At 29.5% G+C, this 72,089-nt stretch overlaps 4 protein-coding genes, 1 long non-coding RNA gene and 1 other non-coding gene across 8 annotated transcripts in view; 1 reads left to right on the top strand and 5 right to left on the bottom strand.

Moving 5' to 3' along the window:
• The window catches only part of LOC137814393 (exocyst complex component EXO70H1), a 2,446-nt gene extending 1,783 nt beyond the window's left edge, over positions 1 to 663 (bottom strand). Inside the window, exon 1 of the mRNA XM_068617102.2 lies at positions 1 to 663. This exon is cut by the window's left edge and continues 1,783 nt beyond it. Coding sequence (XP_068473203.1) covers positions 1 to 249 — 249 coding nt within the window. The 5' untranslated portion in view covers positions 250 to 663.
• Positions 664 to 25,444: 24,781 nt separating this feature from the next.
• On the top strand, positions 25,445 to 27,539 carry LOC137814392 (protein SODIUM POTASSIUM ROOT DEFECTIVE 2). The gene is made up of 3 exons (XM_068617101.2): positions 25,445 to 26,349; positions 26,863 to 26,938; positions 27,200 to 27,539. The coding sequence occupies exons 1-3, from the start codon at positions 25,741 to 25,743 to the stop codon at positions 27,373 to 27,375; spliced, it is 861 nt and encodes a 286-aa protein (XP_068473202.1). The 5' UTR covers positions 25,445 to 25,740; the 3' UTR covers positions 27,376 to 27,539.
• A 2,515-nt stretch (positions 27,540 to 30,054) lies between these two features.
• Positions 30,055 to 31,254, bottom strand: LOC150029667 (uncharacterized). Its single transcript, XR_016521810.1, has 2 exons — positions 30,520 to 31,254; positions 30,055 to 30,365 (listed from the first exon to the last, which is right to left on the bottom strand). It is a non-coding gene; the product is annotated as an uncharacterized LOC150029667 (long non-coding RNA).
• LOC137816812 (small nucleolar RNA R16) lies at positions 31,049 to 31,129 on the bottom strand. Its single transcript, XR_011081896.1, has one exon. It is a non-coding gene; the product is annotated as a small nucleolar RNA R16 (small nucleolar RNA).
• Positions 31,255 to 32,304: 1,050 nt separating the features above from the next.
• LOC137814391 (uncharacterized) lies at positions 32,305 to 38,437 on the bottom strand. 3 transcript variants are annotated; one of them, XM_068617098.1, is made up of 5 exons: positions 38,059 to 38,437; positions 37,247 to 37,335; positions 35,075 to 37,000; positions 33,970 to 34,153; positions 32,305 to 33,123 (listed from the first exon to the last, which is right to left on the bottom strand). In XM_068617098.1, the coding sequence occupies exons 1-5, from the start codon at positions 38,135 to 38,137 to the stop codon at positions 32,501 to 32,503; spliced, it is 2,901 nt and encodes a 966-aa protein (XP_068473199.1). In that variant the 5' UTR covers positions 38,138 to 38,437; the 3' UTR covers positions 32,305 to 32,500. The 3 variants fall into 3 exon arrangements, with proteins under 3 accessions (XP_068473199.1, XP_068473200.1, XP_090160184.1); XM_068617099.1 differs by having other exon boundaries at positions 37,736 to 38,435; XM_090304058.1 differs by lacking the exon at positions 38,059 to 38,437 and adding an exon at positions 37,451 to 37,524.
• Positions 38,438 to 45,195: 6,758 nt separating this feature from the next.
• On the bottom strand, positions 45,196 to 46,616 carry LOC137814390 (protein SLOW GREEN 1, chloroplastic). Its single transcript, XM_068617097.2, has one exon. The coding sequence runs from the start codon at positions 46,505 to 46,507 to the stop codon at positions 45,416 to 45,418; it is 1,092 nt and encodes a 363-aa protein (XP_068473198.1). The 5' UTR covers positions 46,508 to 46,616; the 3' UTR covers positions 45,196 to 45,415.
• Between the last annotated feature and the right edge of the window lie 25,473 nt (positions 46,617 to 72,089).

Genomic DNA, 72,089 nt, shown 5'->3' with positions numbered 1-72,089 from the left:
GTAGTGTTTGGCTTCGGTTTTGTCTTGGTAAAATAGGGAAGTGACTTTGGCGTAGGCTGAGGAGTCAGGGTTCCATTTCAGTATGAGTGCCTCTGCTTCCTCCATGAAGCTATCTTCGTCGAAGCTGGTAGGTTCAGAAAAGCTGAGCCTGGGCGGTGTTGGGCATGAGACTAAAGATTGTGGCGAAGAAGGAGAATTGCGGGCCAAGGCAAACGACGGCGTCTTGGGGTTAAAACACAACTTTCTCATGTTTGGAAATCAAAAGGAGTAATCGAAGTTAGAAGTGAATTTTGGATGTTTACACAGAAATGCAAAGGCAGTGGTATCTGAAAACTCGTTGTGTTGGAGCATAAGAGGGAAGAATAGATAATTGGAAGTGAAAGGGGAGTATATATAGAGAGAAGGGGGGGAGCAGGGAGGGACACTGGTTTTAAACTTTTAACCTGTATTGACCTTTCACGAGCCCAAATACGTTGGGTTTTAAATGCTTCCGTTGATTAGGTCACCAAATGAAACAGGAACTGATCTCTTCCATCTTCTCCAACTTTGGTTATGGACTCAGTTAAAGCTACGCGTGACCCTCTGCTTTCATCTCACTCCTTCCAAGATTGAGATGTTACATTGATGTTGATTTTGGTGGCTCTTTCAACGAAAGAGAACTGACACACACCACCATCCACAGAACCCTGCCACTTAACAAAACTCAAATTAACCACAGATAAATTATGATCAATTAATGGGAATTTGGCACAATTAAATTAAAGTTAAAATATGAAGCGAAATTTATAAGAATTAAATTTAATTAATATAATTAGGAGTGTTTTAAAGAATCATTAAATTAGCATTATTTAATTCAAATTTATTAATTAGTTTTTAGTGACTTTAGCCAACTACAAGTAACTTTTGCCATAATACATGTCATCAAAATAAAACATTGTGTTTTTCATTGATTTTGGAGAAAAATATAATTTTACATCTCTTTTAGGAAACTATCTCCTAATAACTTTTATAATAATAATAAATTTTTAAAAATTTTATGTTTGTTTATATCTATTTGTCTTATATTAATAAAGTATGTTATTGCTTTTCTAAAAGATAATTATCGATATATGTAAGTTTGAGAGTTCACTATTATACTGACATACAAACACTATTATTTAAGACATATATATTATTTAAGACATATATGGTTTAATGTTTAATTCAAAAAATATTTATTAGATTTATGATAATTATAACACAATTATAATACAATTTAAAAAAATAGAAATATATTAATTTTCTAAAAATTTAAATTTATTATAATTATAAAATAAAGAATAAAATTTTTTAACATGTCATAAAAAAACATTTTTTGATAAAAAAAATTGAAACATATTTTTTTTACATAAATTTTTATTATTAATTTATATAATTTATAATTATATAATATATAAATTATCGTATCCATGTTTTCTATTTTCTATGCTACATAGTTATTATATTATTTATCTCTTCCTGTTTATTATTATACTATTATTATTCTTCACAGCAGAAATTGTTTTTTCTTCTCATTATTATTTTTTAATAATTATACTTGATCAATTTTTCGTTTTCTCTTTAGTTTTACTATCAAACTGCTGATCACATTTATTACATGTAGATGTAGTTCTGTTCACACCTTAAAAAATTGATACTTCACTTTATTATTAAATAAATGAAATGATATATGATAATGTACAAATTAGTCTGTAGCCGCAGTCTCACCTCCAAAGGCATGCGTCATTATAAATATCTATAGCACACTGACCCCTGATTTTCATGGTCACTAAAAAAGACAACGTAATTTAAATATATATAGAGATTAGAACATTTTTATTTTATTTTTAAATCTATGTTTTTTATATGCACTTCTAAATTATTAAACTTAACTCTTATATTATGAATATATAGAAATCATATCAGAAGATAGGGACTGCGTTTGAGGCACTCTTTTAATTAAATATTCATCTAACTATATTTTCCTATTTCCTAAAAGTATATTTCACAATCACTTTTATAAATAGATAAATAGATATCACAACTGTCTCTTCACTTCGTTTACTTCTTCTTATTCTTTTAAGCCTTAAATATATTTTTTAGTATAAACTTCAAACTTTATAAATATTTATAATAAAAAAATAATTAGAATATGTCCTTATCAGGTTTTTACTTAATATTATTATTAAGTCAACGTTAAGTATTTTAATATTTTAATTTACACTGGAAATAAATTTATCATATAAAAAATTAATAAGATTTATCATGTAAAAATTAATAAAATTTATTTTAATAATTTTCTTATTACAAATATCCAGGTTTAAAATTTGAATTAATAATAAAAAATAATTATATATATATATATATATATATATATATTTAACCCTTATTTTAATTATAAACTGAAGTTCAATAGTTTTTTTTAATAATTACTAAGGATTACAAATATTATAACATCGCAATTATAAATTGTTTGTTGTAAAAATTTAATCTAAATTTAAATATTTCGATTGAAATTAAATCTAAATATATATATATAATAGTTTTGATTTTGTAGTTTCATACTCATAAATTGGATTAGTTTTAAATTTATATTTTATTTTATTTTAAAAAGAGTTTGAATGTGTATAAATGATTTGACGTCAGTTCTAAATTTAGTATTTTTTTAAAAATTTTGACTATAAATTTAAAATAATATATATATATATATATATATATTCTATGCATATTTTAAAATATTAAAAACTTTCATATTTTATAAAATGTACAAAAAATTAATAATCTAAAAACCAACAAGTATTTAATATTTGATATACATTTTCTATAAAGTTTAATATAATATTTAGTATAATAATGTAAATATACATCAATTTGTAATAATAACAACAATTAGTATATTTCTTAAGAATTTAGTATTGAAATGTAAAGGTTAGGAGACATAAATTAATATACAAATAAATATAAAAGTAATATGTATGCTTGTTCGATATCAATATATTTTTAGTTAGGTTAGCATAAAAAAATTGTAGAGTTTTTAAAAATAATATTATACATTTATTAAAAGTGGAAAAAAGAAATTGTATTTTTTTTTTATTCTCACACTTGTAAGATCGAGTTTTATGTTTAGTAAGAATGATTTAAAAAAATAAACTTTTAAGTTATGTTTAATACATAAATTAGAATTTTAACTATTTAGTAATTTATATTTCAAATTTTATTTTATCTCTAAAACTTTTCTCTTTCATATTTTCTCATTTTTTTTTTAAGATTATTAAATCTCCAATTATCTTTTCTCCGATCAGAAGGCACAGCAAAATTTAAGACAATATAATTAGATTATATTATTGTTTTGATTAAGTTTAGTTTTCTCTCGTATCTCAATTTTTTTTATTATAGCTATATGCATTTATAGAATTTTTTATTTACATGAGAGATCTGAGTTGAATAGATTTATTTATGCTAATCCAGGTCTTTAATGATTTGTTTGTTTCATAATCAACTTTTCTAGGAACAAGGTAAGATTTCTCTAACTTTGTTAAACTTTTAGAGCAAGATTAACTGTTTAAATGAGAGAATGTTGGATGAGAAAATTGTTTTATAATGTGATGAGATTTTAAATAAATTTAAGTCAAAAGTGAAAATGATGTGAAAAAGTATTATTAATGGGTTTTGAGAGAGTGAAATGTAGTTATATGTATATGTTTTTCATGATATTTGACAGTGGAATTGGATGCACAAGTGTTTTATAACTCTTTGAAATAGCTTCGTATGCCAAATTTGAAGTCTTTGTTGAGTTTGGATTTTGCATAAATGCATATCTTCCTGTAACCCACCTTGTAGTTTTTTCTTCTTCTATTAATACACTTTTTTTTCAACGGATTGAAATTTCAATAATTAGACTTGGGGTCCAAGAAAATTTATGTTTATTGGCCAAACTTATCTAAAATGTGGAGTTTAATTTCTTTAAGCGGATTGTGATCTAAGAAAACTTATGTAAACAAATTTATGATTAAAAAACTTATAATAGTTAATTAGATATCAATTTAAAAATTATTTATTAATAATAAAACTAATTTAGATATTAATACTTTTTAATTAAAAGTTATTATAATTTTTTAAATTACTAATAAATTAAAGGCTGATAAAAAGTTTAATAAATTAAAAATATTTTAATAAGCTAGAACTAAAACAAATACATTAGGACGAAGAGATGATGCATACCAAACTTATAGATAATCAATATAGGAATTTCCTATGAAATCAGAATGAGTTTAGACTGTAACTACAAAACAAAAACTTGTTCATTTGTTCTCTCAAATTACACTGTCTCATTCACATGATACTTTGGAAGTCTTAGGACCAACATGTTCCCTATTTTTCATAGTTCTCATTGTTTGTTATTTTCTACATTGCAAAGAAAAAAAAACTAAGCATTTATTTATACTTTTTATAAGAGATTAATAATTACATATTTTCTTATAAAGAGTATCCTATTATTTTACAACGAATGAATTAAATAAAAAATTAAGTATATTTAATTTTTAAAAGTACATAATGTATATAATATGTTAAAAATTTAAAATTATTTGTACTTAATGAATATATGTAATACCAGACTTGTCTCTTTTTATCGTCTGCACACTTTCCGGCACACTTTGTCAGGTATAATGTCTTAATTTTAATATTTTATATTTTACTTATATTTTCATTAAAAAAGAAATTCTTAATTTTTTTATTATAAATATTAATATTTTGTTAGGAATGTAAGGTAAAACAAAATTTCAAAATCATCATCAATATCATAGATAAGTTACATCAGCTATTTAGATATGATACATGTCATAAATAATGAATTTATTAAAGTAAAAAACATATCCTAATAAATTCTTCCAGACTTGGAAAAAGTAAAAGGAGAAATGTGTTTTACGTTCCAACTAAATAAAAATAATAATTATAGCGTAATAATGTAAATAATATATCATGTTTTGTCTTCTATCATTCTTTTCTTTTATACATTTTCTTTTTTTAAAGAAAAAAGAAAAAAAATCTATTCAGCTTCTCCATCTCTCTTATTTCCTTAAAAAGAAAAAAGCATAAGGTGTGATATATGTATAGATGGAAGTCAAACAAATGTGTGACCTTGTTTTTCTATTAATAAATAATAAATTAAATTAAAATAGAGTATTTAAAAAATATCTTAATCCTAAATGTGTGACGTATGTTTTCATCACTTGAAAAATGGATCACATTAATACGAATATGTTAATATGACTTATATGATGTTTAATAAGAAAAAAATATGAGTTTGTTATGACTAATTAAATTTCGGAGCTGTTCAAAATTAAAATAATTATTTTTAAAATATTATTTTATATTCAATAAAATTAGTATATGAAATTTAAGAGTCGATAATTAAAAATTAAATATTTTATGTAATACATGACAAATGTTTTTTCTTAAAAGAAATCATATTGTTTCATCCTTCGGTCTTTATTAATTATAAGTTTTTCAAATTTTAATATTATTTTTTACATTAACGTTAAGTTTTCATATAATAAATAATAAATTAAAAAAAATATATTTTAATATTATCTTCTAATTAGGTAATTTTTTTTATTATTTTTCATTGACTAGTATAAGCGGATTGAGTCATGATTTAGACTTATTTTTTACAACTCTTATAAATAATATTTTTTCTTACCATGCACGGAAGGTGGGTAAATTTCCTATCTAGCATCATTTATACTTTTATTTCCTTATCTAGCACTCTTTTGTTTTTATTTCCCTATCTAGCACCCTTTTGTTTTTATTTCCCCATCTAGCACCCTTTTATTTTTTATTTCCCTATCTAGCACCATTTCAAAAATAAATAATATTTTTTTTTATAATTTTAATTTTGAATGCATTAAAAAATAAATATTTTTAATGTTTAAAATGGTTAGAAATATAATTAATGAATAAAGAAATGAGTTTTTACAAAATAAAAAATATAATAAATTTAAAATGTTTAGTTTAAAATTATTTTTTAAGAATGAAGAAAATAAATAATTAAACCCTACAACAACATAAAAATTGAATCTATAAACATAAATTAGTATTTATTTTTATTATTATTGATGATGTAATCATGTTAATTTCAAGTAAAAATTATAGGACATAATTATAAAAAACCAAAGACAATTAGTATTAATTAAGACACACAAATAATATTGAAGTGTCTACCTTAAATGCAAAATCCTAAAAAAAAACTAATGCAAATGTTACACTTAATGCTTAAAAATGAGAAGAAAAAAATGCAAAAAAAAAGAGTCTAGAAAATAAAAACAGCAACAATAAAATAAAAATAAAAAACAGAAATAAATAAAGAATGGTAGAAAAAATAATAATAACTAAAAACATAAAAGATATAAAATAAAGGCAAAACAAAATACGATAAAGATAAAATATATAAAAAAAATCCAAATAAGATAAATATAAGAGATATAAGACAATACTAAATAATTATATGTTGATCATAAAAGGAAAATAAATGAAAGATGACCATTTATTTAATATTTTATTCAATGGTACATTAAATAGTTTGTGCGAAATGAAACATAATTAATAATGAGAAGTGCACAATTCAGTAATGTTGGGACATGTTCTTTATGTGTATCCTAATGTTTGAAAATATGAACATTTGTTTTGTTCGTTCATGTTGTTCTCTTATGTTCATATCAGTTCTTATTCAACTTAGTTTTTTTATAATTATGTCATGTATTTTTTACTTGAAATTAACATGATTACATCATCAATAATAATAAAAATAAATACTAATTTATGTTTATAAATTTAACTTTTATGTTGTTGTAGAGTTTAATTTTTTATTTTCTTCATTCTTAAAAAAATAATCTTTAAACTAAACATTTTTAATTTATTATTTTTATTTTGTAAAATCTCATTTCTTTATTCATGAATTATATTTCTAAATATTTTAAACATTACAAATATTTATTTTTTAATGCATTCAAAATTAAATTATCAAAAATAATAATAATTTATTATTTCTTTATTTATTTTTGAAATGGTGTTAGATAGGGAAATTAAAAAATAAAAGAGTGTTAGATAGAAAAATAAAAACAAAAGGGTATTAAATAGGAAAATAAAAACAAAAGGGTGTTAGATAGGAAAATAAAAACAAAAGAATATTAGATGGAGAAATAAAAATATAAATGGTGTTAAATAAGAAATTTACCAAGGTCGAATTCATACAGAACTAATAAGGAACACATATTTTTAACAGTTTTTATGTTAAAATTTATTGAATATATAAAAAAAACTGTGAATCTCATTTATTTTTAAGGACATTTTCTGTGATTTATGTCATTTTAAATTAACTCATTGTTTTAAAGTATATATAACATAATCAAATTACAATAAGAATAAAAAATAATTAAAAACTATTAAAAAACTCTAGACTCAAATCTACTAAAATGTCAAAGTCTGAAGTCTTATAGAAAAATGTTAAAATAAATATATAATTAAGACAATATTTACATTAGAAACTAATTTTGGGAGATGAAAAGTTGAATTTGATATTACCATAAATTATGTGAATTGAGGAAGAATTATTCTATGATGGTTTTAACAAAGATGAAATGAAAGGGACTCAACGTCCATAAATGTCTTATTCTTTGTAAACTTTTGCAGTTCTATTTTTGTCTGCTTCAGATATATGGTATTTGACGGTCACTATTTACATATCAATTCCATGAAGTTATTATTGGATTATATATATAAAAATTCACCATATGTAAAACTCAATGAGATCAACTTTTTTATTTAATTTTTCTTTATGATATATCATATATAGTTTGTAGGCTTAGAAAAAGAGAAATGAAGATAATATTAATATTATAAGAACAAAGATGACTATTTCAATTTTTACAAGGATGAATAATAATATTTTTTATAAGAACCAAATTCAAAATTGATTAATTTTACATTAAATAAAACAAATTTAATTCTATATTATTATATAAATTATTTAATAAATTCTATAATAATATTATAATATTTAATGCTAATTGTGTCATTAAGTTTCACATATTTTTTGACATTTTAATACTAAATAAACTAATACATTGAAAATAAATGAATAAAGTATTTGCATGTAAAAGTGTATTAAGTATTTGCATTATATAAATGAATAAAAATAAATATATGATAAAATGGAATGTGGGCTTCCCTATGTGAAGAGCAAATAATGAAATATTGTTTTCTAGAATAAGTACTATTTACGATAGAATAGTATTACTTTACTTATGAGCTAAAAAAATTATTCATTAAAAATTATTATTAACATGTGATTTGGTTGACATTTTACCCTTGAGCAGCCTTGTATATGGAAATAAATATGTTGATGATGATAGTTTAATGAATGTAAAATAATAATTGAAATGTTACAATTATAAAAGAGATTAGTCTTCGGTCTTCACAAAAGTTAGAGGGAAATGTTATGGTGGTGGTTACTTTCAAGCGGTAACGAACCAAGAATTTAAGATTGAGTGGGATGTGTTTTCAAAAATGACTCCAATATATCATTTTATGTCTATTACTTGTTAGGTGTAAGTATATATACGTTGAGAGTGTTACTGTTATGTGTAGTAACTCAATAAATTAATAAATTTTGATTATTATAAAATTTTAATATTATATTAAAAAATAATGATTAATTTAATATTATTAAACTTATTTATTAAATAAATTTTGTATCCATTTATATATTATAAATATTTTAATCTTTAATTAATATAAAATATTAAACAACAATTACAATAACATTCACATTCATATTCATATTTTTCTGACGTAAATTTTTCACCGTTATAAATTAAAATTTTATAATCATGCCATTTTAACATTTAATTTAGCATCACTTGTTTTTATGATTTACATTATGACTATCTCTCGAACGCCAATAAAATGTTTCTAAATCATGAAAATTATAAGGAATAAAAGTTATAAATTATAAATAAATTTAAATGTTCAAATATGAAGACACGTGGCTTAATAAGATGAGAATAATTTAAAATTATATATACTATTTTGACAATGAATTTCAAATTTATAATAATGAATGATTCTAAGTTTTCCATAATTTAAATGATTATTTACCCGTTTATAAATGAAATATATATTATTTTAAGGATTACACACTAGAAAGAAATTTGTATGGGGCTATGAAGACTTGTATACAAAAACATTTGGAGAATTTTCTTTGCCCAAATTTACTGTCATTAAGTTTGAAACACGCGTGTTATAGTTTTCTAATCTTAATTTGTTTTTACAGGCCCCACAAAGGGAGATTTGGTAGGTCAATGTAATATTTGAAGCAATTATAATTGACTTGACCTTATTTTTTTTTTATAACAAAGTAAACACATTATTAATGAGACGCGAAAAAACAAAGTCTCAGCCTTATTTTTAAATTGTCACACAATAGGAAAAATAAATGAGAAGTGTAAAACTAGTTAAAATTGAATAACTAACCCATGGGATATAATGTAATTTGTAATTTCTAGTGTATTCTATCATTGTAATGTAATTTGTATTCAATTTTACTTCAATTAAAAAAATTATATTTTTTTTAAAACAATTTATAATTTAAAATTTTTAATTTACATTTGATGATTATATATAATAATAAAATTTCTTATTCGAATGAGCAAAATAATACGTTCTTTTTAAAGTTGAATAGTTTAGAATTGTTTTGAGAAACAATCGAAATTTTGTCTAATTTATTTCAACACTTTGATAAAAAGTTGCTTCAAATATCTAAAACAAATGCTAAACTCTCCTAATAGCCTCAAAATACAGTAAACAAATTTTCAAATATCTTTCTTTTAGTTTCCTTTTTTAAATATCTGAAATTTAATATTACAATTTTTGTTATAATTTTTTAAAAAACAAGTAACTCAATTTTATAAAATTAGTTAAACAAAATAAAGTTTTTAGTAATTTATATATTTTTATTTTATTTTATTTTTAAACTATATGAGATGTCCAATATACTTATTTAAGTCGAGGACATAAACGCACAGTTAATTAAAAATCTGTGGATGAGACGATAAATCCAAATATTTTTGTTATTATAGATATTAATATATTTTGACATTATTTAAAAAATTGACTTTAAATCTAACTTAATTCTATAAAGTAAACTAGATAACAAAAAAGATTGCATAAAAAATAGTAGTAGTTGATATTATATCTCACTGTAAATCTCCAACATGAAACAAACTCTTTTCTTTTATTTTTTTTTAATTAAATTGATGATTAATTTATAATCTAAAATAGTCAATAGTTAAAATTTTGATAGATAATGCTAGATATCAATTTAGAAATTACTTTGTAAATTTTTATTAATAATAAAAATTAATTTAGATATCAATAATTTTTTAGTTTATAAAATAATATATAACTTAGTCAATATAATAACTAATTATTTTTTGTTTCTAAATTAGTTGTTATTTAATAATTATTTTTAGTGTAAAAGGAAAAATACCACTCAAAATGTAACATATTTATAATGAAAAATCTTTAGCATAATTACTTTTTTTTGATGAATATTGAACACTTATTTTCAAACAAGATGTAATTGGTAGTACTCTCGTAATATCTTCTCAAACAATAACAAAACTCTCTTTTTCGAAAAGTATGAAATGATATCAATGAATGAGAGATAATGTCATTTTTAAAAGAGTTTGATAGTTATTGGTAGACATAATCTATTATGATTAAACAAAATTAATTATTATTTTCTTCATGTAACCTAAAAAACATATTGAATTAGTATAATTGAATATTCATAATTTGTGATGATTGACTTTAAATCATGTTCTATATATAGAAACCGTTGTTTGTATAGATATTACATTGTGTCTTCTAAGGCCATCTGTATATAGAACACAATTTATAATTGATTATTTATGAGAATAAACATGGTAGACTAAATTGACATAATTGATTATTTAATGTTAATAATTGATTATATGTGAAACATTTTAGATTTAGCTAAAATAATCGATTATTCACTCTTCATAATTTGTGAAACTAAGTGAAATCCAAGTGTTTGGTCTAATTTGAGATAATCAATTTATAAACTTAACTCAATTGATTATTATGTTCAGAAAGATAAAAATAGATTTAAATATATTTTTGCTTAAAATTATCATAGAGATTTATTTATGTTTTACATCTTGACCATACTAATTTAATGGGTTGTAGAAATGTAAATATTATCAAAATTATCATCATATCAACACACCATGTTTTCTCATGCTTTATTAACAAAGAAAAAAAGATAATAAAATATTATGGGTTAAATATGTTTTTCGTCCCTATACTATAATACGAAATTGATTTTTGTCCGTGATCCAAACTTTACACCATCTATATGCTTGTAGTATGGAAATATTTGGAATAAATCCTTTTGTATATGAGATTGATTCAATGATTCATTTTGAGGTTTCAATTCTTCAACTCATTGGAAGTACTTATAATACACATTAGTCTTCAATTAAAACAACAACGAATTTTGAAAAAAATTAACAATTATTTTTCATCCAGAAGGATCCATTCCAATTACATTTTCATACCATAGATACCTGAATGATCTACACTTTAAACCAGGGATGAAAACTAGTTTCTTGATAGGAAAAACATATTTAACCCAAATATTAAAGATTTAACATTTTATGTAAAAATTTGTAAAATTAAGCGAGAAAATGAAATAATAATGAGTATTTTTTATTGATTAATTAGTAAAGAAACATTGACTTAAAAAACATAACTGAAAACTTGCTTAGATAAATCCTACACCCCTCAACCTGAATGAGTTTTACGCAACCTATATATGCTTCACATATACATAACTCCCTCATTTGGTTTGATTATTGTGTTGCAAAGTGACCAATTAGACCAGAGTCTCTAAAATTTAGAAGTATTATTCATGCATGCCATAAGCCGTAACCTCAATAACATATTTGGAAATATTTTGCAGTCAATCAAATGCAAATGAAAGGTCCTCCCATTTTCTGGAGATGACCGACCAACCCAATCACATCATATCAATTGTCCATTCCTTTGAAAATAAGCAACCTACGTGATGTAGACATCTTTATATATCCACACCATGTACAGAATATTTTAGCCATTCACATTTTCCTCTTAAACTCTTTTTTCTATTTATTTCCTTCAATGAACTTTCGACTCAATGAGATATTTATAAATTATTAAGAAAATATTAGGTAATTAATAAAAGAGTTATTAAAGTTATCTTAAATTATAAAATTGAAAATAAATAGAAATCAGAATATTTTAAAATCCAATAATTATGAAGGAATCAAAGTTAATTAGACTTAATTTGCTAAAAAGATACATTTTTTTAAACCGTGATAAATTATAATTAATACTATGTTTCTTCGATAATTGTTAGATTTTTCTCGTTTCCCACGTGGTTATGACTAGATTTATATACACATTTCATCAATTAATAAGTAATATTGTTTTGAATTATATCATTTATTTTATTTTCATTATTTTTTTATTGTATATTTTATTAATCCGTGTAATTTATAACTTACTGAGAACATGTTAAGGAAAAAAAATCCAAAGAATGAAACGAAAGAATAACAACGTTGTTTTATAAGAATTCGTTGATGTCATTGTCATTTGTCTTAATCTTTTGCAATACGTAATCACTTGTTAAAAAAAATAATGGATGAGAAAAATGCAAGCTGGAAAATAAACTGATGGAGGGGACAAAACATGAAAAAGGGAAATGAAAAAGAAAGGTGTGGTAAGTAAAAGTTGAAAAATATAAATAGCAAATTAATATTTTCGTCAAAGATGATTTCATGTGACAAATACGGTATTATGCATGCACATATATCTTATATACACCTTCTTCTCTTAATTAATTATGATGTTTTTTAAAATTAAAACTGTAATGGAATTTTCAACTCCAAAGACTAATGATATTTTAGATAAGATGATTATGAAATATTTTATCTTATTTTTTTCTTTCTTCAATATATTAAATATATAAGTATAAATTAATTAAAACTGGATGAAAGTAAGGATTTAATTGAAAAAAAAATTATTTTTGTTCTCAAACGGGGTTGGGTCTAGAGCTCCTTTGCTTTCCTTGGTCGGTTGATCAGTTTGCACTTTTGTTCCTCTCTAAACAAGTTCCTCCCCCTCCTCCACTCCTCGGTCTTCATGCAGTCTAGACTCTAATTAGTATTTGTAGAAGGCATTCCGACGCTTAAGTCAGATTTAATATTCGACATTCAGTATTCTAAGTTATTGTATAATGACATACCTGATTCTTGAAATCTGTGTTATTTAAATTATTTTGGTGAGTCTTTCTTATTGGGTTAGATTAGAAAGTTCTTATTGAGCTAGATTAGAGAACTGAGTCATGTTTAGAAGTGTATTACCTAGTTATTGATTGTTGATTAGTCTCACTAATTCTGCTTAAGCTTAATTGAATTTGTGATGTCAATCAACGTGATGACCGGAATCGAGACATGGTCTCAATCGTGTGGACCCTATCGGTACAATTTTAAAATTTGAAAATAATAAATAAATAAAATTTCAATATTTAGCATTTAAAAGAAGAATTGATAGAGTATTTAAGAGGAGATTTATTTCGTGATCCCCACAGCACGATTCTCACATATATTGGTAATTTATTGTGCAAGGATTAAGGGGCCAATGGGCCATGATCCATTATGGAGGCAATTCTCACGTCGTTTTGGACCATTGTGGGGGCAATATTTCAATGAACTTTTGTATTTTCTTTTTACTTTTTTTTCAATAAATTTTTTTTTGTAGTTTTTAAATAATATATTTTTTTATGCATAAGAGAGTTTGTATTATATATTTTAAATTTTTATTTTTAAAGTCATTATTAGTACCGATGGTTGTCCAGTGTTGAAATGTTTGTTTTTAAAGTAAGTATTAATGCTGCTGATTGTTAGAATTTAAGATTTATTATTTGATATCATTATATGAATAAAAATAATAGATACTCGTTTTGATAAGATTATGAGTGGTACACGCAGGAGAAAATGATGTGCACAAAGGGAAATTTAAGTTTTTCTATATAAAGTGTTCAATATGTTATTCATATAATTTGGACACTTTATAGATGAAATGAGTTCTCTTTATTATATTTAGTTAAAATAAAGGTATCTTTTATTTGTGCTTGATAATTCGTGTTAAACCAGATTTAATAATAGCATTTATGTTGATGTATAAATATATATTTTAAGATAAAATAAAAATATACATTTAATATTATTTATTATTTTTTAATCATCAAATATTAAATACTAACTTAAATATAAAAGAAAACATTTTATAGGTACTTTTCGTTCCTGATTGAAGCCAAACAAGATTTACCTAGACATTGATATTCAACAATATTTATAACCAATGAGAAGGACATCATCAACTTATACAAAACAATTTGTATTATGTGCCGTGTCTCTTCTTTGCATAAAGTTGTATATTACACCACGAACATATATTAAAAAGACAAATGTATATTGATAAAATCAATTTTTATTGTCACTTTAGTTATTTATTATGTGCACATTGAAACATGTTCTCTGTTTTTTCTTCTGTACAATGTAATTTAAAAAACATGTAAAAATTATCATTTCGACGAATGAATTGTTGATTTAGTATAATGTGATTACTACAGTAATCAAATTATTCAACTAATAAAATAAACTCGAGATTTTTTGTCTATGCTTAAATATCGATGGTTGTAATCTTGATTTGTTTGTCTCTATGTTATATAAATTATATTAAATGGTGAAAGCGAATTGTGGGTTAATTTTAATTCTGTTACAAATTGATATAAAATACATCAGTCAGATAGATATACTAGTATGAAATGTAAACGAATGCATAGAAAATTAACAATGGTACTACAAAAGATGCAGAGAAAACGAATTTTGACGAAATTTTATTATGATTGTTGATACTTATCTCTGTGTGAAATTGTTTGGTGAACTTTTGACTTTGACATACATCATAGATGACCAGCTGTACAAAGGTTGTCATTTCATTTGCCGAAGTAACAATCAATTTTGTTTAAAGATGATGATAATCTTGATCAATTGTTTCAAAATAATGAATCTATGAAAACAATATTTCTAGATTGGTTTGAGGCCAACAAAAAATATGTTGATGGAAGGAATTTGACGTATGCTGAATTTCCAAGCAAGTTTGTATGGATTGCTCAACAGAGCCAATGGAAACCAAGGAAGCAAGGTTACAACATTGGTAGACTAGCCTATGTAGCACCTGGATGTGGAGAACTTTATTACATGAGGATATTGTTGACTATTAAAAAAGATTGTGTTGACTATCCTAGCATAAGGACATTAAACGAGCGAACATTCAATACATATGAAGAAGCTTGCTATGCACTAGGACTATTGAAAGATGACAAAGAATTCATTGATGCAATTACAGAAGCAAGTGAATTAGCTTCTAGCCATGAACTCATGCGTCTGTTTGTTTCGTTATTGTTCATGAACACAATGTTAAACTGGATGTGGTTTGGAATGCTTCTTGGAAATTAATGTCAGGCAAAATTTTATACCACAAAAAGAAAGGAGTTGTGATTGTCAGGTATTGATTTTTTAAAATGCTATAATTAATTACATATTTTCACTAGTATGAACTAGATGCATATTTTTGAAATAATGTTAGGTCTTCAACTTGAGGAGAAACAACTACATGATCTTTGCCTATTAAAAATACAAGAGTTATTAATGGCAAATGGGTGGTCATTACAAGAGTTTGTTTGTTTGCCACAACTAGATCCTTCTCATTCATCTTTGTTTCAAAATAGCTTTATTATAGATGAACTTAACTACAACAAAGATGAAATGTCTCACTGCTAAGCAATTAAATGTTAACGAAGACATCATTTCATCAGTTGTCTCTGAAAATGGTGGTTTCTTCTTTCTATATGGTTATGGAGGAACGGACAAAACTTTCATGTGAAGAACATTTTTTGCTGTAGTCAGATTCTTATGCAGGAAAGAAGCGAAATTGTTTCTTTACTACTGCCTAGAGGGAAGACTGTTGGTTATTAATTCAGATTTTATTATTATTAATTCAGATTTTATTACCCTTAAACTATTTTACCGTTATATTGGATTAATGGTCAATTTACAGGCCTGTTAGTATTCCTAGTTTATAGCTTCCAGTAATTGTAATTATTATATATATGATTGAGTGAATAAAAATGAATAAGATGAGTTTTGCAATTTTGTGCAATTACGTTCAATCAGTTGCTACAATCTTTTGTCTTCTCTTATTTCCTTCAATTAGTTTCTACAACTGGTATCAAGAGCTAGTCTCTAATCATGAACTCTACCCAATTATCAGTCTCTATCCTTGATGGAAAAAATTACAATCGGTGGTGTGTGCAAATGAGAGTTTTGTTTGATTATCATGAGTTATGAGATTTCGTTGAAAGTGGAGTGTCTGCATTAGCTACTAATGCAACTGAGGCGCAACGAGTAGCGCATCGTGACCAGAAGAAGAAGGACAATAAGGCTTTGTATCTCATTCATCAAGGGATGAATGACGAGACGTTTGAGCATATAGAAGGAGCAACAACTGCCAGTGAGACTTGGACAATTTTGTCAACCAGTTATAAAGGTGATGATAAGATTAAGAGGGTGCGTCTTCAAACCCTAAGATGCCAATATGAACTGCTGTAGATGGAAACCACAAAGACTATTGATGTCTATATAAATAAAGTTATTGCCTTGACAAATCAGATGAAGACCAATGGTGGAACACATTCGGAGCAGGCAAAGGTGTAAAAGATTTTGAGGTCTTTAACTCCCAGATTTGAACATGTTGTTGCCGCAATTGAAGAGGCCAATGACATTTCAAAAATGACAGTAAGGTTATTGTTTGGTTCTCTACGAGCGCATGAGCAGCGGATGAATGACAATAAGATTGAAAAACCAATTGAACAGGCTTTACAAGCACAAGCCTCAATTGGTAGCTCCTATCATAAACATGGTAGCTATTTCAGCAAAGGTCGTGGTGGCCAGAATAATGGAGGCGCTTGGCACGGGGAACGTGGTCGCAGAGGACGAGGAGGCATTTATAATAAATCAAATGTTGAGTGTTATAATTGTCATAAACGTGGCCATTATGCAAATGAGTGCAGATCAAAAGGTGATAATCATGCTGCCAATTGTGCTCAAGAAGACAGTAATCATGTAAAAGATGAAGAGGATCATACAGTACAAATGACAGCCACATCAAATGAAACCCCAAACAATCAGACTTGGTATTTGGATACAGGTTGCACAAATCATATGTGTGGTCAGAAGGAGTTGTTTACAGAGTGGATGACTCATTTCGCACAAAAGTGAAATTCGGTGATGGCAGGTTCGTTCTGGTGACTGGAAAAGGGCGAATTCTTATCACATTGAAGAATGGTGATCACAGGTACATCTATGATGTTTTCTATGTACCTGATATGAAAAGTAATTTGTTGAGTATGAGACAACTGGCTGAGAAGGGTTATGAGATACACATAGTTGAAAATAAATTATCAATTTTTGATAAAAAAAAAGGTAATTTGATTCTTAAAACCTTTTTATCAAAAAACCGCATGTTTCCAGTAGATATTCAAATGGGGTGATTTCGAGTGCTTGAATGCAATAGTGAATAATGAATCGTGGTTATGACATTTACGCTTTGGGCACTTAAATTTTCAGAGTTTGGAAAATCTTTCCAAAAGAAATTTAGTGAATGGTTTACCCCATATTCATCACCCTAATCAATTGTGTGAGGCTTGCATTTTTGGAAAGAATAACAGGACACCATTTGTTAAGGAGCCTTGGTGTGCAAAATTTCCTTTGGAGCTTGTTCATACAGATGTTTGTGGCCCGATGAACATATCATCAGTTGGAGGTAATAAGTATTTGTTAACCTTTATTGATGATTTTTCAAGGAAAACCTGGATTTATGTATTGAAAAGCAAGGATGATGTATTTCACTGCTTTAAAATATTTAAAGCATTTGTTGAAAGAGAGAGTGACAGACAAATTAAGATGATGCGTAGTGATGGAGGAGGTGAGTACAAGTCTAATGAATTCAAGAGGCACGGTGAAGAACTTGGGTTGGAACATAACATAACTTGCCCCTACACACCTCAACACAACGGAGTTGCTGAGAGAAAGAATAGAACAATCATGGACATGGCGAGGAGCATGCTTAAAGCGAAAGGTATGCCAAATTATTTTTGGGCTGAGGCCGTAACATGTGCGATATATTTGATAAACAGATCACCCACTCGGAGTGTTCCTAACACAACTCCGATTGAGGCATGGAGTGGATTCAAACCCAATGTGCAACACTTGAAGGTATTTGGGTCAATTACTTATGCTCATGTTGTTGAAGATGGTTGCTTCCCCTTCAAGACATGTGTTTGATGATGACTTTTATGTACAGTTCTTGTATATTTCGTTTTGCTTTAAGAAAGTCTTAGGTAGAGTTTAGAGGTTGTTTAAGAGTAGGCTTTTTGCTGGGTAACTCACCTCTTAACCACTGACCATGTGATAAGAGCAAGCACAAAATTTCTTAAACTGTTTTTCACATGTTTTACAAAAAACACGTTTACTGCATAAAAATAAATCTGTTCTTTTCTAAATAAACAGATTCATTTTTAAACTGATGCCTTGGCTAAGTCTTTTGAAAATTATATTTTGTGCATCAAGCATTTTGACTAAGTCGTCTACCTTTCAAAACGACTGTGTTTTAAATAGTTAAGCTTTTTCTATTTTCGTTTTGAAAAATAAATTTGTTCATCTGTAAATGAATAGATTCTTTTTGTTTCTGGTGCCATGTCTAGCTTAAACGGTTTTCAGTTTTGTTCCTGCACCAGAATGGCTGACTAAGTCTGCTCACATAACAAATTCTCTAACTGCTTTTTGAAAATAAATCTGTTCATTTTATTTTCAATATGTTCATTTTATAACAGCTTTAACTGTTTTTCAAAAATCTGTTATAAGTTGGTTTTCTATAAAATGAAAACTTGTTTCTGAGTTTAAACATCGATCATACAATTGAGAAAACAAGTTTTGCATCAGAGAATTGAGAGTTTACAAAGAATTAGCATCTGTTCTTAAAAGATTTCGAAAATCACAAAGTGCTTGTTCTTGTTTGGTTCCAAAAGCTTGGTGAGAGGTGTTGCTAATGTTCTAGCAATCTGTTCTACTGGTTTAAGGCAAATTTCTGCATCCTCAATCAGGTGTAGTCGTTTCACATTTCTTTTCTTGTAAAAGTTTGGTTTTACACTCTTCTTGATAGGGTTTCTTGAAGAGTGTGTGTGCTGAAATAGGGTTTTTCAGCAAGTGTACCTAAGTTCTTGTAGGGTTCAAGAACAGTGGGATTTGTGTTTGTTTGAATTGTGATTTAGTGAATTTCACCTTGGTTTAGGTGAAGACTGGATGTAGCTTAGTTGAGTGACCAGTATAATTGCCTTGTGTTCATTCTCCCTTAATCTCTGCACTTAAATTTCTGCATAACTGTTAAACTGTCAAGAAATAAATCTGTTCAATCAATAATAAATCTGTTCTTTATGGGCTTGTGACATACTGTTCTTAATTTCTGAAAAACTGTTTCATTTTAAGAACATAAATAACTTGTTAAAAAGCCACTGAAACAGATTGATTGTGATAGGTTACTCAAGTAATTGCCAAGCTATCAATTGAACCTTAATCACTTGCTTAAAATTGAAGCTTGCTGTTTTGTGATTCACTGTTTTTCTTCATTATATCAGTGTGTGTATCTGGAAAATCAATCTGCATAATCTTGTGATTAACTTGACTGTATAAACGTTTTTCAAACACAAATAGTGCCAAAATAAATCTGTTCAATTTCAAATAAATCGATTTATTTTTTGTACACTGTGATAAATATTGATTCTGCGAGAAACATTTAAAAGATCAATTCACCCCCCCTCTTGAACTTTGACACTATTAAACCCAACACATGTTCCCAATGCAACAAGATCAAAGTTGAATGATAAGACAGTGAAGACCATTTTCATTGGATATAAGCATGGGTGTACAATCCAATGACAAAGAAGGTGATTGTTAGTCGTGATGTTACATTTGCCGAAGATGAGGTATGGCAATGGAATGCAACAACTGAAATGGATTCGAAAAAACGATATATTTACGTTTTGAATGATGATGTGGAAGATAGAGTCACTCTTGAAGCACCTGTAATTCAACCTGAAGTTGTAATTCAACCTGAAGTTGCAACTCCAATTGCAACTATGATGGATCGACCAAGAAGGCAACAATGACAACCTGTACATCTTCAAGATTGCGAAATAAATATTGATGATGAAGTTGATGACAATGGAGATTTGGTTCAATTTGCTTTTCTTGCAGAATCAGAACCTTTGAGATTTGCCGATGCCATTCAACACCCCAAATGGCAAAAAGCTATGAATGAAGAATTGATGGCGATTGAGAATATCATTACTCAAATAGGGAAGGTTGTTCCAAATCAGAATTAAGGGAAGATGTTGGTTATATTGGATTAATGGTCAATTTACTGGCCTGTTAGTATTCCTGGTTTATAGCTTATAGTAATTGTAATTATTATATATATGATTGAGTGAATAAATGAAGAATCAACACATTCTTTTGTCTTCTCTTATTTCCTTCAATTAGTTCCTACAAAGACAACACATTCTAGATTCTGCATTCCTATTCTAATAAATGAAGAATCATTGCAATATACCTCAAGGAAGTCATCGGACTAGACTTTTAATTGAAACAAAATTAATTATTTTGGATGAAACACCGATGATGAATTGAATGTGTTTTGAAGCCTTTCACAGAACTTTGAGAGATGTTATGAGAACGGTAAATGAAGGAAATAGTAAAAAACCGTTTGGTGGGAAGGTTGTGGTTTTGGGAGGTGATTTTAAACAAATGTTATCATTTGTAAAAAAATGATCAAGATATGATGTTGTGAGGTCAACAATCATCTCTTCTCATTTGAGGCTCAGTTGTCGAGTCTTAACATTTTCTCGTAACATGAGATTAATTAATGCAAAATCTAATGAAAGTGTAGACAATATCAAAGAATTTTCTGTTTGGATCCTCAAAATTGGAGATGGCCAAATTGGTTTGAATGAAAATGGTGAGTGTGTAGTGGAAACCCCACATGATCTATTGATTGAGCCCACTGAACCTTTGTTGTCATTGGTTAATTTTGTTTATCCTAATTTGTTGACTGACATGATGAGTCCTAGGTACTTTGAGGATGTAGCAATACTTTGTCCGACAACTGAATCAATAGAGCAAGTGAATGATTTTATTTTATCTCTGTTAAGTGGTAAAGAAATAACTTATCTTAGCTTGGCCTTGAAGATCAGGAAATTGAAGGTGAATGGTTCATGTCTGAGTTCTTAAATGAGATAAAATGTTCAGGGATACCAAATCATCGCCTTCATTTTAAAATTGGCGTGCCTATTATGCTTTTGAGAAATATTGATCAAGCCAATGGTCTTTGTAATGGAACAAGGTTGCAAGTTGTTGATTTGAAGAAAAATGTAATTTGTGCAACATTTCTAACAGGAACAAATATTGGTGATAAAATCTTCATTTCAAGAATGAATTTAATCCCTTCAGATGCAAGTATGTCATTCAAATTTTAGAGAAGACAATTTCTAGTAGTTTTATATTTTGCAATGACAATCAATAAAAGCCAAGGTCAATCATTGACCAAAGTTGGTTCATATCTTCCACGTCCAGTTTTCACACATGAACATTTGTATGTAGTATTTCTAGAATTAGAAAAAAAAAGGATTGAGAATTCTTATTCTTGATGAAGATGAGAATGTTACAAACAAGACAAAATATGTTATTTACACTGAAATTTTTTACAAAATGTGAGCTTCAATTTATATTAAAAAATAACAACATGTATATGTTCCATAATTTCGAATACTATTTAAGTTGTAGGTTTGAGACTGCACAAACTGTTTTTTATTAGAATTGCCATTTAAGGCCTAACAGAATGTTTTATAATTTCATGAATGTTTTATTGTTTATTAGGCAATAATGTATAGAAATATTTTAAGCATTGAATATTAATATACTAAATGTAAAAAAACATATGAGTGACTTATATTGCTGAAATAGTAATATAATTGTTATAATAACGTGATTAAAAACCAATTTTACTTTTATAATAGACTGCTATAATTAATACTGCTATATTAAATGTATATAATAGTATTGTTATAATGTAAATTTAATATTTAAAAAAAGTATACTATTTTTTTTTATTTCTACTTTAAAATAAATGTATAAGTGCTAATTAATTAAAAATAAATAAAATTAATGTGCTGATTATAAAATATAATTTTTGTTATTTTAAAATTGAAAATATGATAATTAAATAGAAATAAAATACATAAAAATGAAAAAAAAGTACTATATTAAAATGTTATTATGATGTGTACATATGTCCCGTTTATTTTGTTTTTAAATACGGGAATAGATATTTAATTATTAAAAGATTTATTTATTTATGAGGGTGATTTTTTTTAAGACATTTAGGGTATATTTTTTTAGACATTTAGGTTTGACCTCCTGCAAATGACGCATTTCTTTTTCTGCTTCTCTTATACTCCACCTCATATACTGATTTTATTATATACATTTTTTAATCAACTTTCTTCTTCCATGGTTGACTATATAATAATTATACATAAATAATAATAAATGTATTTATGTATTTAGGTGGTGAAAATTTTAAATTTCATCTTTTAAAATAAATGTATTTATGTATTTAATTTTGGAAACCGTTGTATGAATATTCGTAAGATGTATAATTGGGTGAATATTTTCCAATGTTTGCTTTCATTTTTAGAATAAAGATAATAAAGTTGTTATAAATGTAAATAAAAAAGTCTTCGTTAAGATATCTAAATGAAAAATATAAATACATAATAATTTGTGCTTTATTGTAATACAATACAGATATCAAAAGAAGACAAAAATCAAGCACTACAAAATTACCATCGCGGATTAAAACTTAGCTTGTATTTTATATTTTGAATAGTTTACGTTATTACACTATTTTTTCTCACATATATTTTCAAACTATTTCTTAAAGAAAGTAACGTTGAATTTTTTAGTGTTATGAAATAATACAATGTAAGAAGAAATTTAATTTTAAAATAAACAAAATTTAAAACTAAAAATCACATAGAATTTTTTTAGATTCCTTTAATCTATTGTTTTGATTATTTATCCGTGTGAGGTTTAATTTGTGTTTTTATAGTACAACAGTTTTGCCTCCACCTCCCACATATTGGTGTATCTCTTGTGACACAGAACAAAAGTTCTGGTCTATCTCTAAAACCTTTCTGGATTGGAATCGATGAGAAAACAGAATAAAGGGGAAAAAGAAAGAGAGAATTTTGAATGGTGGGTGTAGAACATTGGCTATTTTCAAAAACGGGGGAAGAAGATAATAAAGTAAGGAGGAAAAGAGGAGGAAGAAAGCCACAGAAGCATCTGATTCCATGAATATGTGAAGGGAATTTCATTCATTTTTTTTAGTTGATAAAAGAGAAAAAAAAAGTGACTTTGCGTCTCATCAATCCACCAGAAAGCAAAATTCGAAATGGTTTACTAACTGGCAGAATTTGTTCCATTAGAATCTTTTAGTGTGTTGTGTTTTGATTTTCCTCTTTGTATTGTGTTCAAGTTGCACAGTTTGTGACCCAGCATCAAATGTTCATGCAAATTTGATGCTTTCCCAGTTTTCTTATTGCTTACTAACATCAGCAATCATCAACACTTAAATTGTTTAATTTGGTGTGTTTTGTGTTTCATTGATGGCATTATTTCTTTATAAAACGCAAATTGTCACCTGAATGAACTTAGCACATGAAACTGCAGCATGTACTTAATGGTTGTGCTGTTTCCTCTGACTAAGTTTTCAATGTTCTATAAAGTGTTTCTGTGAAGTGCATGTTGGTTGGTAAATAGTGTAGACCATGGCCAACAAGCCAACAGGGCAACAGAGAATTACCCAAATTCACTGTGCTTTAGTTGTTTGTGCCTCCAATTTTTTTATCCAATCAATTCAAGCTACCACATAAAATGGAAATTCATGTCGCTGCAACTTCACGTCATTCCAAAACATGTCTGCACCTCCATGTATGCATATGTTGCACTCCTCACAAAATCATTACTTTTAAGAAATAATTATCATATAGTATTATTATGGGGGCAATGATAATCACAAACATTTAGACACCCGTGCAAAAAGATACAAAAAGTACTATGTCCTGGAATATATAAATTGAGTAAATACCATATGTACTGATAAAGAATCATAACTGTTTTTAAAATTATTTCAATAATGATTTCTGATTAATTGATTATGTAATTTTTGTAAGTTAAACTCTTATATATATAAGATAGGACAAGATGACAGTGTTACAAAAACAGGGGAAAATGGAATCCAAAGCTACACAATGGAACTACTGTTTACAGTTATTATCAGAATATTAGGCAACAATTTGACATATTTATTGCCCTTAGATACTACTGTGACCCTGACTTCGTGTTAATTACAGGTAAAAAGAATAGGTTCATCTGAGGTGTTTTCCAGAGAGTGTGATAAGTGTTTTTTTTCTCTACATAGTGAAACAAACAGAGTTAAGGCAATTTCAGTGTACTTATTTTGTGTCATTTTCATTCTTTAAAGCAACAGAAATGTTGGTTGCATGTCATAAACATCACTCTCTTTTTCTCTGCCTTTCCACAAATTTGATGATTTCCGCTCTGCACCTTTGTATTGATCATTTTTTCTAATATCTGTTCCAGTGTTAAGATAATATTGTGGAATGCTTTGAAGAATTTGCACGACTTATTTCTGGATTATAAAAAATATGTAGATGAGATAATTAACAGTTTGAGAATTATCATAAATGACATTTAGAATCTTTAGATGAGGCTAAATTTATAACAGGCCTCAAATTTTACTCCTCGTTTGTTTAATTGAGTTTTGAACATACTTATTAAGGATACACAAAACATTATCTCTATATATAAAGCTACATTAAAATGTGTTATCACAAAAACAAGTTCAACCTGAGAAGCTCTAAGATTAAAAAAACAAGGGAATTCACATCAGTATCATTTGTTTTGGTTTATAACCAATTTTAACTTGTATGATCATGTAAGTTTATTGTTGCTGTCGTGGATCCCATCACACGTGCACATTGCTATCACCATCCTGAAACCATTGACGTTTATGTATTTATGTCCATAACCCTTCATACACTGATCTTGTTTTATCAATGTTATTTAGGGGTTAGGTCCCAGGTAATTTGGCTTAGACGGTATACTGTTACAAATGTTATTTACTCTTGTTGTTTCCACATATTAAACAAGAAACTAATTCAATTTTGAATTTTCCATCTTTTCTCTTTTCTCTATATCTCAACTTACCACACCTCACTCACTCCCAATTGAAGCTTAAAAGCAGTGAGTAGTACCAACTTTCCTTCTCTGCTTCTTCCTTTGTTACACTGCAGATTCGTTCTCTAAACCAGAACCTCTTACCCTTCATCATCGAGATATGAAAGGCATAGACATCTTCTGTGCATCACAGGCCTCAACAGCCATATGTCTTAGCATGGATCAACCCTCTTCCTCCATTTCCAACACAGCTCAATTTGGTGGCAGAGCCATTGACCGCCACAACCCCATCATCACAGATCCAAGAAGAACACCCTCCAGAGACTTCATTGTCCCTAGTTCTTCTCCTAAGCTTCACAATGACCCCAAACCTTTGCATGATCTCCCGAAGGCTAAGAAAAACTCCACTTCCAAGCCAAGTGGCCAGAAAAAGAAAAATGCAACAAAGGGTCTTGATCAAAAGAAGAAAAGTAGCGCGGGAAAGTTGACTGAACACATCACTAACAATTACTCTTCAAAACCAATTGATAGTATTCTGAGGAGGAGTTGGGCTAGGCCACCTACTGATTTAATCACTCCTCCTGGTTCTTCAAGATATTTGCTCGGTGAAACGCCTTCCTTCGATGGTGGATCATCAGTTTATGATCCTGTTTTGGCTCCAACTAACGTTGATAAGGAGAAAGGTCATGTCCTTCATCATGATCAAACCACCCATTCATCTAAACCCTCTTCTAGCTCCTCTCTTCCAAAATCGGCTTCCTCAGACCAGGTTCAATTTTTTCACAAAACTTATATACAACTCCTTAACTGTTGTTTGAACCGCTTTTCCATCTCAGTTGAAGTTTCATCTGCATAGACGTTTCAATTAACAGTTGAATTACTGATCCTGAGAATTAAACTTCAATTAACAGTTGAAGAATAGCACAATCTACACTTAAAAGTTAGTTTTATTTTATTTTTCTCCTTGTGAGTGACTCTTGTTCTTATACATACATACATACATACATGACCCTACACCACTTATCTAGGAATTTTGTTTTCTGAATTATGTGTCAAGGACTCTCAACAACTTCGAATAGACCATATATAGCAGATGTATATAAGAAATCTTTTTCATTTGTGGTGGGAGTTTGACTAGCATGTGTTTGTGGAAGGATCAAGTAACACTAGCACATACACGGAACCGAAATGGAGCATTGACGATGAAACAAGGCACAACTTTTGTAATCTTTGCACACTATGTACTCAAATGGGGTGTGATTTTGAATGATTTTTCTTGCAGGTTGTAGTTTTGAGGGTTTCTCTGCACTGCAAAGGTTGTGAAGGGAAGGTGAGGAAACATCTCTCCAGAATGCGAGGTATGAAAATCACTCTCGTAAAATCTTCTCTTTCGAACCATAAATTTAACACGAGATCACATGCAATTATTAAGATGAAATTACACATCTCACTGCTTAAGTTCGCAAATAAGGGGCCATCTTTCCTCTTTCACAGATATTTGACAAACTTCAGATGAAAACAATTACCATAAATTCATTAAAGTTCTGATTAATTTTAGTTCTTGAACTGAGAAGACATTTTTATGGACTCATTTCATTTTATTTTTCCTATATTGTTAGGAGTTACATCCTTCAACATAGACTTTGCGGCAAAGAAGGTTACAGTGGTTGGTGATGTGACTCCTTTGAGCGTATTGGCAAGCATATCAAAGGTGAAGACTGCACAATTTTGGCCAGAACCTCCTTCAGTAATTGGATCCGGTTATGCAGAAACAAACAAAACAAATTTTATCTAACTCATATTAGTATTATTGTGCTTTTTTTTTCATTTACAATTTTAAGGTTCGAACTGGTGAATCTGGGTAGTAATTTAATCAGTGTAAATACAACGTTAGAAGGTACTGTAACTTTGGCTTTGAAGAGATATTAGAGTTTATTAAGGAACCTTATTTTTGTACAAGGATTGGTCTAATTTCTCTTGAAAAAATTTATTATATGCAAGCCCACACAAGACCTGGTATTTATATAAACCAACTGAAAAAAGTCAAAATAAAAATTATAAACAAGAACAGTATTTAGTTAGGGTCACAAAACTTTGTTGTGCCATTAATTCCCCTTCACATGATTATGCCACTATTAGTGCTATTTGTGCAAATATATTTTCTCTTTTCTTTTGTTGGCGTATTTGAAATTTTACCTGCAATCTGAAAGAATGTGTTTGGGAAATCTTCAGCATCCATAAAGCAATCAAATGATTTCTATATCTTTTTTTCAATATATAATAGGGGTTATGCGCAGGTTATCAAGAATCTTGTCTTTTTCATAAACGAATGTGATGATAGGAATAATAGCTGTTTTGTGAGAGAGAGAAAGAAAGAAGACTTGATAATAGAAATGTCACTAATTTAATAAGGATACTGTAGGTGTCAGATAAAAAAACTTAAATAAAAACTAAAAATATCCTAAAACCATCTACAAAATTCTGAAATTTTATATAGATCTTGAGAAGCTGAAAGAAGTGGTTTAATATTTTATAAAACGAATATAGAATGTTATTCATATTTATTTTTATATTAAATTCATAAAGTTCACATGGACAATTATTGACATATTTAAGTTATATAGATTTTTTCCTCCTTGTTAATTATCATCAATAAAAAAATACAAATGCTTATCTTTATTTTCAGTATAATTTTAGCATAGTAATTGATATTTGTTCCTGGGGTGCATCTTCTATATACATGTGCTTTATAATCTCCCTTCTTTCAGCCACTTGGAAGCCCATTTAAATAGATGGAGCGGAGCATAAATTTCCAAATCAAGAGAAAAAAAAAAAAAGCAACCAAAACCAAGAAGAAAAATATATTTTGACTAATACAATCTCGTGACAGTTCTAAAAAAATATATAATAAAAAATAAATTTGTAATTAAGTGACGTGAAAAATAATTAAAATAATAGTATTAAAAATGTAAGGTGAACTTTAATCAAGATAATAAACAATGTTGCTAGAAGGAAAAATAATCCATTAATAGTGAAATATCTATTTGTTATCTTTAGCTCCGTTTGATTGTCATAATAACACTTTGGTTTTGTAGGAGTGTGAGAGTGGAAAGGAAAAAAAAGAAAAAGGAGGAGAGTTAAAAGTTAGATTATATGTAAAGAAAGTGAGTAGATTTTATTACAAAGTAAATACATTTGAGTGAAAATTTTATAGTAGAATTAATTTAATTGGAATATAAAAAATTAATTGTATAATTTATTTATTTATTATTTAATTCTATAATTAATTCATTTATTGAAATACATATGTGTGAAAGATTTGAATAAAATAAAGATGAATTTTTATAAATAAATGTTTATATATTTTATTTTGTATATTTGTGTTTAAAATTTGTAATTAAAGAAAAAAAATCAGAATTATTTTTTTAGAACCAATGTTATGATAAAGAATAAAAATAAGAGTATACTCTAATATTAAATATAAAAAAGTTGTTTGTTTTTTCGTAAATAAAAATAATTCGGATATTAGTTTATAATCAAAATTTCATATTTTAACATTGAATTATACAAAATACTTTCTATGATGAAATAGAAATTTATTTAGCATTTAAATTAAAATGTAGTTTCCTTATTGAAGAAAAACACAATTTGTATTTTAGCTGATAATAAAAAATATATTTTTACATTGAATTTAGGAAAATACTTTATTTTAAATAAAAATAATTTCTATAATAAATAATAAATCAAACAAATTATTTTAAGTGTTAAAAAACATAATTAACCATGACAATAATTATAACCAAATATCATGGGTCATAATAAGCTCCAAACAAAATGGACATCTCTTAACCAAACACAATTATTTGCATAATTTGATTACATGTCATGACATAATTAATATTATTCCTTCTTGTTTCTTCACAAATTGGAAGGGCGTCCCCTCACCTTTCTCATTCTTTTCATGAAAAACAAAAATAAAAAGAATTGAATACTAACATATGAAGATCCAAACACTGTAAGATTAAAAGTTGGTCAAATATCAACTTTAAAAGTAATGATGGCATAATACTGGATTTAAAACAAGCATACACTTTTATGGACTTCTGACCAAACTAAAGTTCTTACCAAAAATTTAAAAAATAAACAATTCAATGTATAATATGATGACTTCTCCCCAGACTTCAAATTTTTACGGAATTACTTGTGCAAGTCCATCTGCTAAATTTTGTGTACAGAATTTAGTCTAAATAGTCATTTCACATAACAAACTCACAACATTTTATAGTACAAGTAATGCGTTTGATTGAAAACTTACTTATCATATCATAGACTAATATAAACTAAAATACATTCCTATCAAATTAGGATTTCGAAATAATTTTCTACAAAAACTAATATAATTTTAAGTTTTTTCTCTTGAGTAATGAAAAAATATGTTAAGTCATCGATATCAAAATAAAAAGTAACACCAAACTAACTAATCAATACCAAAATAGTCATATATGATAGTCTATGTACGAACAAAAATCACCAAAACTAAAGTACTCTTTCCTCCACAAAGATTACAACTAAAGAGAGAATTCTGGAACTATCAATTCTATTTCTAATATATGAAATTTTACAAAACAATCAAGAGTCGTATTTATAATGTTTTAACACCGAATTTAGGTCGAGCTTCCATGGGTCTGATCTCAATGAAGAAATGAGGACATCCTGTTTGACACTTCAGCAACGTACCAGATTGACTCTGAAGATATTTGATTCATTTAGAATATTTCATCCCTTCTTCATCATCATTGAAAAAAACACATTTTAGTAAACATATATTTAAAGAGATTCATAACTGTAAAAAGGTTCTACGGTCATATAACGATATAATAGATTAATAAATAAAAATATTTCTACAATTACAAATTAAATTTATACAAATGCTGGATACATGTGGAGGCAGAGGTCTATCTGAGCTTGTTAGGCCATTCCGAGTTTTGAAACAATCTAGGACAAAACAGAGCAGGGTAGGTTTATAGGAACCAATAAAGAAATTTAAGATGTAAAACCAATCAGAAAAACAGATTACTAAAAGAAAAGAAAGTAATTATTATGCGAAGCCGTGTGTGGTATATTGGCACTACACTAATGTGAAGAGGTTGAAAGGAACAATATAACTACATATGTAAGCTCAAACCAAATCGGTGTAAAAGAGATGAAAGCTTGCTGAAGCTGTTGAATAAAGAAAAATACAGAAACTAGGGCGAAATGAAAATAGTGTGTAGAGATGTGCATTCTGATCAGAGAGAGCATACACACTCATCGAAATATCTCGTATTTGCAGACGTATATGAGCAACTCATCATATCAGAATACATACACCTCAAAATAAAAACACAAGGAAATCTCAAATCAAATCAATCGCTACGGCAATAAAGTAAATACTCCAATCTCACTAAAAATCAAACATGTTATGAATGAAAGGCATCAGATAATAAGCGGAGTTGAAATCCACACAGTATTTTCGGTGTGTAGGATAAGTTTTTTCATCACTTGCCAAAACAAAGAAGTACGCAGACAACACACACACGCTTCTGATAGAAAAACAAGGGAAAAAGAAAAGTTAAAACGGTGTTGATCATGCCGATCATGATAGATAGCTAGAAGCCCTAATCGACAGTGTGACGAAGAAGAAAGTGCATTGCTTTGTATTTATACCTCTGAAAAGTAATAATTTTGCATCTAGAATGTCCCGAAGCATACATGGGCTGAAGGTCTAACTGCATTTAGTCCAAATGATAGTGACCAAATATGGGCTTACTCAGATCCAATCTAGTGCTCTTATGTGGTGATTGCTTTTTGTACCCAACAAATTTAGACCCGAACCTAATTATTCAGGTGAAATTAATTTTTTTTATAGTTTTCTATAATTCTGTTTTAAAATATGTTTCTGAATTTTATTTTTAGGAATTTATTTTTCGAAATATATATTTTTATTTTGAAATTGTTTTTTTAGAATGGAATTTTGTTTTGAAATTTTTTTTTTTCAGAATTTTATTTCCAAAATACCAAAATCTTTTTCAGATTTTCATTTCCAAAATGTATTTTTTAATTTTGAATTTTTAGATATAAAATCATTGGGTAGAACGAATTGCCTTCTTATAGTTTTGGCCCAAACAACACTTTTACGATTTTTCAATCTACTAATTTGTTCATTAATAACTAGACGATAGAGATTTTGTTAAACATATGTACAAGGAAGATACAGTGATGAGATTTATGTCGATCTATAGCATAAGAGACCCATAATAAGACAGATCCAATGTCGAATTAGCTTTTTCCAAGTCTTAAAATAAGAAGCCACGAAGAAAAAGAGAATGAATACTGTGTTGAAATGTTGACGAGCAACATAAGCTAGCTGAACACCGTGAGACGGTTCCTTGTTTATTTTTAAGAGAATCAATCCTTTTCTTTTTATTACGTACCAATTTTGTTTTTGACTCGTTGAATTTAATCTTCCTCTTGGTAACATAAACACATCAGAGCTGCCGGGAACAGACAAAACAAAATTCCTGCCCTCAGTCTAATTTGAACATTTTCATTTGGTATATGGGTGTGTTCAGAGAGGTAAAACCAACTCAAGCATACGCTCCAATTTATGTCCCTAAGAAATATGGAGTCACCCAGTATTTACAATTGACAATAGTCGAGGCAGAAAACCTTTACCCCTAATGTTTAAATGTTGACAATATTTCATTTTATTAAATGCAACATTGGAAGTCACTATAACAAGCTTCCTCCATTTTTTGCAGAATGATTTGCGTGCTCATTTTCCGTCTAATACTTTTATTCATCTTACGAAATTGCATTTTACTACTTGATTCATGTACTACGAAACATCCTAGAACAAAAAATGTTCAGGCGCAAAATGCCTATGTAACAGCTATCTCTGCCACTAGATCATCAAGTAGCAAGCTCTCAACTTCGCTACCTATTCCAGCAATTTCATCTATTAAGTTCAACCACTGTAATTCGCTAACCAACACCTTCCCCAGTGCAGTATCCTTTACTTTTCCCTGGCTCCACAGCATCTTGTACAGACAATCTCGGACTCCATTTTTGAGCAATTTAGAACTAGAACGAAGATTTGTGGATCTTGAAGGGATTACCCATGATTGTATTCTAACGAATTGCTCGTATATTTCGATAATTCCCCAATTTATACGATCAAAAAGCAATCTCCTTTCTGACCTTGGGCAAGTATTCCAATCAGAGTACTTCTTTTCAAGCTCATCAAACACTGAAAGACTAACAGGGCATCCAGGAGAATGCCAAACTTCCAAAAATGCATCAGGTTCAGCTCTATCAATACCAGATTCAGACAAGACATCAATCATGTAGGAAGACTCCCAGCTATCTCCAGTCTTAAGTAATTCATTGTCTTCTGAAATTGCTGAATATGCTTCCCCACCATCTTCATCACTTTGAATTAGAACGGATTCTTCCACAAATTCTTCAGATTCTAGCTTCAGTAACTGAAGTTGCATTCGAAGCCCTGAATACAAGAAACGCACATGAAACCAAGGAATCAGAAAAGAGGTAAAAACTTCAAATACAAATATGTTTAGGAGGACGACAATCAATCGTTAATCATCTCTTCTGTTAAGCTCAAGAAGGTAATTGACAAAAGCTTGAAACCAAGAATGGATGCAAGTATGCGGGACAAATTCATTCATGTTCATCATTTATCATTTCTTACCTATATGACTTTTTAATTCACATCATGTAAAACAGGAAATAGGCAATTATGATGTCAAATTAGAGTCTCGCCCAAAACCTATTATTTATAGCAGCTATCAAGTCAGAATGCATAAAAAATACTTGTAAACCATCAATTCCAATTTTAATTCATTATATGATAAACTCATTAAAAATTTAAAGGACACTAATGCCATTACAAGGAAAAAAATATAATCACAAAATCTTATTTAATTTTACAAAACAAGCCATGCTAAATATTAAGTTCACTTAAACTAGAACGGAATTAAGATATGCATGAAACTACATTTGGTCTCGAGTTTCTTCATTGATCAAGTGCATTGCAAATCACAAAGCCGAAGCACCAAAAATATCTTCAGTTAATTGTTCAATCTCTCAAGGTTCTATCAGTTAGCAAGAGCTAATCCTATTTTCTTCTTGATTACATTACTGATAAAGTGTATGTACAAAAAACCATCATACTAACTACTCCTGTAATTAGTATAGAAAAATGTGAAGGAATACCAGACAACTAGGATCAAGAGAGTAAAAAGGAATAGATCAGGAACTATACAAAGGATGGTATAAGGAAACTAAAGATTGCACATATATAATAATCCAAATAAATGTCTAAGGGAGTTACCTTGTATATCAACACTGAGACTTTCAAAACAATCGGAACATGATGACAGATCATCAGTAAAAGAAGGTTCTAGCACTGAGACTGGACTGGGTTGATCCGTATCTTTACAGCATGAAGATTCAAGTCCAGATACCGGTGTTTGCAAGGGGGCAGAAATTTTTCTGGAAGAACCAACTGACAACTCCTGAAATACATGTAAAGTAAGATTACCATACTTAATAGACTTTTAAAGTTTGTTTAACAATTACTGGCCTGATTAATTGGACTTGCTGAGACAAAAAGAACCACCCTCTCACATAAGCCTATATGTCTTAGAAGTTTACCCACTAGACTATTACAGCATCTAAACAATTTTGCAAAGACAAATAGTTTCTAAGTGGATTTAGCTGTTCTAAAAAAACTCTGCATTTCATTTAAGCACCAAAAGTGTATAAAGAACAGTGAAAATCTACAGAAAATCAATATGATTCCATATGGCAGGTGGAAGAACTAAGACAATAGATACAAAAGGAATTTTCCACAAATACACATAGAGAAGGATTAACCAAACCATATACATTCATGTAAAATAGCTGGCACAAAGCTGTCCTTTATTCACTTCCACCGAATTATAAAGACATCTCATGTGATTCCATCCTGTTTTCAGCTACGCTCGACCAGTTTCAAGTCAATTAAAACATGAGGTTTTCAGTTGATAAGAACCTTAGCAGAACCATACTACAAACACTAATTGTTATAGTTGGAGAGCCCAAGGCTTTATAAACCCCGAACCATTATGCCATACTTCTAACGTAAGACTCAAGTCTCAACCTAGCAAATGGATCCAAAAAGATTTCTACGATTCTATTTACAATCTGTGACAAGTGAATTAATTGATTACTTAATTTAACGTGATACATTATGAATGTCAACTGAGACGAGATAGATAAGTGCTTTACTATTTACTGTGAGTTGACCTGTTCAGTAAAATAAGTATGAATATGATATGGCATTCATATATGTCAATAAGCATATAATCAGAATACCAATGAAAATGCTAAAAGCTTAAACAGCTGCACAAGTGTCACCTATGAGTAAAATAAAATAACTTTGGATCAAGAAGCACCTTAATATAAGATTCAGATGAACCAACTGCATTTTCATCTCCCACGTCTACAACAGCTTCAGTAACTGCAATAGTTTCTCTGATGATCTCAGCTAATGATTCAGCGGCCAACATTTCTTGCTTCGGCAAATCCTCTTCAAGATTAATCCTCACTTTATTTTGAATTGTATTCAAGTCTGGGGATGACTCATTACCTTCTAGGTTTGATGGATGAGAACACCGAGAATTCTTGTTTTTTAGATTTCTAGTATTCATACACTGTCTCTGATCAAGACATTTCACCACTTTCTTCCTTTCCCGTTTACAGGCTACCTTTGGCATCATAAATCGGTCATCGTGAAGAGCTTCATGGCGCAAAATTGTTCTAGGACTTCCGAAGGAAGTAGTAGATGAAGCAGGAAGAGACTTAGACCTCGGTAAACTTCCAATACATCCATCCTTCCATCCATCCCTACTGCTAATACCCAATGGTTCAACCCACCCAGCAGGTTTACCTTTGCTAGAAAGTTTATCACGTAAACCTTTCCCACTAGGGATGCTGTCAAAATTAGCTGTTTTCATTTCCTTGTCAGGGATCGCAAGCATTTCAGCCAGGGTGCCACTCATGGATACAGAATGGCCCTGCTGAGACTTGAGTGACATTTTCCACCTCTCTGATAATCTCTTCTTTGCCTCTTTACTGACAAATGATTCACTAAAACAGGATGATGGGCTGATAGTATTACTTATGTAAAATGATCTTCCCAAAGTTGCAGATGTCACCTCTGATTCCCCAAGAGATTCATTCCCAGAGAAACTACATGAGCTATTGTCCCCAGTATTTCCTCTAAATCTAGAAGATGATAATAACATGGAGTCGTTATTCAAATTATTTTTCATTTGGCTTGTGATTTCCTTTGCAATTTCTCTTGATTCCAAAGAATTTTGCCTTGAATGCCAGGCATTATCATGCAAATTTTTCCTTTGATTCAGTTCAGTGTCCCTAAATCTCCTATCTGAAAATTCAGGACACTTTCCACGCTCTAACAGAAAAGTATGTGAAGAACAAGGTGGTGAACCAATTTTGGTAGCTTTCTGCACTTTTCCAAGATTAGGTTTTAGGATAACAATCCTTGTTGGGACTGCATCAGGCTCATTTCCCCCTTTAAACTGAAGCTTTGATGATTTTGGCGAACTATGAATATCCTGTCTTCTGACTACATTACAAGAATAACCACCATGATGCTTCTGATGAGATCTATTGTAATTCAACCTTTTCATCTCCCTATCCGGCTTCTTGCTTAAGTCACCTTGTTCATAGTTCTCCATAGCCGATGATTTGGTACCTTCGCTGTGACCAAAATGTGATTCGGAAGCGGAACCTTGCAGATCATCTAGATGCCTTTTAAACAAAGAATCTGGCCGCTTAAAGTATTTTTGCAAAAGATCATTGTTAGAGTCTAGAATCTCGAGTGTATCGTGGGAATCCTGGGAAGACTGTAAATCCTGACAAGTTGCACGGAGTTTGGCATTCATGAATTTCTGTTCAACAAATGACATTTCATCATCAGTGATCTTCAACTTTACAGACCCCTGGGATGAATACCTACAGCTCTCTATATTTGAGATCTCGGAGACCTCAAACACATCCTTAAACTCTTGTTGATTCTTTGAACTTCTTCTAGATGTTCGACCGCCGTATAGTTTACCAGTGCTTCTAGTTTTCACTGCCGGTGTTGTCCTTTTCATGTTATTTTCTGACACATGCTTGTGATGCTTATTAGCAGGCAATTGCATTGGAAGTCCTTCAAGACCCATTAATCTGCCTATGACACCGGGAGCTCTTCTTTTGGGTTCGGTTTCTCGGGACAGTTCATCAGCTAATAACTTCTTCATGGGAGTCCCAAACGGTTTTTTTGAAGACACACAGCCCAATTGAAATGAACCCTGCAGAAATCAATGCATTTTCTCACGATAGTCAGTTTCTCTAATTTTTCTTTACTAGGAGACACCCCCCTAACCACACATAACCCGAACGTAATGCAATGTGTTAGTTTGAACATAACAATACGTTCTATTAAGAACAATACGTTCTATTAAGAAAACATAGTTCCTGACTCTGAAATGCGGCGAAGTAAATCGTGACCAAGCGCCTAGAGATGAAAGCTGAAAGAAAAAAAAAAAAAAACTCACTGAATCTTCATCTGCAACACCATCACTGCAAGAACCAGAATCAGAAGGAAAACTCTGAAGTTTTTTATGTCTATGAACCTGCCTGCTTCCTGAAAACGAATTAAACAACAAAATCAGGATGGAAGATTCAAGAGCGCGTACGACAGAGGGTTTAATTAAGAAGTGACTACTAAAATTCTTCAAAAATACTAAAAGGATACACACACTACTTGTCACGGTCTATGGTAAAAGTAGTAATTGAAAGAGTAGGAGAAGAAACGCTTCCCACTCAATCACGCACGAGATAAAGAGAATGACAGAAAACGCTTTGGAAATAATGATGGAAGGCGAAGCAGCGTAAATAACAAGACACCACAACACAAGAAATTCATGATGAAAACATAACAGCATTATTACACCTACAGCACTAAGCAAAAGGTAGAAAGCAGTTCAAAATCGCATATACAAAAAATCAAAACAAGAGAGTTGAGGAGGGACTTGATCCACCACCTTTAGACCTCTGCATTTGAAAACACTAAATCGGTTCAAGAATCACGAAGAAATAGTTCGCGAAATGAGAGTAGTATCGGGAAGGCTCAAAGAGGATGATAAACCCTAGGATGCCATGCTCATGACACCAAAAACAGAAGGAAAAGAAAAAGATGAAAAAAAATCTGAAGATGCACAGATCTTGAATTGTGCGAGGTGATTGATTTTAGCTAATAAGCCAAAACTGAAACTGTGTGAGATAAAACGTGAAGAGAGAGAGAGAGAGAGGTGTGATGGGAATGCTATTGGATAGTGTTCATTTTTTGAAGTTTCAATTAAAATACCGATACACTGACACCGGAAGCCTCGCCCTCTGCGCGGGGAACTACTACGAGTAGAGTAAGAGTGTGATGCTCCCTCCATGCTACACGACACGTGCTCACTCCTGGTTGCACCACGTACGTTCCCAAAGCTTTCACATGTGGCAGTGGATTCTACGCTTGGTAAACTTTTAGATCAATTTAACACTGCCCAATAATGCATTATACTGAATCAATTACTTTCACCCTATGACATTATAGAAATGTGCAAACATGCATTCTAATGATGGAGAGAACCAATTTGACTAAGAAATACATGTCTCCAAGTGCAAGAGTATTTGGATTTTAAAAACATTTCTGGTGCCACAATCTCATGGGTTTGCGCTTTGTGAAGCTTAGGTACTTCAAAAATTGTAGCAGCCATGAGTTTTTATCTTGTTACTTAGCGGTGTGACATTAAAGCCTCTGACTTCAGTGTTTGACCTGAAATTTTCCTAGCAAACTATAATAATTGTAAAATTTATTAGGACACGCCATTTTACTTGATAACAGGGCAACTCATGAGGGAGATTGCCTCTCCACAATGTCATTGACGGTCAAAATAAGCCATAATTGTGTGTGTATATACATAATGTTTATGTGCAATTATTTATGGCTCGTTGGTGTTTTTGACATTAATAGTATACATTGGTGTCTATTTGTGTGTGTAATGTTGGAGGGACAAAGAAACTACTAGCAGATAGATAGGGAGCATAGAGGTAATGAATGATCCATGAATATTTGAATTGTACACAGACAAGTCAAAAAGGCAAACAAGTGCATGCTTCTATATGCCTTTATTCTTTTGCTTTTTTTTTTCTCTCTTCATTTAATTTGCTTTTTAAGAGTGATTGGGGTGTCGGTCAAATATTGTGATCACATCATTACGTTAAGCATGTTTGATCCAAATCAAACAGAAACGATAAAACCATTTCTTTTTAAGGGCTAGGTCTATTTTTCACAATGTAAAACATTTTTTCGATGTTAATCTAAATATAAAAATTTAATTTAATTTAACGATTTAAGATTAGCCCCACGTTGGTTCGAAAATTCATATTTGATGTTTTGAGTGTCGTCCCAATGGATCCGAAGGAAAAGACACGATAACAAAAGATGATTGTTTGTCCCCAGCACATCGAGATTAAAGTTGTGTGGCATCGCAATCATTCTGGAGCTTCTATAATCAAACCCATTACTTCGTAAACCAAAACTTTTCTTTATTCTTTGTTTCGAGTCATTATTCCATATATGAATTTACCAAGATACGTCTTGTAGAAAATATAGAACTATTTTTGTTCGTGTATGCCCGAGTGTTGGTAATGGTTTAATTTGCTTAACTTATTTAAGGAAAATACTTCCGCGCTTTAAACTCGTCACGGTCTTACGTATCTCTAACTAAATCCAAAAAAAAAAATCTAACGTGATAAATGTGGAATTTCAATTAATTTTTGTCTAACGAGATGAAAAATAGGAAAAGTTAAAGCAAATAAAAGCTTAAAGCAGCTTGCTTAATTAAAGTTATGTAGGACCAAACAATTATGACATTTGTTGGGTAAGGAAGTTTTGACGACATATGATCTAAATGGGTAGGTACTGCAATTAAACTTGGACGTTTGCCCATGAGTCATGACACCGAATGATCAATATTAGAAACTTCATTTATGAGAAACCTTAGGCCAGAGCTTATTCAACTAGGATGTCTTCTTTACGGGCGAAACTTTTTTTACTGTAAGAATTTTAGCTCTTCCATTATGTTAATTACAGGAGAGACACCATATAAATGTGAAGTTGACCAATTCAACTGAGTAAATATCATGTTTTAATGAATAATGAGTGAGTTTAATTATTTTATCTCTTCTACAATATTTATTTAAAAACCTAATTAGTTGCTCGTGGATGTAGATTACAAATTTACGACTAAACTATTTATTTTTTTCATACATTTTTTCTATCATAGATATATAATAATCAGCTCCATACAGATGATATTATGAAATAAATGGATAAAATAGCAATAATAGGATTCACCTAGAATGTTACCATGTACACTTAAATCACAAATAATCGGTTATTTAAGTAATTTTTAGAAAGTAGGAGATCAATGCGAAAAAAGTTATCCATTAAACATGATATTGCTGCCTAAAACAAATTTTGAAATATAAAATTGTGGGATGCACAAGAATTAAGATTCAACCCCATTCAGTGAAGCTCACTTTTGTAGAAAGTATGCATGAAGCCGCAATTCCATATTCTAGGTCTGTGGGAAATGTGCTGGGTTTGAAGTGTATTGGCAGGGATAACTTTGTCTGCTATATCTCTTTGTTTATCATCCTTTAGGACCATCACTTTTGTCTGTTCTCACTGACTTTGCCATTGTCTACCCAGCACTGCCAGCTGTTCATATAAATCTTCTGCAAAAGGTAGGAGCTTCAACTGCTTCAAATTCAAAATTATTACAATGCAAGAAAATGCTCTGCGAAACAATAACAATGGTATCAAAAGCAGTAATTTGTAAGAATAACATTATTACAATTGATTTCAACTTTCAACTGTAATTTTACACTTTAATTCGGCAGTATGCAAATCTGATTCTGTGGAAGTAGTTTCCTAAATAATGAACCCAAAGGTCCGTTTGTGTAGGCCTGTCCGTAGGGAGCTATAGCTTTTCCTACCTTTTCTTTATTAAATAATAACAACATCATGAATTATATATGCTTCAAAAACTTCATTATGGGACATGACTTCTTCCAAATATTTGTATCAAGTCGCTACAAAATTTGTTTTGTTGATTTTTCATTAAATCCTTTATCAAAGTATGTTAAATAGTTTAAGATACTAAAAAATAAAAAAATTAAAGTGATTCTTTTGTTAACAAGAAAAAACTGAAATAAACATACTCTCCGCTGGGACTTTTAAGACAAGCTAATGGAGGAATTTTAATTTTGCAAATAAGGAATTGTTCAAAGAATTTATTTTAAAAAATGAAACAAACACACCAGAGAATAATTGAAATGGTGTAATTATCGGTGTAGATTTTAAATTCAGGAATCCGTTTGCAAAAATCCTGGCAGTTTGCATCTGCTAACGCAGGCCTGATCCGTTAGGTCATCTTATGACACAAGACACAATACGACACGATAATTTGTCTCGCTATTTATCTTTTGCATAATTTATGTACAGCTCGATTTAATGTCAGTTAAAACAAACATGTAGATATGTGATTTACATCTACATTGAAATAACAAACTTTCACATGTTAAAATTTGAATCTAAGACTCCAAACCGGAAACTAAACGCACACTATATCCAAGATAAATAAAATAACATGATTTATGTCACAAATATTATAGCATAAAACCTTTTACAGAAGAAATTATATACATCATTAATTGCAAATGAAATAATTAGAAACGCAGAACCATAAGTTGGCCTAAGCTAAAGCTCGACCAGGGCTTAACTGCCTCCGTACCTTTATTTATTGGAGATTTGTTTATTCCAGAATGTTAAAAATGCATTCATAAAAACTTATTCCCGAAAAATAAAATTAGATCCAAGAAATTGATGGAGTGCTAGAAAAAGAACATGGGCCAAACCGAACGAAAAAGTCAAGGTTAAACCTTCAGAACATTACATTTGTTCAGATATACAGAATTGCTATTTCTACCCTCCCATTTTATTTATTATGCCCCTTTATTTTCGTAAATTGACCATCGTTGTGCTTTTCACTCTAGTAATTTTCTATTCATTTTTTCTTGAGGAAAAGAAAATACCCCATGTAGTTTTTGCTCTTTCTAGCTGCACTTCGATTAAAAATGAAAACATCTCTGAAACAAAAAAATGCTCATTATTCAATTGTCGAACTGCAGTTCATCAAACTCATGACCATCAGATTATACCATACTCAGTGAATTTTTAAATGTTCTATTTAATGCAACCGATGTTCCAAAATTTAGGCGCGATAATGTGCGGCGCCTCTATGTTTTTCTTTTAAAACTTGTTTTGAATTTTGTTTTAAATCATTTTTGTCTTTCATTTATCTTTCTGAACGTCTTCTATTTTTGACCGAGAAAAATCTCTCGCATAAGAATGAGAATACTTCATATGCACACACTTCTCACTCACGGTGTTCCAAAAACTCATCATAATAGCAAAGATTTATCTTTGACCGCTGCAACTTCCACTCACATGAGCAACTGGTCTTAAAAAGCAAAGTTGTGGTGAGGTTTCAATTCAAGGGTATGACCCGGTGTACTTAAAAATGAGAGTAGTTTGGGGTTGACACATCAAATTATGACCATTTAACACACTACATGGTCCATCTGGTAATTCAACATTCCATGATTTTCATCCTTTGCTTCACTCTTGAACACATCAATGATAACCCTCGTGACCAAGGTTTGTTAAAAGGCGCACTACTAAATCAAATTATACACTACGAAAACAAAACAAGTCAGAGTCACGTATACTTAATACAAAGTATGCATGCCTGTGGAAACAACTCGTCTATTTCAGAGAGGACCAGAATATGAGCCATCATGATAAATAGAGCTTGTATTGGTAATCTAATGGTTATCTTGCTCAGGTAAAGTTGACAAGCACTTATTTTGACAATGAAATGTTCCAGAGCATACTAAATATTAACAACTTACCACCACAAGTAGCAAACTAATACCACCGAAAACAAGGATATCAGAAAGAATAATCCATGTTTACACAAACGATGATGATATTGCGCAAACTTATACTCTCCTTGTAAATACTCATTCAATACCAACTAAAACTCTATTTTAATAGTCCAAATATGTGAATTGTTATTTCCCATGTACAATTTGATATAAAAAACCATTGTAAGGCGATGGGCCGAACTCAATTTATAGAGAACCTCGTAACTAAAACCCGGGGCAAAAGATCCCAGAAATTTGTCAATTAAGAAAATATATGCAGAAGTTGTCTTGATCTCCAGACTCAAGCAGGCTAACATGCAAATAACATTAAATTATACCAGGTTTAAAGCCATAAATTCGGTCAAAGATGACATCAACTTATACTTTAAATAGTATTTGTGAAACTGATGGCTATGATCCTGGATATTATGCAACAATTATTAACAAACACATTAATGTTCACTTTAACTGTTTATCTCTTTTTTCCAGGAGAGAGAAGGTTTGCACAGTCGATCCAAACAAAGTTTACTGAAATGCTAATGGCGAAATCAAGAAAATTCATGAAAATCTTACTTTTCAGTTGAAGAATTTATACATACATTCGTAAACTTGACTCTTAAGCTCAAATTGTAAACTTGTAAGAGTTTACTTCCTATTAAAATACCAATAAATAACATATTAATTCAACATTTTAATCCCATAATAAAATTAAATGGTAAACAACAATAATAAAGTAACTAAATCTAGTAGTTGATTACTTATAAATATACACCAAATTAGAATAAAAAAACATTTTTTTCAACAATTCATATTCTCAAATTTGTATGAAGACAAAACAGAATATTCAAGCAAAACTAAGATTCAAAATACAAACAATAGAAAGATCATTTCTAGGGAGCTGCAATTCAAGTTGTTCCCAGGAGCTGAATTTATGTCCAAGGTGCTAGAGTTACAATTGCGGATAAATCACAAAGAAGACCAACAATGGCAATGTAATCATAGTGAGGAAGGAACAAAACCAAATCGCAGTGAGGTAAAGCAACAAAGCCAGATCACAGAGGAAGAACAACAAAGGAGTTTGGTTATGGGCATCGTGAATGGAAAAGGTGGTGCAAAGAGAAGAATAACAAAGACAAAGAGAAGGGAAGCTAAGGAATGTTGTAACGAAGAACCCTTATTGCAGTCCTTCTCCTTTTTCGTATTTCTGCACGCCAAACGAAAGAGAGGGGCTGTTTCATTTAAAAAACAACCACAAGCTGAGTTCGTCAACTCAGTCCTAAACTCACAAATTTGGCGGAGTTCAGCCAATTCATCCCAAGTTCACTGAGTTCACTCAAACAATTCTACTGCCGAGTTAACTTGAAAATGGGTAGTGAGCTTTACAAGTTAAATCGCAAGTTTGATAACCACGCTTTTAGCAAAATTTCTCCATCCCAACCCCCCAAAATAATAATAAATCCAATCATCTAAAGTAAATGCAAACTCTAGTCATCTCCTCTAGAGATCTCCAAAACCATCACAATTGCCAACCTTTCATGAGAAAGAGTACTAGTAACTTCAGTGGGAGCTAATTACTCTAAGCTGACTAATATCACCAGTGAGATCACTAAAAATCAGAAAAGGGGGAATCAAGATAGGATAGGTTTGCAAATATCAATTCAGGTACCATGTCAAATATATGTTATTATTATAACGAAAAAATAGGCTAACTTTGAACAAATCTCACTTGGCTACACTCACATTTCTGTGACACCAACTAAACAAGCAATGCTGGCTTTATTTAGCTCTTTTTCTAATGAGTATATCATCTAAAACTCAACACATACAAAACAATAACCTAAATTATTTTGCAGATACTTTCATTTAAAAATAAAACATTACAAGATATTTTGAAGAAAAAGTAGAATGGCTATAATCCAAAATATTAGGACTGGATTGAATACTAACCACAGCAATCCATGCCCTTCTAAGACCATATGCATTTGCTTAAGACACCTTAGACCTCACCACAAAAAGTCATTCAAATCCACCATCCATAACTCAGCTGGTAAAGTCACACCAGAATGAGCATAGTTCCATATCAAATAAGATTATACAACAACAACAGCAAAAGTGGTATTGCTTACGATTAACAACAACAAAGACTTCTTCTGTTCTACATGTTATTTTGTTGTCTAAATAACACCCGCATTGTACAAAAGTTATATAGTCTCTCTCAACTAAAACACTATTTTCAAAACCTAAACTGTTGGTCAGAAAGAGTTCTCCATTTCATATTGTTATGATCACCCTATATTACCGTTAACGGCTAAGGTTAACCTATCCACTGTCTAGATTCTTCCACCCAAAATTATTGTCCCAAAACATATGCGGAAGATAAACAGAAAAAAATAACTGAGGCTGCAATCCAAATAAAATAAAACGCTATAAAAAATAAAAGCAATGCATCAATTAGATATTTCAGCACAAAAATAGCTTCTCTTCATTAACCCTACTATTTATATCCACCACAAACCTAGCCAGCAGTAACTCAGAACCACCATTACGAAAGTAAACTAAAACTATTAAACTAACCAGTAATCACCTATGGCAACATCTGAATTACCATATGACAGTATATAAGCAAAAACAAGAATGAGTATAAAGGAAAGAGACAAAACAAAAACTCATAACCTTCCTCAGTCCCTAGCACCTGCTCCCTCCCTCTCCAGTTTCTGCGAGAAGAATTTGGTCGCGAACATGTTGTCCTCAAAATACTCCATGTAAGGATGGTCCTTAGGAACAAGCCTGCGAAACTTATCAAATTGCTTATCAGCTTCGTCTTTCTTCCTTAAGAGGGTATATATAATACCCTGACACAAATAAGGCCTGAAATCTCTGGGTTCTTCCTTCACCAAATCCTGATAAGCCTTAAGCGCCTCAGGGAAATCCCCTTCCATCACTTTAATCTGCGCAATCAAGAGCCTGAAGTCCCTCACATCCGAGTCCCTCTTCTGCTTCTTGCAAGTCTCAGTCGCCGCCTGTACTCTCTTCAACAACGCTCTCAACGGCTCATTCAACTGCGAAGTCGCCATGACGAGGCCGTGGAACGCTTCCACGCGGAGCGGGTCCTTCTTCAACATTTCCTCGAACAGTTCACGCGCAGCGGCGTGTTCGTCGTTGTAGATGTGCATGTTGGCCTTCAGCAGCGGCCACTCGTACTCCTCCGGCTGGAGCTCGATGAGACGGTCCAGAACGGCGAACGCTTCGTCAAGCTTGCGCGCTTTGATCTTGCACTCCATGAGCGCGCGCAGAGCGTCGACGTCGGCGGGGTTGGCGCTGAGCCGCTCCTCCAGAACTCTCTCGGCTTCCTCCTCGGTGAGCGCAGTCTCGGAGTCGGCAGCGGGCGGGGAGAGGGTGGCGGCGATGGCGGGCGTGTGGTGGAATCGCATGAAGAAGAAGGCGGTGGCGGCGATGACGATGCAGGTGGTTTGGGCGAGGGGGGAGAGGAAGGAGTTTAGGGTTTGGAGAAGTGGGGATAGAGAGAGGGCGTTTTTGGAGGAGTGAAACGCAGGGTCGTTTGAGGAGAGTGAAGAGGAGGCTCTGATGGAAGGTAACCTGAACGACGATGAAGAGGGAAAGTGTGGTGGTGGTCGAGAGCGGAAAGAGAGGGAAGAGGATAAGAGCGTGGGTAATGGAGAAGTGTGGTGGCTGAGAGTGAGATTGGAGTGGCGCAGTTTTGGAAGAGAATCCATGGGTAAAGCCCCAGTTGGAGATATGAGACTGAACATTGGGGTTCTTGGAAGAAGAAGAAGGAGAAGGAGAAGAAGCTAAAACCCTTACTTAGGTGTTATTGCATCCAAGTCTTCTTCCTTTTTTTCTGGTGAAAATTTTAAGACAAATCATTTCTTTCTAATATTAAATATAGTGTCAGGATCACGTGCTCCTCTGTGTTTTCAATTTATTTTATTATACACCATAAAGCTAAAATGACATTTTTAATAATCCTTTAATTTCTAACTTTTATTTAATTTCGTTTTATTATTTTTATAAGTCTCAATTTAGTGTTATTTATGATTAACCATTTTAGTTTTCTTAAAAGAATTATTATTTTTTCACATTAAAATTTTAACCACTTTTCTTTCATCTTTCATTTGTTATTTATTTTTCTTTCATTCTTGGACAGTGGGCCAAAACCTTTATTCATTTTTGCTCTTTTCGACCCGAGTTAACATTTTGTGTCCCATTAAACCCCATTCCAACAAAAAAAATATTGCTTCCTCCACTCCCAAATCTAAACCTGCATCTCATCGAGTGTGAAATGTCATATTTACCCTTACGGGTGAAGGTAGAAATTGATGGGGTGCACTTCCGAAAACAACAAAGGCTATAAATGCAAAGAAAATGAATCAGGCCTCAAGCCCATTTAAAGTAAAATGGAATACAATATTCATCCGTGGGTAGTTTTAGTATTTAATCATCTTAATATTTTTAATTTATAAATATAGAAAATAAGATATATAAACTGTCTGCTCTCCAATTTTTCTCAATTGGAGATGATTCGTTTTGGAGCTCCGTGTCGCCTCAATGAATGGAAGCAAGTTGCATTGCCTTCAACTTGCAAAAATATTTCAATTATATCATAACAAAATTGTTATTTTCCCTCTATTTCTTCTCCTTCAATCCAACATATCATAACACACCAAAGTTGTTTCAACTGGACTCAAACCCATAACAAAGGCACTGGGATTTTGAAATATATAACTATTATGGCAAGAGATCCTATCATTGTGCATTGGCTATGTAAGCACGTAAAAAAATCTGAATTCAACAATCATTGCAATCCTTATGGAAAAAGGGATGACTAATGTATTGAAATTAAACCTAGAGACGTGTTCCCATCTAAACATAGTCTCAACTTCAGAAAAATCATTCTCATAGGAGACAGGTAAATTCATAAGATCTTTTTTTTATAATTTCTTTCATATCTCAGACTCAATAATATGAATCTCCTTCGACTCTCCCCACATGTGATACTTTTATTTATATGATCCAATATATTACTAGAGTCACGCTAATTTATTTCACAAAGTCTCACAAATCAACACATTCTCATAACAATCTCAACACAATATTTTGTTATGTCTTGATCACACTTTTAGTTGATTTATTAATCATTTTACACATCATAAATCCATTAAAGATCAAATATTTAACTAGCACATTCATTAAAATTAACAAAAATCATTACACAATAACTAAGCAAACGAAAAATCAAAAGAAGTTTTGCACATCATACATCCATTAAAGATAAAATATTTAACTAACACATTCATTAAAATTAACAAAAAATCATTACAAAATAACTAAGCAAACGAAAATTAGAAGATTTTTTTTTTTTTAGCTTGAACGAAAATAATTTTGCTTGAGCACAAATTTTGTGCTTGAACGAAAATGAGGTAAAAAACAAGTTCAGTTTCTGTACCGGGATGGCCGACCGGTCTATTGACCCGGTCAACCCATGCGTCAAGACCATACTTTAAGGTACGAGGTTGATCACGTGTCATATGTGGCCGACCGACATAAGGTGCTCAAGTCAAACTGTTGACCTAATTAGCAAAGGTCAACCCACGGTTAGGAAACGACCTAATCCAACCCTAATCGCTAAACAACCCCCTAATTCGGCCCAACAGCAAGGGCCCATCAAGGTAATATAAATATCACGCATTCCAAGGAAGAAAGTAGGTCATTATCTACAGTATTCTAACCAGCCGAATACGATACCCCACTGACTTGAGCGTTGGAGTGCCATCTGCAGGTACCCCACCAGCCTGAGGAGTCGTTCAGCGAGAGGAACCGAAGGAGGAAGTGAGATACGACCGACCGAGTGACATCCGAAGACAATAGTTCTCTCAGTCCCCAACCTAGTTCGAGAACAGTTTCAATACTATTTTCGCTTGAACGAGAATCCTCTCACTCTGGTAAAAATAGACCCGAAAGCAACCAAATTTTTTACTCCATTTGGATTAGGCTTTTTGGAACAACTTTTCATAATAACCTTTCTAGATTTTTTTTTTGGAAATATGTTTCCGAAATTTGTTTTTCATAATTCCTTTTCTGGAATTTATTATTTGTATTCCGTATTTGCTTTTCCAAAATGAGAATTTGTTTTTCCAATTCTATTATGGAATTTTATTCTCACAACACAAAAAATCTATTATGAATTTTCTTTTCCAAATGTATTTTCCAATTCTAGAATTTTAAAAATTGATTGGCTGCAGGTTAAAACTGATTGGGTGTATAAAGAAAGAACCATTACTTTGTTTGATCCACTCCATGTTCTTGTAAACCTAGACATTCACTAGTGCTTCTTTACAAAAAAAATGTTTATTCTCAACAACATGCACATTGAACAAATATTACACATCAACATACTAAGTTACACCGTATAATTTTTCAAAAAGTCTCAAAAAAAAAAAAAAGCAAATTATCAAATAACACAATACTAAGTTAAATTAATAATTTTTTTCATCTCTTTCACTAATATTGAATAAAGCTTCAAAAGAATTCATCTCATCCACAGTTGGAGATCTCACATCGAATAAAGATAAGGACATTTTAGAGTATATAAGTGAGTGCAAATATTACATCGAATAAAGATAAGGACATTTTAGAGTATATAAGTGAGTGCAAACCTCACCTTACAAATCAGTTTGATAAAGTTGACTTGAGGTTAAAGTCTACTTCTTAATATGATATCAAAACTATTTAAAGTTTATCTTAGTAACGAGTTGAAGGGTCTAGTAGTGAGGGTTGTGTGTTGAAGATCCCACATATACTATATATAAGAATATTTCATAATATATAAATGGGGACAAATATCAATTTAAACAATCACAATTAATGATTTTCTTGTAATATTTTGTTTTGATATATGTATATATTTTAAATTTTTTATAAAAAGAAATATATTTTATATCACTTTATGAATTACCTGTATATATACATATATTTCAATATATATTTTACTTTATGATATATTCTTCATGTATTCTTTATGTAATGTAACTATGGATGTTATATAAAAGAAATTAGTTTCTTAAAATATTTTGAACAACATCATTAATGGTATTATATAAAAATAAAAAAATAAACTTTTTTTCTCCAATTTCAATATTTAGAAATTTTTTTTTTGGATAACTTTAAACTCATGTGAGGACCATGATAAAAATAACAAAATTATTATTCATATAAATAAAGAAAATGAGTTAAGAAAATCCTATTAAAAAGTAAATCATTCAATACTTTAAGCATGGTTTATTTTCTTTTATACATATTCTTCCAATATTATCCTTAATAGTGTTTCGATAACCTAAAATTGTTTTAGAATTTATCCCTAGATACTGAACAAATTTAAGGGCAAATTACATCTAATAATTAGATTAGAAAATAATTCATAATATATTATAGTTTATCTTTCTTTTTGGCATGTAGGGCAACTTGAGTTGGGACTTGAACATTAAAAATTAATTGTTATCGATTTAGAAATAATCATTGTTTTTTATAATAGAAAGGACTGCAATGCAAGAGAACATAGATACAAATATAAAAAATTATGATGCGTTTGGTCTTGTTTTTGTTGGTTTTCTTTTTTTAATTCTTTAAGTTGGTACAACTTTAATTAACTTAAAAATGGCCATAATGGGATGCAGCTGTTTGCCACAACATTTACCATGCTTTAAAAAAAAAACAAAAAACTCTTTAAGATGTGTTTGGATAAATGAGGAGATGTGTGAGAATTTGAAGGAATGAATGTGTGGAGATGTGAGAAGAAAATGTCAAGAAAGTGAGAGTGTTTAGATTGAGGTATGTTAGGGTAGATGTATGAAGAAAGTTTATACGAGTTTGTGAGTGATATAATGGTTGTGAGAAAATTTAAATTTTTTTTTTAAATTGTTAAATATTACTTTACAAATTTATCCTTGTCTATTAAAAATTTGTAATAATGAAAGTTATTTTTTTAAAAAATAAACAACTTTAAAAATTAAAATTAAAAAATAAATCTATATTAAATATAAATAGATATAATTTAAAAGTTATAATTAGAAAAAAAATTACTCAACAAATTAAATAAAAATAAAACTTCAAGTAATTTCTAAATATTAAACATGCATTATAAAATTAGAAAAAAAATCAAATCTTATATAAATAAAAAATAATATTTTTTATCATTAAAACCTTATAATAATGAAAAATAAAAAATATTTAAAAAATATAACATAATTAGCAATAGAAAATAATTTATAAAAAACTATTATAAAAAAATACTAACTCATAAACATAATAATTATAAAAAAATATATTAATACAAACAAAACAATAAATTAAATAAAAAGATAACTTCAAATAATTTCTTAAAATATTAAATATATACTATAAAATTAGAAAATAAATCATATTGTATATAAATAAATAAAAAATACTATTTTTTAATATTAAAAACTCTGGTAGATGAATGAAGGTAAGTTCGGAAATAATACATGCTGACGTGACTTTCCCTCTACATCTCTTCATTTTGTAGGAAGAAGATATTCACTGTTCACAAATATATTATTTTTTTTCTCTTTACTACAAAACCTGAATCTAAACAACTGATATCCTCTCACTTCTTTTCTAGTGAATTTTTTTTTTAGTAAATATGCATAAAAACAAACATATCCTTAATGTCAAATTTAAAAGAATGATTTAGTTTAAAAAAAGGAAAATATTCATTACAGGTCTATAATTTCTCTGTAATGATTAATTCTTATACCACTAAATAATAAGTTTGATTTATCACGTAATTGTTGACATAGTTTGTCGTTTTTACAAGATCTAATTGCAGCAGGAATAAGATTGAGCTGCATAAGTTTGTCCTATTGATTAATTGCATTATCATAGACTAAATAATTATTGTGGGCCTTAGGTCATTCTCAGTAGAAAAATAAATACACGTTAAATGCATAACTCGTAATTGATACTAGTGAAAACATATTTACTACATGTATCTGATACGCTCAATAGGAATCGAAAATAAAGTCAGTTATATATATTTTTCTCTTTTTTATATTAATGAAAAATAAATTAAATCATTACAACATGACCTACAACACCAGCATGTCCCCTGGCTATAAACATTTCAGCCATGATAACAACCTAAGCAGGGTAACTCAAAAGATGTTTTTTTTAAGATAAAATCGTGAAACTTGAGGTTGGAACATAAAAAATTATAAAATTATTATTTTTTATAAATAATTTATTTTTTGAAATAAAAAAATTATTTAATTATTTATTTTATTAAATAAATTACTTTTGTGTTAATTAATAAAATTTTCCAATTGGATCGTAGGTAGATTTTTTTTATACAAGTAGTTATTGCAGTTTAAATTTTTTATCTTAGTAGAATGGTAAGAATTTGTGTACATAAACTTATATACAATGAAAAGTCAACACAAACACTCGTTAGGATAGGTTCGAAAATGGTTCTGATACCATATCACGAATTGGACTTTAAGCCTAACTCAACCCCATAAAACCGGCTCATAGGGTTGAGGTTTGTACCCACTTATATACCATGAAAGGTTCTAATCTCTAGTCGATGTGGGATCTCCAACATCGCGTGAATGTTGTTACCAATAATATCATCTTAAAATATAAATTTTAAGTCTAATTCAATTAGTAAAATTAACTTATGAGATGTGAATTTTTGTAGTTTTATTTGTAATTTTTTAAAATTTATAGTTAATACAGAAAAATTCCAATAGCTCTTATAGTTCAATCTATGCGTAAACTATTAGCAATGTTGTAGGATTAATTTGACTAAAGAATTTTGGTTTTTCATAACAAATTTTCCAATATCAACTCTTAAACTTGAAGCCTTAACTACCAAGGTGGATGAAGAAGACCAGACGTGAGATTTATTCAAACATATTTAAGGTTTTTTAGTTATAAAAATAAAATAATATGGGTGGATGAAACTGTGTACAGTTTTCCGAAACTACAAATGATCTCAATTCATCGAACTTGTACTATACAACAAAAATTCAAACTGTCATTATAACCATTCTCCAAATTGAAGTTTTAAAAAAAAATTGTGATTTTTTTTTAATTTTTTGTCAGAATTTTTTTAATTATAAAAAATATGAATAGATGCGTTTATGCTTTTAAATAAATAGTTAAGAGGATATGATTTTCTAAATAAATAGTTAAAAGGTTGTTTCTCGTAAAAAACACACACATCTAACTCTAGTGCCAAACACTAATGAAGCAAACGTGCCATTGGTTATTGTGACCCGTTCTTATCACTTGCAGCATCAACCAAAACGACATGATCACAGCTTTCAATAATATATTAGTAAAAGACTAAACTCTGTTTTTCTGTGTGTTTTTATATAAAATTAGAGTTTACTTCTATACTAATAATATTATTTAATGTTAATTTTTATTGTGTGTTTCAAAGTAAAAATTTTATTTTTAAAACATATGAACACTACTTGATCTAGAGTTATATAACCTATGCAGTATGAGTTCCTTAACCTAATCAATATCTGGGTTCTTTAAAAATGTACATTTTTTCTATTAAAATCATAATAAATTTTTTATTCCTATAAATAAAAGGAGAGAAAAATATTAAATTGAAAATCATGACTAATCAAAGTACGTAAGACTGTAGGATAATTAGTTAAATATGGTAAATCTGATGCACGAGATGTGGGTATGAAGCCATGACAAATTGGGTTGGGCTGACTAGACACATGTTTAATGAGCTTAATCATTGTATCTCTTTTATAATCTCTATTTAAAGAGATCATTGTACTTGGTGTGCAATATAATATAATGAAAACCTAATAGTTGTTGTCCATGTGGATGTAGATTGTAGTTAGCGACCGAACCACGTTAAATCATATGTTGTTTATTTTCTGCCGTTGATTCATGATTATGTGTGTTGCTTCCACGTGCGTTTTTTCGATCACTAGAAACCTATCATAAGGATTCTCAGCAAAAACTACAGAAAATAAAAATGAATGTGGAAATGTGATTTTCTCCTATCACAAATATCTTGATCTTGCTTATTTTGCTAATACTCTCATTTTGTATACGAATTGAAGTATTTGTTAAATGTTTTCTTCCTTATCTACTTGTTTTGTTAATACAAAAATTTAATTTAATTAAATATTATTTTAAGAACTAAAAAAATTATTCATATATGTAGTTTATATTATTAATAAATAATTTTTAAATTAATATTTAATTAATTATAAAAAAATATTTTTATCTGTATAGTTAATCTCTATTTAATATAAATGACTAAAATTTGTTTTCTTTTCTCGGAAGGTTTCAAGTATTACTTACAGTGTGGGATAAACATGTGTTAAATCTATTGCTTTTGATAGGAATATATTACTTTGCCCAACTTAAAAATCCACATTTTATATTTGAGAAAATTAACTGAAATGAAAAAATCATTAAAAAATGAGCATAATAAACAAATAAAAGGATTCGTTAAAAATTGGAAACAAAAAAAAAGTTAATAACTAATTTTTGTTATTGATCAGAAGTGCTATTGAATTATAAGTGTTTAATAGAATTATTTTCTGAAAAAAAAATCAATAAATATAAAATAAATGAATGAACATCTTTTAAATGATATTTTATGTCACAGTTAATTCAATTTTATTAATGAAAACATTTTTTTGAGATATTCATAATTAGTTTCTTGAATAAATTTATACTCTATAATCTTTAGCTGTAGATTAAATGTTTTAATTATTTTGTTTAATTTCAATTATTATGTTTTTTATTTGTATGTTTCACTATCACTCAAATATGTTTAAAATAAAAGTAGCATAGTTTATTTTTATTAAATGGTGTTATGGTTAAAATCTCCTAAGATCTAAAAACATTTACCTTATTTGAACTTGAGGATAATAAATATAAAAAATTAGCGTTATGACGTTAATTGAAGGAATGTCTACAAATCATTATAAACTGTTAAAAAATGTTTCTCAATCTTTACATAATTTTTTTGTAATTGGTAACATCTTTATGGAATAATAATTTTTAATATAATTTTTTAAATCATATTATTATTATTGTATATATTTAGACATTTTATTTTATACACTTTGAGTATGATTCAATAATATAGAATATTAAAACTTCATATTAAAATTCACGTGAAATGTTGTGTCTTGTATAATGTCTATACAAATCAAATGTAATTAGTTTGCAACATTTTGTCTAACACACCTTGAATGACAAAAGAATTTCAGTATTTGTCTGACATGTTTAATATAATAAAATTTGATAAGACAAAGCAAATTTAACATATTTGAAGAACTTCGTAGTTAAACAAATTATATTTGAGGAAAAAGGTTGAATGAAAAATTGGTAACATAGATAAACAATCCAAGTTGATGAAATGAAACTTGCATGGAATGCATGTAGGTTTAACCCAACTATGTATTCCAAGGAAAACTACACCAAAACTTAGACCAACTAAATGGAAATGAAATTATTAAGGGTCTTAACAAATCATTTGGTCAGACCACACATCATAAGAACATAATTCTTATAATAAAAAAATAAAAAAATTACTTTACCCTTTGTTATTGTTCATGACAAATTTAATTCACGAAGATAAACTTGAGTAGATTATTTTTCTTCTACTTCATTAATTAGTAGTCTTCCGATATAATTTACCGAATTATGTTTTTTATAAGAATTGTAATTCAAAGTAAAAGAAGTGCAATCATGAAAAAAATTTGCTATAAAGAGGACATTGCAATTAGATAAAGAACTTCACTCTTAAAAGAGAAAAAAAATCTTAAAGAGGAAGAAATATTACCATAACAAAGATAAAACTCTAATATTTAAATATTCATTATATTATTTAAATTATTATTATTTTACTATTTTACTCAATGAAATGTTCCAAACCTCGTTCAATTTTGATTCATGATTGTTTTGATCTTAACAATGTATTTTCAATCTTAATGGCTTTGTTGGGGAAGTAGATTTGGAGATTGGGGACAGATAAAGGTGGTTTGTGTAAGGAGATTCTTGAATCTAAATATGAAGTTTGGAGAAGTTTAAGAGAGGACCGGAACCGTTGTTGGGGTTTGCTTTAGTGGAAGGATTTGAAGGAAGTGTGGGCTTTAGAGGGATGAGCAGGGAATTTTGAGGACGCTGTTAAGTGGAAAGTTGGTGATGGAAGAGAAATCTCTTTTTGGGAGGACAGTTGGTTGAATTGTGACGCGTTGAAGAGGGCTTTCCCGAGGTTGTTTTCTTTGAGTTTGGTCAAAGATGCAAAGGTGACACAACTTGTGGTATGGAGTAATGGTGTTTGGGTCTGGTTTTTAGACTGGAAAAGGTCGTTCTTCGAATGAGAGAAGCCTTCGGAGTGTCGTCTTCTTCGAAATTTACATAGGGCAGGGTTGGTTTTGGGAGAGAAGGATAGGTGGCTTTGGGAGGTAGGAGAGTTTCAAAAGTATTCGGTAAGTTCCGCCTACACCTTGTTACGACGGGATCGTGAGGAGGATTTGTCTTCTGTGTATAGTAGGTTGTGGAGATGTAAAACTTTGCCTTTTGCTCTTCTCACTACTTGGAGGGTTTTGGAGAATAGGATTGTTACTACGATCAATTTGGAAAGGCAAGGAATCGTGGTTGACAATCTGTTGTGCTGCTTGTGTGGGAAGGATGACGAATCCCACTGCCATTTATTTTTCGATTGTAGATTTGATTGGCTAGTCTGGTGTCTTTGTTTTGAGTGACTTGGTGTGACGTTCGTGATTCACTCTGATCCTGTTTCAAATTTTATTCAGTTCGGGATGTGTAATGCTTCAGGTCAGGTTAATGAGTTTTGGAGAGTAATATGGGTTGGAGTCGTGAGTGAAATTTGGAAACATAGGAACAATGTCATTTTTAATTGGAGAAAGGTCGATGTGTCAGAAGTGTTTGTCATGGTTCAAGTCAAGGTTTGGTCTTTGATTTATTCTAAGTCTCGTTTTATGATGTTCTCTTATTCTAATTGGTGTTTGGATCCTGTGGTTTGTATGAGGTTGGCTATTTGATGTTTTGTCATGTGAGATTGTCTTATGATAGTTTTGGGATTGTGTCTGTTTGGTAGGTTTCTCTTGGGAGGGAGGAGGATATGAGATGTTTTTTGTTTATTTTTTTTATAAGGGTTGGATCACTCTTTAAGTGATTCATATTTATTAATTATTTTTGCTGATAAAAAAAATAATCTTAATGTATGTCTAATATTACACTAATTTTTACTCATGTTAGTTTAAATTATGTGTAGACAGATTTGACTTTAAGAATTTAAATAGATAATATTTAAACAAGACGAAAAAATCTTTTACTAAATTTATAACATTGAATCAGAAAATGCATCTAATCTAATAGTATATTAGTGTTATTTGTGTCACATTAATATTGAATATATTAATTCAATATTAAAAGATGAATCTTATAAAATCCAGATAATCTTGAGATTTAGTTTTAAACTTGTAATTTAAAAAATATTGAAAAACTTGTTTTGTGAGAATAAATTTTCGTTTTGCTTTTAAAACTAATATTTTTTAATTTTTAAAAGTGATAAAAAAATTATATTATTTTAACTTTTCACCTTCAAATTCTATTTTTTATCAATAATGTTTTTATGAATGGATCAACCACACACTTTTTGATTGATACAAACTATGAGTTAATGATCCACATGATCTGTCCTGTATTGTGATTCTTAACATCCTGTATTGTGATTCTTAACATCCTGCATTGTGATTCTTATTTTCTGTCTATTCTATAGTCTAAGTGAATTTTATAGTAAATTTTTTGTTTAGTTTTCTAAATCTTAGAACTTAAAAAGTAAAACTGACTGAAATTTATGAGACATAATTTTCTGCAAAAGATGTGCATGATCTGTTACTTTCTTGTGACACCCTGTAATTTGTGTCGTTCATGAATAAGAATAAAAAAGACTAGAAGATGAGTATTTTTTCATGACTCAAAGAACACAACAAGTTAAAAGAAGAAAATAATGAAAAAAATGAATAGATTGAAAGTGAAGGAGAAATCTCAAAGACGTGTTGTACAATGGAGAGAGTGATTGGTTTGCTATTCCAAACACAAACAAAATATAAGGCAAGGAGTCTGAAAATAATGAGGATGGTCCATGACCTTTATGTGTACCTGCATTACTTTTTTTACACTAATCATTAACCATTTGCGAAACATGCTACCGACAATAAAACTCTTCAAAATATGTACACATCTCTTCTGTTTTACACATAATACCATCAAGGAGACAAATATGGCAGACAAACACACGTATGACATCATCACTCCATTACTTAGATGCACGCTCATATTAATATCAGAGAACATATAAAAAATAATAATACTAGCAATAAATTATATATATATATATATATATATTTTTGATATATAATAATAATAAATTAAATTAAAAAAATTATGTTGATAGTGTAATTTTTTTATTAAAAATGTATTAGGAGATAAATGCTTGTTGATTTTTTATTTTAATTAGAAAGTTAGAACATTAGATATTCTTAAAATATTTCTTATTTATTAATTTATTTTAATAATAAAATTTACTAATATTTAACCATAACATCTGAAAGAAAAAATTCAAAAGATGTTAATTAAAATATATAAAAATTACATGAACTATTATACTTACAATATTTTTTTGTAAACTGTAATTTTTTTTATAATTTGATGGTTGAAAGGTTTTATCACTTAGATCATGTACATATATATATCACTTAATGTTCATTTTTTAAATTTTTTACATATACAAAATTAATATAATATATAATTATAATTAAACCATCATATTATAAAAATTATTCTAATAAAAATATTAAAGATATCATGTCTGATTTAAGGTGGTTTTGATCACTGCTTTCATTATATATATAGACATTATTTTTAACATATGAGTGATTTTTTAATTAATTAATTAAATAATTATTATTTTACATATGATAGTTGAAGTTTAAAAAAATGGTAAGACATATTAAGGGTAGAAACGGAAAAATGTGAACAAGGACAAAAGGATAAAGACATAATTTACATGATTTTTTCTCTCTTTATTCTCTTGTAATTTATTCTTTTATTTCCTCTTTTAGTGACAATATAAAAAGTTGATTGGTTCAAATTAAGTACAATTTTTTATCGCAAGATATTAAATTAAATTAAATTACATTAATATGTTTTTATGATAGTAAAAGAATTAAAAAATTATTATTTTGATTGTATTATTTCATTAAATATTTTGAATAAATTTATTTATTTTTGAAATCAAAGACCTAAAAATGTTCATACATTATATAATTTGTTTTTATGAAATTGTGTTCCATATATAGATTTTGTCTTTCATTGACCATGTGGTTGTGTGTCATGTTATTTCATGCTACAGTATAGTAGTACACAATAAAAAAAAAAAGTTATGTTTCAGTGTAATTTTATCTCACATTTTTTTTTTTATCAGCAAGCTTTTTATCTCAAGAGTTGATTCAGGTGTATATGTGTACATTTTTATGCATACTTTTGCAATATACTATTGGTTACAAATAAATAAAAGTATATTATCCAATATATCGTTGTTATTGTTAGAAGAGAGAGAAGGAAATAATGTATTATGTATTATGAATTACAATACTGGCTTTTATATATATATATATATATTAATAATATTAATATTATTATTACTAATAATAATAATAATATTAATAATTAATATCAATATTATTATTATTATAATTATTAAAAATATTATGTATGTAATACATTATATACGGATATAATTTGTATGTAGTTATTTTCGCTTTATAATGTCAAAATTTTGTACTGATTAAATTTGTATGCAATCATTTTTGGTTTATATACGAAAAAATTCGTATTTAACGTTTATTTACATATTGATTTAAATCCATATATAAATATTCGGATGTAGTCACTTTTGGTTTACATACGAAAAAATTCGTATCTAATCACTTTTATTCTTATATGCAGAAAAATTCGTATTTTTGGCTTACATACGAAAAAATTCGTATGTAATCACTTTTATTCTTATATACACAAAAATTTGTATGTAATTACTTTTATTCTTACATATGGAAAAACCTGTATGTAATGTCTATTTACATATTGAATTAAATTCGTATGTAATGCTTATTTTACATACAGATTCAAATCCGTATGTAATAATCGGTATATAAATGGACAATTCTTGTAGTGTATTTTAGTAATTTATTTCAATTTTTAATGTTTGTTATGTTTATAAACTAAGAAAGAACATGTTAGTTTTAGAACGTAAATTTGGATAAGTTAAAATTATTGTATTGAAAATTTGTGTAAATTGTACAATTAGATACTCAAAGAGCATGTGTGAAGATTTTATAAAAACTTTCAAAAGTTTTCTAAATCATTTTATCTAAAGAGAAAACAGTATGCAAATAATAAAAAAAGTTCATGGATTTTTAGTTTTTCAATGTACACTACAAAAAAATTCATTAAACAAACAAATGTTTACAAATACTATCATTGTCACTTCTAACTTGCATAATTTATTTTGTATACATAATTGACCATTATGGACTATTCAACATTTATTTCCTAAAATAAACATTATATTTATTATCACATAATTGACTTATCTTCAATAGATTATGTTCAAGACCTTATATTAAAAGCACAAAATCAATACACCGACAAAATGTGTGTTTGTCGCTTTTTCATCGATAATGCGCACTTATTGATGGATTTTTGGTCTTACTTATGAATTTTGATCATCGATAATATGCCTTCTTTTGTAGTGTGCTAAGCAAATTTTTGATTTGCTAAGGCTGAAAGTAATTTTGTTGGGTGAAATGTGTTTAGCAGAATTTTCATCCAGCAAAATTATACAGAGTTTGACATTGTTCAAAATTTCCAAAACCATTTCCAATCTTCAACCAATTCTTTGTTTAATACAAACACATTTCTAACAAGTTTCAAATGATTACCTTTAACTACTACTGACAATATTTTCACTTTGGCATCAACCCAATCAATTTTGACTATACAAAACCAATTGTTAAATTATAAGTAAATCCAAGAGTTGAATGAAATTCAAAATTTATCATTCAATCTTAAGCATTTCCAATATCCTCAACCAAGTCAAATCATCCATCTTCAAGTTTTCTCTAGAAAATTACTAAAACAAAATCCTTATAGTTACTTTCTCTAATTGGACAACATCAAATATCTAAAGTATGAGTTCAAAATTTATATTAACATAAGAAAGTTAACCATATCAAACTCAATCATACAATCTTAAACAAAACAATTAGTTTTTAAAGATGAACTTATCACACTCATATTCAGTTGTTATAATAAATTTTACATTCATCAAAATCCAATACTACTATTAAGTCATAACTCTTATGTTCAACAATAAAAATTCTCAACACACAAACATAATTGTTCAATCAATTCAAGAACGGTAAATAATATCAATTTGAAGTATCTCAACAAAATTTCTTCTAAACTCTAATGTTTCACATGTCTTCCAAGTTCAATTTCAACTAAAGAATAAACTTTCAATAATGATTCATCAACTTGAGCATTTACCTCTGGCTCATTTAGAAAAGTAAATAATAATAGTTTCGCTTACATGAAAATGTAACTACTCTAAAAATATTCCAATTGATCTTGATTCACACGTGAAGCTCAAACAGGCCCACAAAAAACTCTAATAATGAAATTGCAGATATTGTTATGACCCTAAACTAATAGAGATTTATCTTTGCCTATCAAACTACACATGAAAGCACATGAACTAGAGATGAAAACTACCCTGCTTATAAACAACCTAAGGAAAAATGGATATAGAGGAACTTATTCTAAACATAATTATGATCAACATTTAACTAAGAAATCTAAAGAAAGGGTAGAGGACAATTGTTTTTTTTAGAGATGATGAATTTTATGAAATGAAATTTCAATAGTTAATTTTTTTATTTATAATCTTTTTAACTTAAGCAATAAAATATCTAAACTTCATCTCATTTTAATCACTTCCACTTTAAGACAAATTAATTCAATTCTTACATATTAATGCTCACAAAAGCTTTTTAAAACATTTTAAGAGACAACTAAGAGAAACATTGTGCGAGTAATAGGTAATAATAATGAGCAATTTATATTTTATACTAGTTTACCCTTAATTTGGCTTATGCCTAACTCTCAATTGCAAATTGTAAAAGGTTCGCTAAACAAACAAATGTTTAAAAGTATTTCCACGGCTACTTATGACTTACAAGAGTAAGCAAACACTTTCCAAGATACCCATTAAACTTTCCCTAAGTTTAGTAATAAATATACAACATATCTCCACGCTATACAACAATGCGTTATTTTAAAAAATAATATGAAATACAATCACTCATTGTCTATAATCTAACTTCACACAAAAGTGAAGAATATATACAATTAAAACACACTATTTTACAAGTTATATGAAAGACAAGGTTTCTTAAGCACTAGAAATTTTTAAAGAATGAAATAATTGAGAGTCATTCATGTAAAGAGTTTTGCATAAATGTTTCATCAAAAATTTAAGGGCATGAAGAGCTTTTATTTATAGGTCGCAAAAAAATCTTTTAAGACTCAGTGCTTGTGCATGATCCTAGGTATCAAAACTTTTTAGAAAATATGTTGACTTTGGGGTGACACTCCATTTTATACTCCATTTGTTGAGTAAAAAGACATGATTTATCTTTGCAACTATTTCAGTTATATTGAATACATTGAAAAGAGCATGCAACGCTCAATAAGTAGACTATGTGTGTCTCAAGATCTTTGTTGAAATTCGTGAGTTTGCTCTTCAAAACTTGTAGACAATCTTCTCAAGTGTCCAATATTTTACTAGGACCATCAGTTAAGATCTTGATAGTCTAACACTTCAATCTTCTTAAACTATAATATTTTTTAATTTCAAAGGTTGATTAGAAAAATATTTTTTATCATGATGAGAAATAAATTCCCTAATAAAGCATATTGGTATTAGCAAGTTTTGGTTCATTGATTTTCTTAATTGCCATCTTTAAAATTTATAAATCATACTGGTATTAACAAATTTTGGTTCATTGATTTTCTTGATCCTTAAAATTGTTTTCTGGAATGGTTATTGAGGAATCAAACTTTATAAAAAAAAATTAGGATGAAATAATGATTAATGATTTAATAAATTATAAGGAAAGAGTGTAAGTATTTTGTATTATTAAAAGTGATTTGAGAGCATGTTTAGTGAATTTTCATCCCAGCCATAGTTCTTGCTAATAGTTTTATTAAATTTTCTTATTTTATATATTTATGTTTTGCAATTATTATTTAATAAGTAATTACTAATTTCGTAAATATCGAGTATCATCTTTGTAGTTATTGTGAATACTAAACCATTTGAATAGAATTAGATAAAATAGTTTACATATAGCCTAAACAAATACTTTCTATTACTCATTATTTGCAACGATATTCTTTTATTTTGAAGTATAAAAATTGTATTAGTCACACAACTTTTAGACTTTTAGTTCTCAAAAGCATATCTACATTTACTATACAAAAGAGTTCATATAAGTAAAATTCTTTTATATAGTGTTGATGATACCACTGCATCATCATTTGATCAAAAGAAGTTACAACAATAAATAAGGGTAAATTAACTTAAATTAATAAATTAAGCTCATGATATATAATAGATATATACATACACACAGTGTGTATATATTTGTACACATGTATATAGACACACACCAATGTTACACTAGCATAATAGACAGCGAATAAATTGTATAGATGTATTAAATTTTAATTTTCCTAACCTAAATATATAGCATGTATTGTAACATTCCTAATTTTACTCATATTTGTTAATATATTATGCATGCAATATCTAATTAATAGATAAACATATATTGTTTTCTCATATTTGTATCTCAAAATATATCCTTCTTCATAGGGATTTAATATATACATCCAAAAAAGTTTAAAAACAAAACAAAGCAAATTTTTCAATTTAAAATTATCTAATCCTTCTACTGCTCACTGAGGAGCTCTATTACCTGCAATCTCATCTGCTCCCGTGGAAATACACGATCATCACAATTAGAGAAACAACACAACCAAATATCAGGGTAAGCTAGCCATATAAGACAAAATTCTATAAAATTTCACTTTGAAATAAAAAAAAACATAAATCATAAGTCTCATACAAATTCTCAAATCATCAAGTGTCATACAAATTCTATATTCATCTTTCACATGTCAGAATTCCACTGACTCATATAACATAGACACTTGACTCTACTTCCGGAAGATTCGTGCGTTGACTTAGACTCAAAGATCGGCACCTGTCATACTATATCACTGTGAAATCCACACAGCTATGCGCATATATAATCTCAATATCATCTCTCTCCTAGTATGACAGGGTTAACTAATATAACAGGTCAAGTTAGTTATCTTTCAAACAACTTACCCATTCATATGAACCTCATTTGACTCTCACCACCTGAATAACTTCATCATTCCATTATCTCAGTAGAGTCAGGATATCTCCTTCTAGACGAATCCCTAGTCAATGCACATCCTAAACAATCTTAACACGGTATTTTCTTTCCTGAAAATACTATGTCTTGATCTTACTTTCACATCATTGCACACTTCTTTTAACACATCAATACACCATACAATCATAACATATAATTTAACTTTCTAATAATCCAAATATATCCAAAAAGTTATTTAACAATAGTAATCTAAAATAAACTATGCTAAAATAATAAAAATAGCAATATTCATATATGTATACAAAATTTTGGTTTGAACGAAAATATTTTAGGTTGATCGAAATCACACCAGAGAGCACCCAGACATTTTGGTTTGAACGAAAATATTTTAGGTTGATCGAAAACACACCATAAAGCACCCAGAAATTTTGGTTTGAACGAAAATAATTTAGGTTGATCGAAATCACACCAGAGAGCACCCAGAAATTTTGGTTTGAACGAAAATATTTTAGGTTGATCGAAAACACACCAGAGAGCACTAAAAAATTTTGGTTTGAACAAAAATAATTTAGGTTGATCGAAATCACACTAGAGAGCACCCAAATTAACAAAGTCCCTGCTATAGCTAAAATTACTCTAATCAACATCAACAACCAATACTCAACAACATTATAATTGTATAACAGCAACCATATATCCAATTTCACCTTCAAATCTTCTAGCCTAGTGTTCTATTGGAAATTAAGGCTAGCTTCCCTTACCTGAAAATTAGAAGATATTCACTAAGAGCTCCAAAACCACCAAGAACCCAAAGGTAACTTAACCTGTAACACAGAGTCCTAATAAAAAATCTAACTATATCACTAAGACCCTGAGCTAACAGAGATTAACCCTGAAGCTAAAAGGGTCACATGCAAGCAAGGAAGAAAACAACCTAACAAGTTCCAAATTTGACTCAAAGAGAAGAGCAAAAATGAACTTACTCTATCAGAAATTCTGATCGGGCAGTCTTGTAGTACTCACTGTTAGGAGTCTGATGGTGGACTCTGATCGTCGAACAGATGAATAACTGAATTTCTATTTATATGCCATTTTCATTTAAAATTATTCAGGAGTCATTTAAAATATACCACTTCTACTCTAAAGTAATTTTTCTAGATCCTTACATGTATTAACCACATACCAATCTTTAGAGCAACAATATTTTCCTTCACACACACTTAGTAATTGATCAAAATTGAGAAGAAAGTAACTAATCTTAGTAGGAATTGACCTAAAACTCAACTCTAATCAGTTTACAAAGACTCTTACAAGCTCCTCAAAAATATAATCTCACAATCGTCATTATATTCTTTAAACTTAGAGAGAATTTAAAAAATATAAACTTTAAGAAGATAAAAAAAATGAGCATTCATTCTATATTTATAAATTTTTATTCTTTATTATTCATTTAAAATATAAATCTTAAAATAAAACTCAGATCTTACCAAATTTGTAGAAATAATTACAGTGTTCAATTTTATTTTTGTTCTCTTTGTCTTTAATATATATTGAGTAAGTCATAATTAGAATTACAAATGTTGAATTTTATAACTCTTGGAGATGTCTTTGAAAATATGAAAAAACAATATATAATTTGTATCATATCTCAATTTAAAGCAATTCTAAATTAAGAGGGGCAATTCAAGTTATAGGTTTGTAATTAATTGGTAGTAGTATTGGACTCTAATATAAAATTTTGTCCATATATTAAAGTTTATGTTGTTTTAGATTAATTATTTGTAAGTTTAGATTAACCTTGTCTTACTCTTGACTTAGATAATTAAAAGTGAAAAAAATTCTATAAAATATAAATATTCTTTATTTTCTCCATCAAATTCTTTAGTTTTTTTTATATACTTTTCTTATTTTTATTATTAATTTTAAATTATTATCTTTTTAAAAAATAATTATTCCGACCAAATTATATTTTTGTAAATTGAATAACACTATAGATAACACCTAATTATTTTATCTAAGTTTTCTCTTTTTAACAATTACTCTTTAAGAGAATAAGTAATTCTCTCAGATTAAGATGTATCTTTTTTTAATATCAATTAATTTAATTTAAAATTTTCAAATGAATATTTAGATAATTATTATTGTTTTTTTTTTATAAAACTACATGTGAATGGGTTCTAGTTCTCTCAATTTCTTTTCCAAACTTGTGTCCAATATGTGGCTATAATATTAGATAAACTAACATATTCATGGTGATCTTGCATTTCAAAACTGTATGCAAATATTATTGAAGCAATTTTGATGTTGCCACGAATAATGGGGGAGAGAGTTCTCCTACCATAGCTCTTGCAAGCATATGTTAGAAAGCAAATTTAAGAGTAGAGTCTAAGTCTAGCTATTTATAAACAGGTAAGTCTAAGTCTATTTGTCCTTTAAGAGTTTTTTTGGAAAGAGTTTATGTTTTCTAAGAATTTGTACTAATAGATTCTCTACACATAAATGTTGTTCAGGGTTCTAAGACAAACGAAAGCTAAAGATTGAGTTAAAGCATTCCTATTTCAGAAAAAGAAATAATTAAATCTAGATTAGAAAAGTTAATATTAAAAAATAATAACTAGAATGTGTGGTATGTGATTGTCATAGTGAATATAATATGATATGTTTGTTTTGAAACCTTATTTGTATACTATTTTGATGGTTAAGTCACTATTTGTATTTGGTTGTTTGTTGATATATATGCAAAGTGGAAATTAGTTTGTTTGGATAAAAATGGAGGCTTCCTTCATAGGTGAGTTTGTCTCAAGTCTAATTTTGATAAAGAGAAACTTTTTCACTCAAGTCAAAGTATGGTAGTGTAAGATATATAAGAAAATGATAAAAAATTGGTAAGAAGAAGAGATGTTTCTTATTCTCTTATGTATATGGTTACATCACTTCATGTATAGGAAATATTGATGAGCATATATTTATTCACACACAATAGCCTTAATCATATATTATTGGACTATAATAATAAATAAATCCATTGTTTTAATTAATATTCTTATAATTGGGTTTATTTGGGCCTTAACTATTATTATTGTTAATTTTGTGTTTTTAGAATAAATTATCCGGAGAAAGCATCTACCTTTGTGAATGGGCCAAATATGCAAAAGTCCAAGTTGCTTCTTGAACCAAAATAGAAAAAATAGTCTGAGAAGAAGAAAGAGAAAATAAAAGCTACAAGATTCCAGAAACAGAATTGGAAGCAAATCTTCTGCAAAATAAAAAGAATTATGGAAAGTGGAAACTGTTTACAAAATCTAAACTCCAATATTTTCCCAAGATCCTTGGAGCAGAAAAGCCTATAAAAGGACACAAGCATCAAGGAGAGAAGAGAGAGCTTCATAGGGTTTTCTTAGTTTATTTTCTTCTTTATAATTCTTTTGTTTTGCCTCCGCATGGAAGGCTAAACCTTTTTGGTTGATTCCTTTGTAATTTCCCATTGAGTTATGAGGTTTTGTTCTATAAAAGTTTCGATTTTTAAGTCTCTATAGCAGTTGTTTTTATTGTCTAATCTTCTGAAAAACTAGTTTTTGTGAGAGGTTGTACTTGAACGCATGATTGAGAGTCTTCCTTGTCTTAAACTTTGGTTTCTTAGTTAGTTCGCATTGTTCTAATTAATTTATTGGGCGCATGATTCAAGGGAGAGGAGGTAAGCATTCCCATGGAGTATACGCACAGAACAAAGTGGGTATTGATTAAACTAGTAGACGCATGTTTTACTGGTGAGTTTCAGTTGAATTAGATTGGCGCATGTTCAATCTGGTTTAGCTCTGTTGGAGGATTGAGAAAAGATTAATCTTTAGACAACCTGTGAAGAATTCAATGGTGGAAGAACTTGGGATCAACCGCTTTTTATTTGCTATTTTAATCTCTTTTATATTTTCTGCACAACTATCTCAAACCCCATTTTTATCTTTATTGTTATTGCTAACTTTTATTGCTTGCAGGTAGATTTTAAACCCTGATCAACTGATTTTACTATTGGATTCGTTGGGAGACGACTTGGGGACATTTGTCCACAATTATACTATCATCTCTCTAGTGTTAGACAAGTCTACGCTAGAGTCATATTAATTTGACAGCAAAACGACAGCTATCAAATATGTAGGGAGTTTCTCTTTACAAATTATAATTTAATTAGGTAGGATACTAATCATGAGATTTTATCCTTATTAAATTAATTGCATATAATTGGATACAATATGGTACAATATTACATACAATAATTGCATATAATTTGATAATTATTATTTTCTTAATACTCCCCTCAAGTTGGTAGGTGAAGATCATGAACCTCAACTTGTGTCGTAGCGTCAAAAACCATTTTTTGCCCAGTGCCTTCGTAAAAATATCTGCGAGTTGATACTGTGTCGGTACATATGAAAGACTGATTATCTCAGCTTGTAATTTTTGTCGCACAATGTGACAGTCTATCTCAATGTGTTTTGTGCGTTCATGAAATACTGGGTTTGCTGCTATATGTAATGCCGCTTGATTGTCACAGAAAAGTTGAGCTGGCAAATTACATGACACCTTTAAATCCTACAACCTCCCCGTCTGAGTCGCAATAAGCTGTCAATGTCAGATTGTTTTCGAATGGCAATAACAATCCTTGTCTTGGTGATCCTTTGATGTACATTAGGACTCGAATTGCGGAATCCCAATGAGGTTTCCGTGGATCCTGTATATATTGACTTAGGGTCCGAACCGAAAATGCTATGTCAGGCTGAGTAACCGTGAGGTATATCAATCGTCCCACGAGTCGCCTGTATTTGACTGGATCCTTTAATAACTCTTCATCGTCTGGTGTGAGTTTTAGGTATTATTACATTGAAAATTTGTCTGGACGAGCACATGTGAGTTCCGTATCCTGCAAAATATCAAGCGCATATTTTCTTTGGGACATGTAAATACCAGCTTTGTGTTGAGGATGGTTGCTGCCCCTTCAAGATTGTGTTTGATGAAGACTTCTATGTACATTTCATGTGTATTTTGCTTTGCTTTAAGTGTGTCTTAGGTAGTGCTTAGAGGTTGTCTAAGTGTGGGCTTTTTGCTGAGTAACTCACCTCATAACCACTGGCCATGTGATAAGAACAAGCATAAGTTTTCTTAAACTGTTTTTCACATGTTTTACAAAAAACACGTTTACTGCATAAAAATAAATCTGTTCTTTTCTAAATAAACAGATTCATTTTTACACTAATGCCTTGGCTAAGTCTTGTGAAAATTAGATTTTGTGCATCATGTATTTTGACTAAGTCTTCTATCTTTCAAAACGACTGTGTTTCAAACAGTTAAGCTTTTCTGTTTTCGTTTTGAAAAATAAATCTGTTCATCTGTAAATGAATAGATTCTTTTTTGTCTCTGGTGCCATATCTAGCTTAAACGTTTTTCAGTTTTATCTCTGCACCAGAATGGTTGACTAAGTCTCCTCACTTAACAAATTCTCTAACTGCTTTTGAAAATAAATCTGTTCATTTTATTTTCAATCTGTTCATTTTATAACAGCTTTAACTGTTTTTCAAAATTATGTTATAAGTTGGTTTTCTATAAAATGAAAACTTGTTTATGAGTTTAAACATCGTTCATACATTTGCAAAAACAAGTTTTGACAACAGAGAATTAAGAGTTTACAAAGGATTAGCATTTGTTCTTCAAAGATTTCGAAAATCACAAAGTGCTTGTTCTTGGTTTGGTTCCAAAAGCTTGGTGTGAGGTGCTACTACTGTTCTAGCAATCTTGCCTACTGGTTTAAGGCAGATCTTTGTATCCTCAATCAGGTGTAGTCGTTTCACTTCTCATTTCTTGTAATAGTTTGGTTGAACACTCTTCTTGATAGGTTTTCTTGAAGAGTGTGTGTGAGCTGAAATAGGTTTTTTCAGCAAGAGTACCTAAGTTCTTGTGGGTTTCAAGAACAGTGGGAATTGTGTTTGTTTGTATTGTGATTTAGTGAATTTCACCTTGTTTTTAGGTGAAGAATGGATGTAGTTCAGTTGAGTGAACCAGTATAACTGCCCTGTGTTCATTCTCTCTCAATCTCTGCAATTAAGTTTCTGCATAATTTTTAAAACAGCAAAGAAATAAATCTGTTCAATCAATAATAAATCTTTTCTTTCTAGGCTCAGTTCATACTGTTCTTAATTTCTGAAAAAGTTGTTTGATTCTGATAAGAACATATAAAATTTGTTAAAAGCCACTGGAACAGATTGACTGTGATAGGTTGCTTAAGAAATTGTCAAAGCTATTAATTGAACCTCAAACAATTGCTTAAAATTGAAGCTTGTTGTTTTGTGATTCATTGTTCTTAATTTCTGGAAAACTGTTTGATATCAAGAAGAACACTCATAGTTTGTTAAAAGCCACTGGAACAGGTTGATTGTAAAGGTTACTCAATTAATTGGCATGCTATCAATTGAACCTTAATCACTTGCTTGAAATTGAAGTTTGTTGTTTTGTGTTTCACTGGTTTTCGTTCTAATATCAGTGTGTGTGCATCTGGAAAATCTATCTGCATAATCTTGTGATTAACCTTGCTGTATAAACGCTTTTCAAACAAAAACAGTGCTGAAATAAATCTGTTCATTTTCACATAAATCGATTTATTTTCTGTAAACTGTGTTAAACACTGTTTCTGCGAGAAAGTTTTAAAAGGTCAATTCACCCCCCCTCTTGAACTTTGGCACTATTAAACCCAACACTTTGGAACGGGAAAATTCAATCCCTATAAAATATTTTAGGTCTCCAAGATCTTTAATGCGAAATTGTTGTAATAGACAATCTTTAACACGCTGAATTTCTGTCAAATCATTTCCTGTCAAAAGAATATCATCCACATAAATCAAAAGGGCGGTAAATGATGAGTTATTTTGTCTTGTGAATAGAGAGTAATCTGTCTTGGACTGTTGAAATCCTACAGATTTAATCACATGAGAAAATGATGTTAAAAACCATGTCTGAGATGCTTGTTTGAGACCATAAAGGAATTTGTTGAGTCGACATACAATGTTCTCCCTTGTCGATGATGCCCGGGTGACAAGTCCATGTAAATAATTTCATGCAATGTGCCATGTAAGAAGGCATTTTGCACATCTAGCTGATGAGTAAACCAATTTCTGGCTGCTGCAATGGTGAGGAGACACCTCAAAGTTGTTAATTTTGCTGTTGGTGAAAAAGTTTCAGAATAGTTGACACCTTTAATCTGAGTGTACCCCTTTGCGACAAGGTGCGCCTTATATTTGTCGATGCTACCATCTGAGTTGTACTTTATTTTATAGACCCATTTGCATCCGATGGGTTTCTGCCCAACGGGTAACGGTGTAAAGGTCCACGTTTGATTTAGCTGCAAGGCGGAAAGCTCTTCGTCCATTGCTTTTTGCCAATTTGGATCAAGGATAGCTTGAGCATAAGTGTGAGGTTCTTTGGTGGCTGTGATGTTAGCAAGATATGCACTATGTGTGGAAGAAAATCCTAAATTAGAAAGAAAATTATGCATAGGATACCTGGTTCCATTCGGCCGGTCTTGGGCAGTGGTCGAATGATTGACTTGGGATCCCGTTACGTAGTCTTGAAGCCAGGAAGGTGGGGTTGATGTGTGACTGGATCGTCGAACAGGAAGGTTGGTTGGAGAATGTTTGGTAATGGGTGCTAGACTTCTTGGCATGGGAGAATAAGGTTGGTCTACTGTAGGTTCAGGTGTATTATGATGAGT

The sequence above is a fragment of the Phaseolus vulgaris genome, chromosome 1 (assembly GCF_051622355.1).
Source record: "Phaseolus vulgaris cultivar YP4 chromosome 1, ASM5162235v1, whole genome shotgun sequence".
NCBI classification, from domain to species: Eukaryota; Viridiplantae; Streptophyta; class Magnoliopsida; order Fabales; family Fabaceae; genus Phaseolus; species Phaseolus vulgaris.
The sequence above is the reverse complement of the archived record's forward strand: the minus strand, read 5'-3'. Positions and strand labels throughout refer to the sequence as shown.

Coding starts and splice junctions, on each gene's coding strand:
- LOC137814392 (XM_068617101.2), top strand. CDS start 25,741: ATGAAAGGCATAGACATCTTCTGTGCATCACAGGCCTCAACAGCCATA. Junction 26,350..26,862: donor AATCGGCTTCCTCAGACCAG/GTTCAATTTTTT, acceptor TTTTTCTTGCAG/GTTGTAGTTTTGAGGGTTTC. Junction 26,939..27,199: donor ACATCTCTCCAGAATGCGAG/GTATGAAAATCA, acceptor CTATATTGTTAG/GAGTTACATCCTTCAACATA.
- LOC137814391 (XM_068617098.1), bottom strand. CDS start 38,137: ATGGAGGGAGCATCACACTCTTACTCTACTCGTAGTAGTTCCCCGCGC. Junction 37,001..37,246: donor GTGTTGCAGATGAAGATTCA/GTGAGTTTTTTT, acceptor TGATTTCTGCAG/GGTTCATTTCAATTGGGCTG. Junction 33,124..33,969: donor TCTCAGTGTTGATATACAAG/GTAACTCCCTTA, acceptor TCTTGTATTCAG/GGCTTCGAATGCAACTTCAG.
- LOC137814390 (XM_068617097.2), bottom strand. CDS start 46,507: ATGTTCAGTCTCATATCTCCAACTGGGGCTTTACCCATGGATTCTCTT.